We start from the raw sequence: 70965 nt of genomic DNA on the forward strand, positions 1-70965 counted from the left end.
GGGGAGATTCAGGTTGGATATTAGAAGAAACTTGTCAGAAGGAGTGGTGAAGCACTGGAACCCTGGAGGTGCTCAAGAACTCCGTGGATGTGGCACTGATGGACGTGGTTAAGGGGCATGGTGGAGATGGGCTGATGGTCGGACTAGATGATTTTAGTGTGCTTTTTGAACTTTAATGATATTGTGATTCTGTTTTACTCGAAACTGGCAATTTAATCAACAACTTGTACAAATGTACAATTTGTCCCAGCCCTCAGTCATTGTGCCTGCTCACTGAATGCTGGTTTACCCGAAATAGAGAACAGCATGTTATTTTATCTTTAAAGTGCTGTTTTAATAATTGCTTGTAAAATAAAGTGTACCTTTTCTTACAGAGATCTTGATGAATATTTATGTTAACTGCAGCATTCCTACATATTGGTAGAGTGGTAAGTTTGCTAGCAGAATAGTAGATCTTCTGGATATGTGTGGAAAGGGTCTATTTAAAAATTGTATTTGGTTTATTTGTTTAAGAGGTTGGAGATTAAACAGGAGCTTCTGTAAGAAAGGCTTTTAGAGAGTGGTTGATAAACCAGCTGGATTGACTTTTAAATAATTAATTTCATCTTTGCTTTGCATTTCTATTTTGCAAGCTTGGTATTTTCTGCTCTTGGTTGCTTGGAAACTACTGGAAAGCTCTGATTTTTCTTGACTTTTTTTTTTTTTAATTTCTCCAGGTGAATGCATGCTTTACACCCGATGGTACATTACTCTGATAATTCCTTTAAGTATTTGCAGAGCTTAGCAAGTGGCATTTCAGTATTTTATTTCCTCAATTCCAGTGAATGTTTTGCTTCTATGCAGGTAGCTCTTGATGTCAAAAGCTATGATAGTAATTAAAGATGTTCTTTGTATCCTGTGTTCAGCCAGTGGCTTTTCCTTGTTTGGTAGTTTGAAGTTTTTCAAAAAAAGAATCTTCAGGGAGCGTTTGCTGGCTGGACCTACAGAGGGTTATAAAAGAAATTTAGTTCCTAAGTGTAAGTACTTGTTGTGAAATGCAGCTTTGTTACTTTGTTATTAGCTCTAGTGTCTTCCCCTTCTAGTGTCCGTCCCTCCCCCACCCTTCAGTTAGTAACACTCAATTGCATTTCATCCATGTAGAAATGAACGTAACACAGACCTTTGTGTAATATCTGTGAAGATTATTGTAAAAAAAAAATGGGGAAAAAATATCCATAATGGCAATGGGGTGAAGATTCCAAGTGCAAGCTTGCAAGAAGATTCCCCATCCCATCTGGCCAATGTACGAAATAAGACCGTGGTTCAGTTTCAACTGGGCTGTTGTTTAGACTGTTGCTTTCCTTTGTTTTCATCTGAAAGCTGATGTAGTATGTGCAAAGAAAGAAATGAAAATTTGGCTTTTGTTCAAATACTTGCTTAGTGCATACAAAATCAAAATAGAACAGCGTAGTAAGCTAGGTAGGTAGCATAAAATACCTTACACAAATAATTGAAAACTAAACAAGAGGAGAATGGAATTACTTATTTCTGCTGATGAATAAGAAGTTATTTATGACTCTTCCTGGATAGGTTCTCTCCCACCCGTTGATGCTTCTGCAGACTGAACCGATCATTTCAGATAGATGCCATCAGGTGTACCATGATGCTTGCTTCTTTTAAGCTGCTCATCGATGTGTGCAGGATGTGTATGCTGAAAAATAGAACCATCTGTAATTAGAATCCAGATTGTGAAATGGGATTGCTTTATTTAATTCAGGGTTGTAATTGTGATTTAAATCGATAGAGGAAAGAAATTCTGATTTAATAGCTGTATTTAGTATTGTTTTGCTTTTTTTTTTTTAAGTTTATTCTCATTGATAATTGAGAGTTGCATTTACATTCAGCTTTTGGATTTTTGACAATTGCAAGTACTATAGACATGCTTTGGTGATATAATAGCTTGACATTCAAATTCTGAAGCTTTGCTGTCATGTTGGATAACAGTGAGTGGTAGTTATTGTTTTCTGAAATCTTAGTGTTCAGTGGTTCAAAGAGAATAAGATAGCTTTGTTAACTGTAGAAAAGAGTGTAGTGGTTGGATTTTACTAGTGGATAAAACATTTCTAAAGGATTACAGGAAAAAGAAGAAAAGAAAACAAAGACAACCCAGTAAGTTTAATAGCTGTCTACTTTGAGTATTCCATTCTTTTGCATTGGTTGGAAAAGGATAGTGGGTCTTTCTAGCCTTTTTATGCAGAGAATGAATGAACCACTTATTTAGCTGAGCTGAAGTAAGTGCTCTCTGAGCATCTGCAGATGTCGAAAGCTAGTTTATCACTGACCATATATTCTTGTTCCAGGCAGACAGCAAATCAGCTGCCGTTAGCGGTGAGTTTGTATTGGTCGAATGCATTAATTGAATAATTCTATTAGGCTTCAGGAAGTGCACAACTATTTTCCCACATAGAATCTTATTTCCATTTGAAGTGTTTTAATTTCAGTTTCATTTTTGGATTTGTTTTTGGTAATGTCAGAAGATTTGTTCCCAAGAAAACTGGTGTCAGATCACAATCACAGCTTGATACTGTGTCTTAACTTCTATTTTCTTGCTGCAGATTAAACATCGTATACTGAGATAACATGCATTCTACATATTAGAATTCACCATGACTTTCCTGCAGTAATATCAGAAGCTTTTATATTGTGGTTCCTTTACCTCAGAAGAAAAATGACCAACTTTTGTTATGCTGTCACTTGTTCTTTGTAGACTGAACACCAGGTTATTCCTTGGACTTAGTTCCAGCTTTCCATATAGTTCAGCTTCCAATGTGATATTCAAGTGCTGTGTTGCAGTGCTGGCCTCTTGGTCTCCTTGGAGGCGTAGCTCTGGTGAAAGAGTGCCAAGATATTCGGAGTTACTGTGTTGGCGTTTCAGTAGTATGCAATCTTTAACCTCTCAGTTGTGAAAAATAACAAGCAGGAATTAATGGCAGATGTTCTGCATTGCTTGGAATCAGTTCTCTGGTGTGACTGACGCTCTGTTCAAATGGGAATCTAATAAGCAGTTTTCAGTGCAAATGAGGCATACGTGTTAATTCTGTTGTTTCCCCTGGAGGTCGTGTTTCAATTCTCCTGACTCTTCAGTTTATTTCTCTGCCCTTTAATGTGGTGACTGATCCTCACAGAATGTGGGAGACTCAGGTGGATGGCTGTGTCCCTGTGGAATTAGTTTTAGCAGACTCACGTAGGTAGCGGCTTGACTCTTTTTCTGGAGAAGCATCTTAGGATCTTAAAGAGGAGGAGATGATGTGAGGAAATGGTTGTTCTTGATTCAGTACGGGGTAATGAACCTTCCTGGTGCAGCTGCATATGCTTTTTTTTTCCATTACACCTAGCAGAAGATTGAAGAAGAGGCAATTTTCCAGGCTTTCAGCTTCCCAAGGTCAGCCACATCACATTTGATGTGGAAATACACTTTTCACCAACCACCTTTTATGCTCCTTTCTCTGACAGGAATCCTCAATTAAGGTTGCTGGCTCCTGGGTGTTTGTGTTGGGTTTTCTTTTGGTTTGTTTCTTCCTGATGTTTTCCTAAGGCTATAGGTGTTCTCCACCTTCTCTCTTTTCCAGCTTGACAACGGGGAAGGAGGGAGAATGTCAGGAAAGAGATGAAAGCTATCAAAGTCTTAAGATAAAGTGAGACTTTGGTGTTCACAGACTTGTTTCTGCTGACCTATTGTGGAGGTGGCAGACTGCAGAGCGATGGGGATGAAATGTGTTTTGTCTTTTCCTGTTAAGGCTTCCCCTTCGGATGTGCAGAAAGTTTTCTCTGTAAAGAGTGTAGTTGCTGCAAGAGATGGCTTGTTGCACTAGCAGATACAGATGTAACAAACAGCTTTTGCTTTGAGAGCTGGAATAACAATTCTGCCCATAGAAGAGTGAGCCAGGGGCAGCTTCTCCTGGAGGAAACCAGACCAGTAGGACTTCTCTGTCTGCTTTGGAAGGTATAGCATAAGAAAAATTAATGTGGCTTTTTCTTGGTTTGGGTGGGATATTATACTTCTTTCTGTTAATAGGGTGTTAAAACTGTGTCCAATGGACAGCTTTAAAGAAGCTTCAGTGTATGTCTGTGACTGTTTGTAAGATCAAGAATAAGAAGAGGCCAACGGCACAATAAATATGTGTCAGTCTGGGATGCAATTTTCATAAAATCTAAAAATATTAGTTAATAAAAATTTCATGCTATAGGAATGATAATGCAAACTATTGGAATGTTTTTCTCTGCTAAACAGGCCTGTTTAGGTATTTTTTTGTCTTGTTGCCATAGTGTCTAAATAGTTCCCAGATATTTGAATGTAAAAGAGACCACCTTTTCCTTCCTCTCTAGCCTGCAAGAGAAACAACTTGATTAGTCTGCAGGGATACTTGGAGTGCAAGTTTGCCTGTATGCATGTTTTATTAGAGGAAATTAATTGGGGAAAGAAAGCATTGAAATTTTTCTTTCTTTTTTTAAGAGTGACTCCAGTATATTCAGTACTACCTAACCTTTTCCTGTAGATCTCCCTTTATTATGAAGAACTGCAGAAAGAACAAACTGAGGAGTTGCAGAAAGAATTTCAACCTTGGAATGCTTGGGAAGCACAAAAGTTTCTCCCAGTAAGAGTCTCAAATTCTGTCAGAAGAAGTCTGAAGAATGTCGTTCAGGATTTTAGTGGAGGGAGGAGAAGTACAGTTAAGAAGTGCAAGGTGATATCTGTTGCAAAGCTGTATTTTATAGCTAGTGGTTGTCTGTCTATGATGGAAGTCACAAAGCTTCCCTTCTCAGTGCTTAACCTAAGTGAGCATATTTGAGTGACTTTGCTTGAAGCAGCCAAAGTAAACTATTGAATCAAGTGGAGTAGTTGGGTTTGTAGCCGATGTGTAAGAATTCATGGTTTCAGAGTATTGCAGAACTAGAACAGACCTTTAGAGTATTTGAGCCATAATGTTAGAGCATTTGAATTCTTCTGTTAGCCCAAGGTTGAAGAATACCCGGTAAGAACATGATGTTTTTCTGTGTAATAGATATTCCATTAGGGGCAGGACTTAAGCTTGTTTCCAAGCAGAGTAAGTGTGTACATCCTATGGTATAGGATGAGGCAGAGCATCTTGGCTGAAGATGAAAGCAGGTTCTCTTCATAATGCTGCAAAAGCTCTCAAACAGCCACAGAGTAGCAGTGCTACATACTTAGGGGATGGATAGCTTTGACTGCAAAAGGAACAAGAAGGTACCTTCGATTAACTTTCTTGCTTGCATTGCCAGACTTACTTCACTCCAGCGTCATTCCAGGAGTCTTAATTGCATGCAGCTTTTTGGAAACAGTTATAGATGGGGGCTTAAATAGCAGGAGACTTGGATACTGTGGTGATGGGCGTGACATGCTCCCAACAGGAAACTGTGGACAAAATATAAACTGTTGATTGTTTTAACTGGTAGCTCGGATGTCCTCCTTTTTGTGTCAGTTTCCTCTGGCTTAGCCTTTGTTGCAGGTCTGACCGTTAACCGGTAGAAGCTATATTCCGCTGCTGTGCAAATTAATGACTAGTGAGTAATAAGAGATGGAGATTTATTTTCTTTTGTTTCAGAGCAAACCAGAATTTGCAGTGCTGCTTGTGTTTGCCTCAAAGAGACGAACCTGTTTGTAGCTGCACCTGTCCTTGTTGTTTAAAGGATTTTGTATTGCCCTTTGTTTTCTCTTATGTTTAATGAGAAAGACAACTCCTTTGGCATGCTTGATAACTGTCTTTTTTTTTCTAAAGGCTTTTACTAGATGAAAATATTTTCTCAATCTGTTATGTTTAGTCTAGTGGCTCTTAAATTTGCTGTGCCATACTTGCATAAGTTCTGTGTGTAAACAGCTTAGCTGTTGGTTTTGATTCCTGTGTCTTTCTTTCATCTGCTGAATGCTCCCCTCCTGAAGCCTGTAGTCAGGCTCTATTCTGATGGGTTTGCTGTCTGTGCTTCAAGATGTTAGCAAGCTACTATAAACATGCTGTAGGAGGGCTAATGTGGTAAGCCTTGCAGTTAGCACAGTGACTTTGGGTCAGATCTGCTTTGCAATTCCTTCTTACCTTTTTCCATGCTTGTTCTCACTCTCTTCTCTTTCCTTCCCACCCTCAAACCCAAGCCCACCCTGCCTGGAGTGCAGACAGTGAGGTCTGTGCATATGGGTGTGATTTACTATGCATAGAGCAGGAGCTCAAGAGGGGGCAGCCCTTCATTTTTGAAGGGAGAGACTAGGGCTGAGACAGAAAAGGCAAAGTGTGGTTCTTATTTCTGCTAATACGGTGGCCAGACTGGAATTATCACCCACAAATCCTTTTTATCCGTTCACCAGTCTTGTATATTGCTGAGTAAAATCATACACAGTTGAAACTGGTATTTTTCTATTGATAACACTTCAGGGTAAACTTGGACTTGAAATCGGCTATGTTTTTCTGCTGTGGTACCTCAAGAGCTGGTCAGATCTCACTTTCTGGCAGTGGAATCTGTGGTTACCTATAAATGGTACCAGGCAGGTGAGGTGGTGGAACTCGCAAAACAAAGTTGCTAATATTTACTATAGCATTTAATTAATGTTATTGAAGCAGCCCAGTAGATTTGTAAATGAGGCTGAAACAGCATGACTGATGCTTTGGCCTGCAGAACTGGAGGTGGAATACAGTGCATAATAAAAGAGTAATAATTTTCTAACTGTAGGTAAATAGTGATGTTTAGCTTCTATGCTCTACTAAGAATCTCACTTGCTGTGGTGGATTTCTCTTTTCAGAACATCAAGATGCAAAATGATTCTTACAGAAAATGAGACGGAAAATAGTGTATTTACAATGTTGAAGGGCTGAGAATACTACTTGTATTCTGCAGAAATCTGACTGCAAGGTGAATTTATTCTTTCATAGAAGACAGTGATTTAGAACACACTTTGCTACAGTTGTTTTGTGGTATGATATCTGTGTTTGGGCTTGTAGAACTAATATTTTTACTTTACAGTTAAGCAGAAAAATCACTTGCTTGAGCAGAACGAGAACAAAGACCTTTCTGCATTTAATGCTATACTGACCTGAACATCCTTATGGCCTAACAAATTACCTGTACTACACTTGAATAAAAACTTACAATTTTTCTACATCTGTAACAATTGCCACAGAATCTTTAATAGATCTGGAAAATTCTTTGGGAATGCAGATGATAAAAGGAGGGATCTAGATGGAAGTCTTGAATCTTTAGAATTGCTTGTTGCTCACCTTTGAGAAGTAAAGAACCGCTCATCTTTAGAGCGCCCGTTTTCTCATTCCTGCATTTCTGTGTCAGAGTGAGGGAGGTTATGTTTCTGCTGTGGAGCTCATAGCAGATACAGAAGACTATGAGAAACTTTGCTGCTGAGCAGTCTTTAGTAGAAAGTCATTCATGTATTGCTAAATAAAAAAAGTAGTTATTTTTTCAGACATGATCTTTTGCGTCTGTCTGTAAAGATGCAGTATATATGTAAGTTCTTTGTGATAGGTACTGTGAAGATGAGATGCAGAATAGAAATTACCTCATTTGAAAATAGGCCCACAGGCCACAGTCTGAAGGGGGTCGAGTTGTAAAGAGACTTCCCATTGTGTCTGACTTCTCAGCCAAACTTGTCACTGGTTGACAAAGCACCTCTTAGCTGTCTCGCAAAGTGGCTTCATGGTCCATGGTAATAGCTGTGGCAAATAATTGTTGCGTCCCTGCTATAAACCAGAGAACTTAAGGCAGTTATGTCTTACTGTATTCTTGATGTAGCATGCACCAGATGCAAGACTGAGACAAGCCTTAAACGTATGCAGAAGACTTCTAAAGAAATGATCAGTTGGGAAAACAAGAACAGGGAGAAGTTATTTGGCTTGTGTCATGCAGCAGCTCAGTGGTAGTCAGATACTGAGACAAAATCCAGTGCTGATTTGAAGAGCAGTTTGCAAGGTACTTATTAGAAACCCAAACCATCAGATATGTTAATGCATTTATACATTTTGCACTACTTCGTTTCTTGTGTAGATAGAAAGTAGCATTATTGTGATTGATTTTCACACCGGTCCTTACCCCACCACCATTAGTAGCTTTGAACTAATGGGACAGGATTTTTTTTTTTTTTTCAAAACTCCTAATCTCTTTCAGTTCTGTTGCTTTCAGAAGTTAATAGGAACACGTGAGGCCAGATTCAGAGTTACTTAGGCACTCAACTTGCATTAACTTCAGTTGATTCAGTGGTGGATTGTAGCTTGAAGGCCTTCTGAGCATTTGGTCTTGGTGTCCTGGTACTCGCTTGAAAAGGTGGAGAAAAATGGAAAAGTGACCTATAGTTTTGTGACCTATAGTTTCTCTGCATAAGGAATGGAAAGCTCTGTTGCTTAGCATGCATTCTGAAGTAGCAATGAATCTGAACGTTCAACATTTGAGCAAGCCAAAACATGTATTCAAGCTGTTTTTTGTGTGTTTGTGAAGTATATAGCACAAAAGGTACTGTGTGCTTGGGTGAGTGCTCAGAGTTGCATGGAAAGTAGAGGAGTGCTGAAGAGGCAGTATTAACATTTGGTTAAGCCTTTTAGACACCTTTCTGGATGTATAATCAATGAGTATTTATAATCAATGAATATTAAGACATTATAATTATGAAATAAAAGAGTTAGGCAAAGCAGATTATAATAACAAACAGAGAATAGATAGAAAGGTTACCCATATCCTGGGCTCACTTACCAAACTCCAGCAGAGTGGATCTCCAGAAGAGATCCTTCCCTGGTGGCAGTCAGCTCTTAAATGGGTCCAGGAGAGGTGGAGCCAGGCTCCACCCCTTCCGGCAGCACAGGAGAATTGCCTTCACCTGTGCTCCCGTGGCTGACTCACTGCTCGCCTCAGGTGATCAATCAGAGGTTCAGGCCATGACTCAGCAGTTCCTATACACTGGATTAACCTTCGAGTGTAGAGGACTGATGCTCCTTTTAGCTTGCCTGAATCAGCGTCTTGATGGTGAGATTGAAAAAGGATACGTAAGATAAGGTAACGGTACTTTTTGTAACTATTGTCTGTTCATGCAGGGATTGATGCTTTTCTCCCCAGTTGATATTAGTGTTGCTTTTATTAGGATGCTGCTGTTTGTACAATCTCCTCTGTGAAGAAAAGCTGAGATGCTGGCACTGAGTAATGTTGCTCAGTATCTGTAGCAAAGACACATCAGACCTATTGTAGCACTGAACTGTGTTTTACACTGCAGTGGCAAATCCATACATCTTGTTCTTTGTTTGAACTAGTGTGAGATCTCAAAGAAATGAATTGGAAACAATTACTCATTTGTTTACCATTGATATTTCTGAAAGAGAGTGGTTTCAGCAGTTTGTTTGACTTAGATGGTTTCACCGGGCAAAATGTATGAGAACATTCAGATCACTAAATAAAAGGCACCAGATATCCAGCCAGCTGTGCTGCATGTTTATGTAAGACGTACACAGATTGAGCCATCTTCATGCTCTGTAGCAGCTAAGATGATATCTTTGTTAACCCACTGTAGGAGTATTAGACAAGAATTAATGAGAAGGGAAAAGGAAACACTGAATGCAAAGTTGAAGTTGAGGGCAGAGGAACTAAAACTGATGAAGGCTGGTATAAGGGTTGGCATATTTTTTTCATTGATGCATTTGATAGCTAACAAAATAATTCCATAGGTGACTATATTTGTAATATTTTCCTCAGTTTATGCTTTGAAACGTATGGTCTGATCTACAGACCTTAAAATAGGAATGTAAAGTCCTGTTATAAAATTATTTTCATTTGATTATAAAAGTGATGCTCTTCCCACCAGTTGGTTACGTCGCAGCTGAACTGTGTTCATTTAGGTCTGTTAAGAAATTGATCAGAGTGCAGTGGTTTGGCTCCCTAGTGAAGGATACAATTATAATGATATTTAAAAAAAAAAAAGGAGAATGCAGTTCATTTTCTGCAGTGGGGAATATGGAATATACATCTGACTTAATTCATGTATGGATGCCACAGAACGTGTTTTGTCCTTCAAAAGTCCATCTGTGAGAGTAGGATCTCACGTTCAGCAGTGAGGTAGGTCTCTGTGAGAAAGGTGTGGGCATAGCTGTCTTGGCCTAACTAACACAGGAAAACTTCTGCTTTCAATTGAATTGATGAGTTGAATTTACATCTGTGGAATGGTGCAACCTGTTCCTTGTTAACTTACCTGCTATAAAAACCTAACCTGCTGCATGAGTGCATTTTTACCTTGCCTCACCTTTTCCTGTGATAACCGATCCAAACAAAAAGCCCTGACACATGGGAAACAAAACAAAACCCACAAACCTGAACCCTGTGCCTCAGTCTCCTAAGGTCTGGGCAAACAGAAGTTCAAACAGTTGTGTAAACCTTGGGTTGCCAAGTGCTTTCCTTTTTTGCTGCAACAGCTTTATGCAACTGACCTTTTTTTGAGCCTTCTCCTCCTCCCTCCCCCAGCCTCAGCAGTTTGTTATCCCTTGCCTTAGGCATATCCAAGAGCACTACTTTGTGTCCCCAGACTGCCCTGCTGTCTACTTTGCCTTTCACAGCTCCTAGCTTGCTTTCTTCCTTGCTCCTATTTTTTAAGTTTGAATTTGTAAGATTCTTTAAGAAGTACCATTAATGTACCCTTCTCTTTTCCCCACAATTTTTTTGTCTCATTTTGATTAAATATTTTATGTGCTATCAGCAACTGCACAATTAGGGCCTTCATCCAAGGATTTATTTATGAGCAATTGAACAGTGTCCGTTGATTCTCAGCATAGAAGGTGGGAGAACTGTTTTGCTGGTAAAGTGATGCTATTAACTCAGTTTATCTATAAAAATATTACTGTTGTAGAGAACTTTGGTTGTTAGATCTTTTGACATTTGAAATATAACAAGGAAGGCATTTAGCAAATGGTACCCATTTATATATTCAGAATGTCAAACACAGAAATTAATCATACAATATCTGATAACCAGTTTACATAATGCAGTATAACTGTATGAAACTCCTTTTCTCCGTTTGTTGGACTTCTACATTGATGGTATCTGTTTATATTTGTTGATTTTTCCATAAGCTTTTCAGGTAGACTTGGCCAGACTGAAGAATAGTTGTGGTGTGCTGCAGTATTATATTTTCAGGAGTAAAGTGACCTGGGGTAGTTGTTGCAACTAAGCAATTGTAGCTGCAGTTTTTGCAGATTTGTGTTGTATTTGCAGGGTGTGTTTGTTGCAGGACTGCATGTTTGAGTAGTTTAGAGGGCATTTGGAAGCTAAAAATGGTAGCATTTTGAAGTCCCAATTTCAAGTAGCTCTGCAGAGCAGGCATGGACCTCTTTTATGTTTCATTGTGGTTTCTGTTAATGTGAAGTTGCTTTTTGATGAGCTGGTTAGTAATTATGCAGCAGGTGAACTTTGGTAGTCAGATATAACAACACACATCTGAACATTTAAATGTGCTTAATTGATTGATTTTTTTTTAAAAAAAACTTCTTCTGTTAGATGACATTGTATTAACTTCTTATCTCTGGACTAATTGCACCTATGATTTTAGGCTATATGTTCAAAAAGCTGAAAGTCACTTGCCTGATAAAAAATGTGAGGTATATAGAATACTTGTGGTTAGATTAAAACAGCCTGAACCGTGAATGTTTAGTGATACATCGTGTTTGGGTATTTAGAGAAAATCACTCAAAATTCATTTAATCCTATTTGTAGGTAATAACTTTTGTCTAGAAAAAGCCTTCTGGGGTTTGGGTAAGCTAGGGAAGTGATTTAGTGTGATTAGTAAACGCATTGTCATGGGAGCCTAGCCTAGAATTCTGTATTTCAGACCAACAACAGACATCATTTTAGTATTAAACTACTGTGATTATAAGGAGTATTTCTGATGTCTCTGATAGTTGGTGTGGATGACTACAGCTCAGAGTCTGATGTGATTATTATACCTTCAGCCCTGGACTTTGTCTCACAAGATGAAATGTTGACGCCTTTGGGAAGACTGGACAAGTACGCTGCAAGTGAGAACATATTTAACAGGTATGCTTTTTTAATGTTCTGTCTGGCTAACAATATGCAAAACCATTCATCTCATTCAAATCTGATTGAAGCTAATTTGCACGAAATACAAATAATAACTATTTTTTAAAAACATACCTAAGAATTCTCCACTTTCCACTCTTCCTTTAGTTTACTGATGCTCCTTCTACTTAGAGCAAAATAATCTTGGTGACAAAAAATGTTTGCTATTTGCTCCTAATACTGTAGTTTTATTTTCCCCTTTTTATTTTGGTTATGCCATTAACCTAATACTTCACTTTAGCAGCACGGGTGTTGTAGAATATTTCACAAGCCTGCATACACAAACACTACCATGGGATCTAGAAGTTCAAAATCAACATTTACTAACATTTAATCATAGCTGAAGACTTAGAAGATCATGGAAATGTATACAATATACTAAGGTTGACATTTTCTGGTGTTTTATTTTAACAGAGTTTAGTTTGGACTCCAGGAACATCTTTATTAAAGCATGCTTACTTTTATGTTGAATTCTCTAATTTAGTAATGTATGGAACATAACTCTATGATCAGCCACCCTGTAGACTAACCTCTCTATTTTATTATTTGTGACCCCTGTTCTGTAAGGATTTAACCATGTTCTTAACTTCAGTCATGTGAAGTGTACTTAAAATTCCATACTCCATATGTAAACATACCCCAGTTTGGAATCTTGGTTTGTTTTCCTTCTGATTTAACTGAATTTAACAAATGTGTTCTGATTTCTCTTATAGCCTGCATAAATTTATATAAATTAGTTCTGAAAAGCCTGATTTTTAAAGTTTTCTGTTTTCTTGGAAATTGCAAGTTTGTTGTATTTTTCATTGTCAGGCACAAGGGATGTTTGTTTTTCCAGTTTCTTGGGGAGGAAAGGAAAAGGAGATAACCTTTTACACCTATAAATTAAATACCTGTAATAAAAGCCGGTAGGGTGGAGAACAAACTCAGAAACTAAAGTTATGTCTTCAATTTTAAACAAGAATAGGAGTCTTAATGCTATACTGGATGTGAGGCATGCATAAGCTTAAGCTTAAGACTTTAAAATCTTTTTGATGATATTGTCCAGCTCTGTGCATCCTCTGCTTGCTTAAGTTTTTCTGCAGGGGAAAATGGGTAGAATAAATAAATCTTTTCTTGTTTTTTGTTTTTTGCTGGTAAAAGCATGTTGGTTGATGCTTCATAAGGTCTAGGTGCTTTATGTGGTACAAGAAAATATAGAAAATTGCATGTTATAGTGATAAGACCGAGTAGCAGGTAAATGTGAATGATTACAGACAGTTTGTGATGATTTAGCATCAGTCTGAGAAAATATTGGAGACATTTTTGCTAGACAGAGGTGAAATGGAGTGCTTCATAGGCAAAAGATTGGCTTAAATGTAGCTTAATTTATGGCTCATTAAAATGGTATAATCACATCCAATTACCCAAGCGTAGGTTCAGATTTTGTTATACCATGATTGAGTTAATAAAACCATGTTTCTGTGACAAACTTCCATGTGTGTTCAAGCTTCAAGTTGTAGATGCCCAAGGTTAGTGATTGAGCATGGATAAATTTGGATAAGATTTTTTTTCTTCAATTAAACTGATGAATTCCCTTTTAGTGTTCTTAAAAAGGAAAAATAAGTTTGTCTGTGCCATTTTAAGTATTCTTTCTTTTTTCATTTGTTTTTATAGTCATTTTGTCTGATTAGTCATCTGCATATGTATCACATTTGCAGCGTATGATGCTACTGAATGAATAACTGAAATTGTTTTTGCTGATCACTGCAAAAGCCTCGTCTCCTTTGAGTCAGTTCTGAGCACTTGTGATTTCTTAGTTGGTGTCTGAGGGTCAGAGTGGTTGCTTTAAGATGGAAATTGGTCTGTTTGGATCCTAAGACGTATTAGTAGATAAAACCTAAATTTGCAAAGAGAAGTTGCCTCTTTATTTAAATAATGTGTAGCTTCTACAAGATGACCTGAAAAAAAGAGAGTAAGATGGGGAATTCTCTACCAGCTTTCTCAACAGTGGGAGTGGATGCTGTAATGATTTTTGGCATGTTGTGATCTACATCCCCACTGTTTATAAGGATTTTCCTATGTTTGTTGTCAATAACTTGTTTCTCAAGGAAGGCTCAGAACTGTGCCACAATCACCAGTAGATCTGTTTGAGTGGCAAGATGGTACCTGACCAGATCCTTTTTGTTTCATCAGCCTAGTCTTAATTTAAAGAATTACTGTTGCTCTTTCTCTTCAAACCAAAGCAGATTTTGGCAGCAGACTTTTATCAGTATTATCAGTCCTGGCTATTGGTATAGATACTGTTAAGTCATCTTCTTAGCTTGCTGCTTTCTGTTCTGAAGTACTTCTTTGTTTTTCCCTTAGAGAATATTACATAAGAAGTTGCAAAAGAGTTCTGTTGTGTGCTTGTACTGGGGTCCTAGCAGAGCCTATCTACTGGCTGGAATTTCAGCTGCAAGAAGGAACGAGGGAGCAGAAGAGCAGGATATATGATAGATTTCAATAAAAGATTATTTGCAGCACAGATAAAAACTAAATGGAAGCAAACTAAAATGGAAATTCTATTGGAACAGTACTGCTTGTGACAGAATGTGGAAGTCTGGAAATGCTCTGTCTCATCTCTGCAGACATCTGTGACACATCTAAATCCCAGAAGTGGTGATAGTGTCTTTAGGATGTTTCAGGATGCTTTTAGATTATCTAATATGGTCTGTAGAAGGCAGCCTTCTTGCTTTCTAGACTCCAGGTGGTAGAGAGATAGGCATCAGAAAGATTTTGTTTTTTTTGTATTGTATAAGGCAATTAATTATTTCAGTGTGATTATGTTGTTCCTGACTCCAACATCTGCGATGCCCATTTTGATTTTCTATTTTTGTGATTCTGCAAGAGATCTAGAAATTTTAGAATACATGCTCTGTTATGGAATGAGGCTTTTTCTGAGCTGAGGAGTCAATTTATTTCCAAGGAATTAAGCATAGTTGTTAAATGTTACAGATCAGTATCTCAAAGTCATGTTGCAAGCCTTTCCAATTCTCTTTTGAAGCGCCAACAACATAATTTCATCATGTATTTTAAAAATTACAATTGGCATGCAGGAGGTATCCCCACTGAGACAGGAAGCTGTTTTCATCTCTTGGTGCTGTTCTACATATCATAAGTCTTTGAAAGAGAGAGCCTTCCATAAGCTTAAGACAGATCTCCCTGGTAAACGTGGTCTGATAGTCATAAGACAAGGGGAGGTCGTTTCAAACTAAAAGAGGGGAGATTTAGCTTGGATGTTAGGCAGATGTTCTTTACTCAGAGAGTGGTGAGGCGCTGGCACAGCTGCCCAGAGAAGCTGTGGTGCCCCATCCCTGGAGGCACTCAAGGCCAGGTTGGATGGGGCCTGGGCAGCTGAGCTGCTGGGGGCAGCCCTGCCCATGGCAGAGGGTGGGGCGGGGTGGGCTTTAATGTCCCTTCTCATACAAGCTGTTCTATGATTCAATTACCTTGCCTTATTTAGATAGTCAAGAAGCTGATTCAGAACTTGGTTATCTACATCTGCCCTCTTTTTTTCTTACCCACTTCCTCTCTTCTCTTTGCAGCCTAGCCCAGTGTAAACTTTCTCTTTTCTGCTTTTTTTTGGTGAGTGCTAACAATAAGGAAATGCCAAACTGATGCTAAAGGTGTGCAGGTGAAATTGTAATGCCATTCATCTTGACAAGGTTGTTTCTCAAAGAGCTTGTCATTGTGGGATGCATTAGATTATTTCATCTAATTTCTGGCTGCTTCTTTCCTTGGTCTTCCTGGTCTTACCATGTGTCACAATAAAATTTAGTAAGAAAGAAACAAACCCCAAAACACAGAGTTGCAGATACATACATACCAAAGAAAAATTACTCAAGTTTAACTTAGCTTAGAAGTGTGCATTAAAATCCTATATACCTGGCAATCAAGCATCAGAGTTTTTTCAAAGCACTAAGAAAAGTCTTAATTAATTCGACAGTACTCCTGATATTTATAACAACAAATGTGCGTCTATCCTTGCTTTTTAAGAAAAGTACGAAGATGATGATTTTTAAATTAGGAGTTGATTCAGAATAGCTTTTGAGATTGCTTGGGGGAAGAGCACCAAGCTAAGTTATTACTACCGATACTCATGTATGTATGACAAGTCCTCAGATCTTGATTTAGGACTTGTCTGAAAATGGGCAAAGAGTTTATTTTTTAAGGGTATGCTTACTAGCTAAGTGCACCTATTATGGAGATGAACTCTTGTCATTTAAATTCTGTAGTAGAAATGTTTTGGAGGGCTAATAACTGTGGTTGATACACAGTAATTACACCTCTTACAACTCCCAGTATGGATTCCAAATAAGGTCAGTGTATGAAAGGGAATTGAATGAGGCGTGCAGAAGTATTTATAGCTACTCTTGGAATATATCATTGTATATTCCAATTATGTCCTTGTGCACAGTCTTGAAAAATCTGTGTCCTGCGCATGGATATAAAGGCAGAGTGTAATCTATCCCCATTTTCTTCTGCTAGTCACAGAGAAGTAGTGCCTACAAATACTCTAATTGCAAGTCCATCAACTTTTCAAGTGTTGTGAGGGCTCTTCCCACGTTGGTGATAAAAAAAAATCTTAAACAAATGAAGTTGAACTTTGCTGATTGTCTTCCACTTTTGCACATAAAGGCTAAAGCACTTGTACTTCGTGCCTTTGGTCTTTGCCCTTTTTTTGGCCAGTAACCTATTTAAAGAATAAATAGACACACTGCTGTCTAGGAGACAGTCATATGATGAAAAAATGTATGGTGAATAAAAAATTTTGAGAGTTTACCAATGTAGTGTTAATGATCTGAAGCTAAACTTGGCAGGACAGCTCGTAAGTCTCTGCACCTGGAGTAATCAGGTACTACAAGTGGAAAGATGCAATTCTATTAATTTTTGCAGTAAAGAAAATTTGGCTGGCACTGAGAACTTGAAAGGGTTCTTGGTGGACGTTGGTATCTTATTAGAGGTAATCACTGCCCAAACCCTAGCAGGAGAGAAATGGCACAAAATTATTATTGCTAGTCCTATAGGTCATGTCCTGATAACCAGGGATTTAACACGTAGTAACAGAATGCCATTGAGAACCCTTATGTTGTTGTACGTGCAGTCATTTGTGTCATATTTGAAGGAGTCTGATTCCCTGTTAGATTTCAGTCTATGGAGAGTTGTTATTATCTCTAGAGAAAAACTCTTCCTCCTTTCCTTGTCACAAAAGGTATCTCCTTGCCTTTGTTGAAGATGGAATGTGTTCCCTTGTTTTTTGCCTTTGCATCTGTATTTAGACCAGACTGGTTATCCTTCAGAGACATCTGTTCCAGTTTCACAAGTGCTCTCCTGCTACTCACCTGGCAGTTGCTGGGCAGGTACCACTAGACCTATGTTATGTTACTATGCATTGATAGTTCTTTGCAGTTGTCTGCTGTATGCTTTTTGTAGCTAGACTACCAGTGTTTGCACGAGGAGGAAATCGGACTGCTAGGGCACCAGGGACCCTTCCTTACTCTCTGCTCTCCAGCAAACAGAGCATGTTGAAGTGTTTGCAGGGCACCAGTCATTCCTCATTAGTTGCCAACATGCTGGCTCTTGGCCTGTGACAAATGTGAAGTAGGTTTAGCTCTATGTCCTGTAGTTTGTGCTTTGGAAGCACATGAATAATTTTGACAGATTGTCAGGGTAGTGGCAGAACTAAATCAAAACCTATGATATTTAAGGGGATGTGAGTGGATACCATCTTCCGGAACACTGGACAGATGGAGTTGAAGATTACCCTGTTATTATTGGCTGCCAACCAAATTGCATTTTGTAGAAGTGAGCCTAGCTTGCCCTTTTGCCTTTTGTCCTGATGCTTTTCTCCTGAATCTCCTAAAACCAAAAATGAATGCATTGATTCTTTTATGAACTCCAGTGAGACGTACCACCTGGATGCAGATGGGAGTTATCTTCTACCTTCAGTCCATGGAAAAAGTTGAATGTCATTTTGTGTGGGTTTAATAAGTAAGTCATATCTGTTTCAAGCTAGGATTTGTGTTTCCATCTCTTCTGAAAATTTGTGACTCTCACTTTACAGGGTGGCTACTTCTGCATAACCATCTATCCAACTCACAGGAGCTAGCGCTGGCTTATAGCCACCACAGTTCAGAATACTGCTAACAAAGCTCTATGAGGTGATGAGTCTTCACAGATCTCCCAGTATGCTAGGAACCGTTCTGTAGTTTCCAAGAGCCAGGTGTGATATAGCACTGTTTACTGTGGTTCATTACTTGCTGAAACTGTTTTTCTATTTCTGAGTCCTGTCCCTCCTTGCTGGGATAGGTAGAATATTCTCTAAGTGCAAATGCAAGTTAAAGATCCAGGGTCTGTTGTTGCACCAGATAGATTGGATGTTGTCTTAAATAGATTAAAAATATGCAAGAAAGCTGTATCTGGAATAGAGAAGGTGCTTTAGGTGATAAGAGCTTTATAGCTCTTCTGGATCACTAGGATAAAAGGATATTGACAATGTACTTGATTGGATTGTTGTTGCATCTGTATCAGTAGGCACAAAATTCCAACACATCGGATCACTTGTCATGTCTCTTGCTTTCTGAGATAACATTTAATTTGTGGGAGAGAGATGCATCCAGGCAGGCTGATGTATGAAATCTACTTCATATGTTCCTCTTCTCTTTTCAGAGCTGTCCAGCCCTTTAAAAGACCAAGTCAACTCTGCTTCTAGGTTAGTGTGTCACATAGTGTTTCCCTCTGTTAGGATTCTGATAGCTCAACTTCCAACTGAAAATCAAGATCTCTGTGTAGAGATGTGGCACTTCTACTGAGTTGAAAGTTGAAAAGAGTGAGGAAAAGGAAATTTCTTAAAAGAGTATTTTTGCAATTGGTTTTATTTTTTCTTTAGGGAATTTTGTTCATCTGCTGATAAAACAGTTTTAATTTAAAATAGTTTTGCGAGTGACCGATGTGAAGCATTTAAATTTGGGAAAACGTAAATGTTTACTTAACTTTAGGAATTCATGAATGCCTCCTGCTTTTCTTCGATTGCATAGAACTAAAAAGCTCTCAGGTTTTCCCCATACACTAGGAATGTAACCATCTCTGGCAACTGTTCACATTCACCATTTGTTGCGATCAAATCTATGCTTCTGCTCCTGTTCACAACACTCCTGTTTTTCAACAGTGCTTATATCTAGACTGTATCCTAATAGTGTTTCTGTTGGCCCATTCTGGAACTATTTGGCACTTGACCCTTGCTGCATTAGCATTTTAATAAACAGCTCGGGCAATACAAGAGCTAGCAGCATGTTGGACAGTGTTACCTGGCCCATTTCATTGTTGGAATAATCCTGCTAGCTCTCTGATGTTCAACCCACAGAGCCACACAGAGTGAAATCCAGCTAGAGATAGTCATACGCCATTGCAGGCTGTTGTTGAGAAAGAAGGTTACTTGCTGTGCTGTCAGCTGTACTGTTTAAAAACTCAGGGTTTAGGGCTCTCTAGGTAGCTGAAGGGTATGACTTCGTAACCTAGACTGCAACAGACCCCTACCAGAATGAACACTCAAATTTGGCTGCATCGCTTGGAAGATAACCCTTAGAAAAATTTCTTGTGAATTAGAAGTAACTGAAATGATGTTTCAGATTGGTTTTGTTTCCTTTGTGGACCTCTCTTAACGTCTATCCCAAGTGCACATGTCCCAGGCATTTGCTTCTGTTCTTTTTATCATCACAGAATATACCCACTACTCTATATTGAATCTGAATCAAGTTTACCCTTTAAAGGCCATCACTACTTTGAAAATCTTCAGCTTAAGTGTTCACAGTTTGTTTATGAAGATAAATTCATAATTGTGTTTAAAACTTCTAAGAATATCTATCTTTTTGTTTCGCTTTTTAAGAAACAAGTGAGGGAATTCAGAGGTGAGGATGGAAGGTTGTTGCTGACTTAAGATCTGGTTTGCTCGTTTGTCAGATTTTACCATTTTTTAAATTTGTGACTGGTTTCTTTTATCCTTGTAAGCTCTAGGGATGTATATATGTGTATATAAATGCTATGGTTGAAGTTAAAGATTTAAGATAAATCTTAAAGATTATGCTGAATATTGGAATAAAGAATTCCCAAAGCAGTGCTAACTGAATTTATTGAGTTGAAAGTAAATCTATGTGAAATTTTACTGTTTGGTTTAAGAAACCTGTATGATTTGGCTATGTTTCTGGATACAAATAATGCTATTTTTTAAAATCTTTCCTGTAAACTAGGCAAATGGTGGCACGAAGTTTACTGGACACTTTGAAGGAAGTCAGTGATGATGAGAGAGATTGTATTGCTGTGTTGGAGAGAATCAGCAGATTAGCTGATGATTCAGGTAGGTAGCATTAAATATGTTACTGGGTTAATGAAGAAATACCAGAATTGCTGAAGTTGGACCAATGTCTTCTCTATCTTCTTCAGTATTCAGACTAGGTTTCTGTAGAATGTAATAAAATGCTGTAAAGTTGCATTTGTCTGAATCATCCCCCCAGAGACAACTTTTTTCCTTGCTCTTCAACAGAATTGAACTTCTTCAATGTGTGGAACTACCACTTCCCATTGGTATATTTCAAAATAATTTGTAGTGTACTTTGGCTACTCAGCAAATCTACACGTTAATCTTAGATTTGTAGATAAAGATGAATTTATTTCTTTGAAAAGAATCTTGCAAAGCATCTGTGCAAAACTCCTATTAGTTCTGACAAAATTTGAATGCTGAAGTTATTCCCTTGCTTCCTTTTGAGGAATTAGTAGTGAAGACTCAAGAGAGGCAGCAGGAGCAGGAAGGTGATTGTTGCCCCCTGTACTCAGCTCTGGTGAGGCTATACCTTGAGTTCTGTGTTTGGTTTTGGGCCCCTCATTGCAAGAAAGACATTGAAGCCCTGGAGCATGTCCATAGAAAGACAAAGAAGATATGAAGGGTCTGGAGCACAAGTCTTAGACAGCAGCTGAGGGAACTGGGATTGATCAGTCAGGAGAAGAGGAGAGTCAGGGAAGACCTGATGGCTCTCTACAACTACCTGGTGAGGTGGGACTTGGCTTCTTCTCCCACATAACTAGCCATAGGAAGAGAAGGAATGGCCCCAAGTTGTGCCAGGGGAGGTTCAGGTTGGAGGACAGTAGGAAAAATTTCTTCTCTGGAAGAGTAGTGAGGCATTGGAAGAGGCTGCCCAAGGATGTGATAGAGTCAGTTCCTGGAAGTATTAAAGAAACATGTAGATGTTGTACTAAGGGACGTGGATTAGTGGGCAATTTTGTTGGTAGGTGGCCAGTTGGACTTTAGTGGATTCTGTGATTCTATGAATTGATAGACAAGATGTAGGTATAAATAATGAATACAAAGACTCTAGTTAGGGATGTGCTTTTGCTGATATGGTTGGTCTGGGTGTTTGAAAGACATTTGAAAGAAAGGAATAATGCTTTGAAGAGGGAAACTGAGGGGGAAAATGATGTGGACAGTGCTGCAACAAATGTACAGGTTGAAGATTCTCTAGGAAAAGTTAAAAGACTTGAATTTAACTTAACACAATGCTGATACAGTTCAAGAAAGAAAAAAGTTTTTTAACAGCAAAACATCAGAGAAGATCTGAAGTTTGTTCATTTATTGCTGCGTGAATGATATGGAGGGTTTAAAAAAAAAAAAAACACCTTGTATTAAATCTTGTATGAGGAGAAAATTTGTTTCTTCTGTTTAAGATCTGTTAGTTCTGCCTTCCAGAGCTGCAGAACATAGAGCTACCAAAAGGTTAAAAAAAAAAAAAAAAGTATCCTGTAAGATCCTACCTCCTTCTTCTAAAATGCACATTTTTGTTCTTGTGAGCTAATGTCCTTGTTCAGCCTTGTTACAGGAATGTAAGCATTACATAATCGTATTGAGTACTTCTCCAAGGATTCTTAAGGAGGAAAAATAAGTCACTGTTCATTTGGAATTAAATGCCTTCAATAATGAATAATGGCATGCAACTGTTTCTACAGCACTTCCCTAGCTAAGCTCTGTTTCTGAAATCCATATATATACAGTGCTTGTTTGTGTGGTGGTCCTAACAGCTCTGAGCACCAGGAACTTGCTGAAGTTTCATTTTGACTTTGGAAAATAGAACAGATCTGTGTAGGGGAAAATGACCTTGTGCAGTGGTTTTGTAGCTGTAGACTTTCCATTGGTGACCATCTAAGTGTGTCAAACTGAAGTTTGTATAGCTAGAGATGGAATGAAAGCCAAGAGCCAAGCTCAAATCAATTTGTTTCCTTTGACGGGGGTGGAGTACATTTTTAGTCAGGGTTAATATTTTCTCAGCATCTGTAAAAGCAGCATTTCAGGCTTTTCCTGCATTGTAGAGGTTCTTAGATCTGCAAAACTAGTAGCGCTGGATTCTGCAGCTGCTGCACAAATTAAATTTCTGCAGACTTAACTTCATGCTTCAAGCAGTTGCTGCATTGGACTCAGTCTGTTTCTGTAAGACAGGTAATTAGAATATCCTTATGTCTTAACCCATACCAAAATTAATTTAGGGAGCTCAGTCTGTTTTGTATTCTTACAAGACATGTTCTTCCACAATTATTTAAATGGTAGTGTAAATTTGTTTTGTTAAGGTTGCTGTGACTAGAATTGTTTTTCACTTTTCTTGTGTCTGATGCTTTTTTCAAATTTTTTTTCAACATGCACTGTAAAGTATAAAATAACTGAATTGTTTTCTAACTCTTTGGGGGGTGTTTTCTTGTTCGATCAAGTCCCAGAAAGTGAGACATTGGTTTTTTTTTTGTTTTTTTTTTGTTTTTAATTAATTAATTTATTTTTTTAAGGTAGTTGATATATTGAGGTTTGAATTGAGGAATGCAACTGGCATACACAGTATCTGTGTTGTCTTTGCACTGCTGGTGTTATCTAAAATAGAGGTACCCTGGTGAATTTGAAAAAGCAACCATCCTAAAGATGCCTATGCAGTCTTTTGCCCTGCTAATACTTAGTGTATATAATCGATGTAACTTATCATGGAATCATAGAATCATAGAATGGCCTGGGTTGAAAAGGACCACAGTGATCATCGAATTTCAACCCCCCTGCTATGTGCAGGGTCGCCAACCACCAGACCAGGCTGCCCAGAGCCACATCCAGCCTGGCCTTGAATGCCTCAGGGATGAGGCATCCACAACCTCCTTGGGCAACCTGTTCCAGTGTGTCACCACCCTCTCAGTGAAAAACTTCCTTCTAATATCTAACCTAAATCTCCTGTGTCTCAGTTTGAAACCAGTCTCCCATGTCCTATCACTATCCACCCATGTAAACAGCTGTTCCCCCTCCTGTTTATATACTCCCTTCAAGTACTGGAAGACCACAGCAAGGTCTCCCTGGAGACCTATGAAGTCCTGTAGCTGGAATGATGTTTTACAGACATGGTTTTTACTCAGTACGTTTTTGGTTTTTGTTTTTTTAAATGAGTTGGGACTACAGTGAGGCAGTCATTTTGTTTTGTGTTTGCGAGCAAGAGAATTTCAACACAATAATTGCTTTTATTCTGCACTGTGACAACACTCGAAGAATCTAAATGACATCTTTGTTGTGCTAAATGCTGCATTGATGTGAAATAAAAATTAATCTTCACTGGAAATAGAACAGGATCCAAATAAATGATTTCAGGAGGGAGGGCACAGAAAGAAACTGTATGCATTGATATAATTGACTTAGATCTTGTCACACCAGTTGGCTACAGCTCTTGACATACCAGTAGGCTAGCCATGACCCAAATCTTTGAGGTATTATAACGAGGGCAGAAATCAGCTCTACAACAACAAAAGTGTTACTTGGAGCCTAGAGCTGGTATGACACTTAGGTTGGAGCTTTTGATTTGTGTGTGATGGGAGTACATAATTCTCAAAGAGCTTTTGGTAAGAAATCACTTGGATCTTCAAATGGTCCTGCTTAGGAAAGTTTCTTTGCTTGTGCCAGCTTAAAAAAATTAAGTATTGCTTCTGGAATACTAAACAGTGTTTCAACATCTTTCTGTCAGCAATCAGTTTGTGGGTTGTGGCTGAACAATGAGTCTCATGAAATGTGGTTTGTGAAGAAGAGTTTGATAATTACATGTACAAATTGTACAACGTGGATCTCTTCCTGGCAGGGCATTTTGGATGCTTTCTAATGAAGTGGTTCTAGATTGTATTCAACTTTGCAGCTTTTAGATCGTTAATATATTTCTAGTGAAAAAACACTTAGTTCAGACGGTACTGAAAATGAGATGCTCTCAAAATAATGCTGCCAACTTTTGAGTGGGAGTTGGTGCACCCTACTGTAAATGGCATCAGAGAATAGCTGCTTCAGTGGTAGCTGTGGAACAGTACACCACCTCCAACCCATTTATTTGCCACACAAGCTTTTTCTTCAAATCTCAGTTGCTTGGAAGTCTTACTCACTTTGATTTTTGTCTCCATTGCTGTAGACAGGTATTCCTGCTCAACCTCTGATTTTTGCTGTATTTTTAATTTTAAATCCTTATTGAAAGGATTTAACTTTGGAATTCTCTGTAATCTTTCATAGTGAGGTCCCTAGGATAATTACTGCTGTGATAACAATTCCATACCTTGTATTGCTTTCAAATCTACTTTTTTACTGCTTTGCAATTTCTGTCATTCTTAAGTGACATACTTAGCATCCCTTAAATGTTTTTCTGGTGGCTTTGAACTCATACATATTTGTTGCATGACAAATATTTATTTATCACTCAGTAACCCTTGTTACTGTTAAAATGCTTGTGTCTATGTTAAAACAGTTAGATCTTCTTCATTCTCAAATATGGAGTGGTCACAGGCTTGCACGAGCTTGAACAAGGCCCTTATGTCTTTCTCTATCACTTGTATGAATTTGTATTCAAACTTTTCTTTCTTTTCACATGGAGTCAGTTGTGAATGCAGTTTGCAAAGCAAACTCATTTTTAGAAACAATTATTAGACTAATTGGTCATTAAGTTCCGAAGCTGTGTAGTCAGCCTCAGTGAGATGGCCTGGCAACCTTAATTACTTAATAGCATGTTTAACTTGTATTATAGCACCATTCCAATCAAATTGCAGTTATTAGACTGTGAGGTGCCAACAAGGCCTGTCCAACAGCATGTATTTCAGCTTTCCATTTAACAAAGTCTTCAAATTTAAGAGAGATTTCTGATAGGGCTAATATTTCCTTTTCCCAGCTGTCAGTAGCTCCAACTCTCTTCTCCTCCTTCCCCAATTTTCATTTCAGCAGTCTTTCATACCTTTTCCCCCACCTCCTCCTACACAATTTTTGTTTGTGCAATCCTCTTTTGTCTCTCTATGCTTCTATTAATTGCTAATGGTGACTTTCCCTTCTCTCATTAGTTGTTCTGTATTTCACTCCTGACTTGCCGATCAGTAACGTCTATTTCTGATTAATACAAAGAAAGAGCTTGGCTAGTGAAGCAACATGCGAATCAGACACGTCAGTCTTTCTGATGGATCCCTAAGCTAAAATGTTGGGTTCTGGCTACACAATATATTTTGACTTGTCTAGATTCTCTTTGACCTTCAAAAAAGGAGAGAATGTTGGAGGAACAGATGAAACAAGAATGAGAGTCATCAAAAGGGAAAAACTTAGTTAACATCAGAAAGAATAGAAAGTGGGAGGGAAAATCATATTTTGTAAGGAAGGGAATAAAGTTTGAATTGATAAACTGCAAACTTGAATTCAACTTTGACTATGTAGATGACTCAGTTTGAGAATAGACAAGTATGCAAATGCAGACCTATTGGCATTATGTTGACAGACTCATCTTCTGTATGCTGTGGACCTTACACTCAGGCTGAATAGGTAAGTGAGCATTTTCCAGGATAGGCAGGAAAGTGTTTTTCACATTGCTTGTTTCTGTGTAGTACACGCAAACCAGTATTTTCAGTTGTCTTTAATTGACTTTTTAAAAAAAAAAAAAAAAAGATTGAACATGTAAATGCAAAGCTGGACATTTTTGTGACTTCTTACTCACAACTCTCAATGAAAATAAATATCTATTTTGAGATATACTTAAAAAAAACTCAAGAAAATTTCCAGTCGAAGCAGCACTGACATCACTAGTAGTTGTTCCTCATGCACATTTTTTAACCACACAAAAACCTCACAGCCCCTCACAGATGTAGAGGAGATCGACTGCTGCTTGTATTTCAGAATGGTCAGTTTGGGATAATGAAAGTTTTGCAGAATTTCTTCCTAACACCATATGTGTTGCAGAATAAGCTGTTGTGAAATAAATCTTGCTGTGAGTTGATTCTGGAATAATGACTTCATTTACAAATAACTGTTCTGGAACAATTACCTGGTATTACACTATGAAGGTCTGCAGTAATCCTCCTTTAATTTCCAGTGTACAGATAACCTTGGTGCTTCGCTTCCTCATAGCTAAAGAATGTGGAGTGAACTGAAGCCTTGGTAGGAATTGAAGGAAATATTATACGTTTGTGTAGGAAAGGTGAGTGTATGTGCAGAAGTAGTTAGATTAATATGTTGACACTTTGCTACGTGAGAGATGGTGTGAAATTTCAGGGGAAACTGAAGCATCTTTTATGGGTGGGAAAGGAACAGTTAGGTACCTCTATGGTTCTGGAACACTGGTGAAATAACTAAAACTGAAGGTTAGTGGGTGCAGATTAAAATCTGCTCAAGTTCTTCAGATGTTGGGAGGAATATGTTGCTGATTTCATGTGTTCTGGAAATTGAAGGAGGTAAAACTGTCATTTTATTGTGGCAACTTTTTTTGAAATTATTTGACAGAAGAACTGTCATAAAATGACAGAAAAACTGTCATAAAATGCTAATGAGTAGAAAATCAACTACGAGTTTGCTTCTGAAATCCAATATTAATGTTTCTTTTCAAATTTTGTTTGTTTGTTTGTTTATTTGCAAGTTGCACCTTTTCTAGTAGCCTGCTTCTTCAAAACATAGACTTGTGCTTTCAGGAGGTAGTACTACTTTGCCAAGTAGAAAAAGTACTGTTTCAAACATGAAGTTTGACTTTCCAGAGTGCTAAAAATACAAACTTTTAATCTGGACATGAAGTGAAATTCTCCATCCAGATTTTGCTTGTATTTTTTGAATGTCCATGCTGTGCTGAGCTTATGCTTTAAGAAACTGCACTGTAATAATTTTAACTGATACTTACTTCCACAGTCCCTTTGCTGTGCTGATGATCAAGCCATAAATTTGCTTTTAAACTACAGAAGATTTAAGATGGCAGACACTGTTACATGTTGAATCCTGCTGCAATCTTAGTAGGAGCTGCCACTCATTCTTTATTGGAGCAAAAGATGAAGCTGAGAAATGAATTAAGGGAATGAGAAGTGCTGGATGTTTAGTGGGAGTCTTTGGCATTGCCTTATGTTTCCTAAAGACCAAACAACAAAAATTGCACTACTGTAACCCCATCAGACTGCAGGATTAGACTCTGATCAGTACAAATTGAAACATATGCTTCAACATTTGGAAGACTTAAGCTCTAAATTGGGAAGGCTAAAGATCAGATTTTGCACAGCAACACTAATTCCCTGGAACAGCACAAAAGGCTTTTTTGATAATAAATTGTGTGATGCATTACAGAGATGTACACAGTGCTGGTTTGTTTATTGATTTTAATTGAACTTATTCAGATTGTGGAGCCATGTGCATACAAGTTAGGAAATGTAAGAACTAAGGTGCCTCTATGATTCTAATTCATGAATTTTTCAACTCTTTAATTGCATTATCCCATCTGTCTGTTCCCCGCAAACCCAGAGCTTGCTTAGTAGCTCGGGAAGAAAAGGGCTCACTTGACGTGAGCTCTTCAGTATCATCACACAACATGGCCACTCTCTTAAGTGATGATTAATAGATGAATCCTGTTCTGAAGAGGAGAAAAAAAGAAGAAAAAAAAAAAAAAGGCACTATTGCTGTCTTACTGCTTCATAAAGAAATTTAAGGATTCATTTTCACAGAAAACCCAATCAATTTGGGAAGTGTTGCCATTGCTTTATCAGTGGTTGAGCAAACTATAAAGGTGTCAAGATAAATACAGTCTGCCCACTTTGAGTGCTTAGTGTCTAAAGCATTGTAAGCTTGATACGCTTAAAACAGAGCTCTTGGGTTTGATTACAGTGGTTTCTTCAGCTGTGAAGCCAGAATTAGGACTCCAATCAAATCAGTAGTGTAGAATTACTCAGTGAAGAGTTTGGCTTAAGCATTTCACACATCTTCACACAAGACAAATCAAGTTCCTCAGCAGTATTTTGCTTCTTTCACTCTGTTCTGTTAGTAGTATCACAGTAAGTAGTCCATGGACTCTCTTTGACTATTTGCTTGCTTCCATTATCAGAAAGTTCTGCTGTTCTACAGAAGTGTGTGATTGCAGAGGGAAACTAATCTAATTGCCAGTTCTTACTGTTTAATCAAGTTGCTGTGGTGGGGCAAGAGCTGTGTCAGCCAGATCTGTTTTTTGATAGGGCTTGTTGCCTCGCTGCAGGAGCAATTGCATTGGCATAATGGAAGGGCCAGCTGCAAGTTTTGGACTTGGGAGAGTGGGAACTGCCTCAAGCAAATTCAAATACAGCTCAGAAAGCACTCCTGCTAAACATGAAGCCTCAGCTGAATTTCTTTTCCTCTTTCCTACTACCCTCCACAATTTCCCCTGCTACCTCCCACATCTCCAACAAGTGTCATCTTCTCTTTGCTTCAGGGAATGAAGCTACCATGGTACCACTGCTACCATAAGCACTAAACCATATCTTGTAGCTCCTCATCCAGGTGCCTCTTGAACACTGCCAGGGACAGCGACTCCACCACCTCCCTGGGCAGCCATTCCAGTGCCTGACCACTCTCTGAGAGAAAAAGTTTTTCCTTATGTCTAACCTAAACCTTCTCCTCTGGTACAACTTGCTGCATTTCTTCAGGTCCTGTTTGTTGCCTGGAAGAAGCAGCCAAACCCCTCCTCATTATAGCCTCCCTTCAGGAAGTTGTGGAGTGCCGTGAGGTCTCCTGTGAGCCTCCTCTTCTCCAGACTAAACAATCCCAACTTCCTCAGCTACTCCTCTTAAGACTTGTGCTCCAGACCCCTCACCAGTTTTGTTGCTCTTCTCTGGACACGCTCCAGGGCCTCAATGTCTTTTTTGTAGTGAGGGGCCCAAAACTGAACACAGTACTCAAGGTACTCACCAGTGCTGAGTACAGGGAGATGATTACATTGGGCCCTGATTTTGGTTTCTTGTCCAGCAAGTTCCAGTTTCTCATCCCATTAGTTGCTAGCCTTATTTCATCATTATTCACCTCTCAGCTCTCCTTTCCCAGCCTGTTGGTTCTTCACCATGCTCTCTGTAGTTGTGCTTCAGTGCTTTTTCCAGCTTTTGTGCTGTCTGCCTCAGAATTGGAAGTTTTCTTCTGTTGCTTTGTTAAGGTGCTAGGCGGTGAGTTACAGAGCTTGCAAGACAGACTGGCTTCATCTGCAGACATCCACATCACTGATGTGGTTCATCAGCCGTTTCAGAAGAGCTCTCGGGCCAGGGGATTCATGCAGATATCTGCAGCAATGGTGGCTTTCTTGATCTCAAAATATGCTCAGTCAGGAAGGACTCTTCAGTTGGTAGCTCCTGTGCTCTCAGGTACTGCGAAGATGCATACGGAGAGCGTATAAAAGGCCCTAAGCTCGGCCACATTGGGCGGATTTCACAAATGGGCAAACACTTTCTGATGTAAAGGGACTCCCCTTCTTGCACAGTTATCTGTGACAGAAGTGAAGAGTCTAGGCTTTATCAGTTAAGAGGACCAGAATTCATCATAGGATGAAGTTGGATGATTTTGCTGACTTTAATACTGAAAACAGCTGTTTTACTTATCCTAACAAAGAATTGCAGCTTAAGAAATCTTGTGTTCTGTTGACTATTTTGGCAGATTTTTGTAAGTGAATGATGAGTTACTAGGATGCAAAGTGTTAGGCTACTTCAAAAGTAGGAGGTGCTGCAAGCTCTCAATAGAAAACTAGACTTAAAATAGAGAAAATAAATTGATGATGGTAACTTTTTATTCTCTAAGCTTTTTCAGAAGAAAAGTTGTTTCTAGCAAATCTAGTTTTTCCTTTCTTTGAATTAATATGATATATAGAATTTCTCTTTCAAAATTAATGATCTCCTTAAAAGTCTGTCCTATTTACAGGTGCTTATTTTGTCCAACTGTAGGATTGAATGTTTATCAAACTAAAATTTCATTGTCACTGATTGAAGTTTACTAAAACTTGCATGTATTTGAGTAGTCTTCTTCAAAATCTGACTTCTTCAGTACAAACTTACATATATATATATGTAGACATATTGCTTAAGGAGTTCAACCTGCCCATATTTCAGAATATCCAAGGTTTAGATGACTTTTATTGTGTATGCTCTTCTTACCGCTTTAGAAAGAGAAGCAAAGCAAACTAGGAGATGTGGTACTTGCTCTGTTTTGTTTTATTCAATCTGAAGTTGTCACTTCTAACTAGTGTTCAAGAAAGCTAAGGGCTGCATGCATTATCCATGTTAAATACAAAGCTAATGCTCCTATTTGGCAAAAGGTTATAGTTCTGACATTTTGTGATCATTCCAAATATCTTAAGGAAGATGGTTCTGCCGTGCCTAAATAAAGCTTAGGAAGGCACATGTATCCTGTGTACAGTGTACATTTTATTATTTAAAATGCTATAAATCTAACCACTGTCTCTTGAGAGTAGCTGCTGGGTTTTTGTAGATCATCCGTTCTCTGATAGCAACTACAGTTTAAGAAATCCTGAAAGGTGAGAAATAGTTAGTACTTAGGTCTGAAATTAATTGTTTTTTTTTTTTCCTGTGGATAAGTGAGCTATTTGGCATGTGATTAGGATTCATTCAAGCAGTGTACTGCTTTCTTAATTGAAAAACTGAATTACACATTTTTGAAAGTCACCAACTTCAGTGAAAAATGTATCTAATAAATTTAACTAGCAACTTGGAGAACGTAGAGCTACTTCTATCTGACAAAACTTATCGTTAGCCTTAAAAAGCAAAGAATGAAAAAGTGTCTGTGGTTGTGGCTGTGGTGAAATCTCTTCTGTGTGAAAAACTGCAGCCAGGAGCTACCCTCAGTTTGTTTCTTCTCACTGCAGTTGGGTTAACTTTCTGCATAGCAGTTTTCTTGGAAGCAGGTTATGCTTGTAGGGAATTTGGGTGGATCCTGATACTCGTGTTTGATGACTTGCTCTCTTACAGTTTTCGTGGGTCTTCTTGTTCTATCTTTTTAATAATAGAGAATGTGGGCCAAGTCTTTTGTAATAGTTTATTAGTATAGAGTGTACTTGCACCTGGCTTTGCACAGAGGTAGTGCTTATCAGATTGACGCTCGCTGTAGACATACTGACTTGACCACTAGATCACACAGATTGTAAGTACAAGAGGGTAAAAAAGCTTATTTTGGTAGTTCTGACAGTGTGTTTGCTAACATTAATAGTGCCTTTTTTGTTTTGTTTTATTTTGACTCTGACAGAGCCTACAGTGCGGGCAGAACTGATGGAACAGGTACCTCATATTGCCATGTTTTGTCAAGAAAACAGACCTTCCATCCCATATGCCTTTTCCAAATACTTACTACCTATTGTGGTGCGGTACCTTGCAGACCAGAATAACCAGGTAAGTGTCTTACAGAAACAGTTTATTAACTAGTTGAATATTTCCACTGTGTGAGACTTTTCAACTTAAATAATCTAGGCTGAATTAAAAATGTAAAATTTTAGAGTGAAAAATATTTAAAATGACTTGCAATACATGGCATTCTGAATTTACTAAAGAAAATTTTGATTGTTTTTTTCACCTTAAATATTCTGTTCTGATTTTGGAGCTTTTACCTCGTGTTGTGTTCTTGTAGACAAAATCAATCATTTTTCTAGGTTTTCTAGTTCAAATTCTGGCAAAAAAAGGATAATAGACAATAAAAACATCTCCTTGCTATAATTCAGTTCTTTAAACTGTTACATACCATCATATCTGGTTGTTTACATATAAATCCAATAACTCCTGTCTTGGAACCTGAGTTGGCACTGAGCATTTTGCATGTCTGCATCTATACATCATCTTGCCTTTCGTTTTCTGTAGGATTCTCTACCATTTCAGAGTAAGTCCTAGGTGATGTTAGTTTAAATATTTAAGAGGTCTGAATTTTTGTGACTTTTAATTTATTTTTTATTTTTTAAACCTTTCCAGATCCTCCATAGTTAAGAACAGGTACCAAAACCAGGCATATTTTTCTTTGTAATGGTTTTACTAATATCTGCTTGATATTAGCAAATAAATTATCAAGCAGATAAAGCCAATATCTGCTTGATATTCTCTCGTTCACAGATTCCATGACTGTTCATCTTCCTAACCTCTGTTGATAACTGCACAGCTCATTTGGCTGATTTGCTCTGAAACAAAGACCTCAAAAGGTCTTGTAATTGCTGCATTGCAGTAGATAATCTGTCACTTCATGTAATGTTTTCTCTTCTGACATACATGACCTTGCATTTGCAAGTGTTATGTTCATGTAAGATAAATAAGCCCATGTTTTCAATTTATCTAGATCATTCCAGTTGACTCCAGTGATTTCTGAATCATTTGCAAGCTTTTATCAGTAACTTTGGGCTTTTTTTTCCAGATGCTAGCAAATGTATATGGTGTTACATTTGTCAGTGCTAGATACACAGCTACTGAAGAGCACTGAGAACTAATTCCCCTAGAAATAATTCCATTTGGTGATTATTACCTCCATGAAATTTATTTTTGAGTGCCAATTAAATAAGTATTAAGTTAGTTTTAAAAGGTTATCATATTTTTATGTAGTCTTTTGCTAGATGGAACTAAGCAAAATTGTCTCGTTCAGAATAAATGCAGTTATCCAATGTCAGACAAACTTGGTAAAAAGAGGATTTGTTTAACAAAACTCATAGGCCATAGAACTTTGTTATTCCCAGTTAGCTGTGCTGCTTCTCTTCCGTGACATTTTTGTTCTGTTTCCTTTTGGCATACTAGTCTTGACTTGGGAAATACGTAGGTGGATACTTAACTATAATAGCATTCATTAGTTTACAATAAGCAGATTTCTAGGATCTGATGTTGTGTTTAAATCATGAAGTATTTGCAGAGTGCTTTTGGAGACCTTGTCCTCTCTCCAAGCACCTTGAACATAGGTGTGTAGCGGTATGTAGCTATAGCTCCCAAAATACTTGGACCTACTTCAAGAAAGAACCACCCTAGCTCCTTATACTCCTTGATTTGATTTTTGTCTCCTTACATTAGGTAAGAAAAACAAGCCAGGCAGCATTGTTAGTTCTGCTGGAACAAGAACTCATAGAGAGATACGACGTGGAGACCAAAGTATGCCCTGTTCTGATAGATCTGACGGCACCAGACAGCAATGATGATGTGAAGACAGAAGCCGTGGCTGTAAGTAACAGCAGTATCAAACTAGAGGATATAATGGTCTCTTGAATTGTTGGTGTTACTGTGATGCTACTGTGTTTCCAAGATGTGCATCAATATGGTATTAGAGAGAAAAATTTATACTGCTATCCATGACTACTCCATAACTTCTTGTGTGCCGTCTTATACTCAAGTCAAGGTTAGATTTAAATTCAATATGTTATATAGGCTATGAAGAAAAACCCATTTGGACAAACCAGCACAGGAGATTAATTTTCATTGGCTTACAAAGCATCTACTTCTTGTTTTTTGCAGGCGTTTTATGAGGGGTTTAAATTGCACACGTGAAAAATTTCTATCTGTGGCAAATCTATAATCCTTGAATGCTCTTTGTCATTACTTTCCGTTCTGTTCTCTTCACTGATTTTTTTGTTGTGTTTTTTTTTTTTAATAAAATAATAAGCATATTTGATAATTAAAACTTTTGTGTCCAAATGGTCAGCAAATTAATATTTTAAAGGAAAAATGGCAGAAGCTGTATGTTCTTTCCCTTTTAAAATTTAGAATTTTATGTAAGAAGTCAGAGCTGCCACTTTCTTTGGTATAATGCACATGCACAGTATTTTTATATTAGGGAATTGCAGATGGACAGTGCTCTCAGACATATGGTATGATTTTTTTCAGTGTCCCTGTATGGAGCTGGTAGTTGGACTTGATGATCCTTATGGGCCCCTTCCAACTCAGGATATTCTGTTTTTCTGTGATCAATATCAACTATTTTAAATTATTTTTATCTAATCATAGAGAAAATAATAGAAGACACTTAACCATATTAATAAGCAATAATTTTCTGTTAAAAAAATTCCTCAAGTACTGGAACAGTCAGATCTTTTCAGTTCAAGAACTGATTCTTTTTTTCAGTGGTTCTTCATGATTTCAGTTTTCTATATCAGAAAATTAAGTGTAAAAAAGCTCTGCGTAACTGACATGAAATTGTGTATTGTGCAAGCATTCCTAACTAGTGTCTGTCTGTCTTGCCATTAGATAATGTGCAAAATGGCCTCCATGGTGGGAAAGGACATCACGGAAAGACTTGTTCTTCCTAGGTTTTGTGAGATGTGCTGTGACTGCAGAATGTTTCATGTTCGTAAGGTACGTATTATCAGCACCTCATCTGGATTATCTGTGAATGGAGTGTCATCAGTTTGGAACTCGCCTTTGTCTAAATGACAGCTTCCTGCTCGATTGCATCTGTCACATACTTAAATGAAAGCTATGGGGTTTCTTTGTAGTTTGTATTTCCACCGATTTTTATATTTGATACTGACTTTTTTTTCCCTGAGTACTTACCTTTATTATTTGAAACAAAGAAAGAGCTGTCCTTACGATTGTGCAGGTAGGCATGAAAATGTGAACCAGCTGGAACTGATAAAGCATCAGCTACCTGAGCTCATACCTCTGTGTGTAGACATAAAGATGCTCATTAAGATGAGGCAGACGAGTATGCCATCGTGAAACTTAGGTGTTGAGGCTGCGTTTTGGTTTCACCTTGCTATTGGATAGCTTCTTCTCCTTTGTAATTGCTTGTATTATTTCATTTGACAGCTTTGAATGTATTTTATTCTTCCTTTTTGCTTCACTTTTGGGGTGGTTCTTTTGGGATTAAATAATTAATCAAGTTTAAAAAGAGAAAGTTAAACAAAAGCTAAAGAAGAACTTAAAAAGAAAAATATATTTTAATTTTCTTTTTTTTTAACACCGCAGAAATAGATAGAATGGAGAAATGGCAGATTTTGAATTAGTGTCAAAAATTGTTCCCTTAGTTTTAGAAGCTGTTTAGTTATTTCTTTTGACTTTTTATGCTGTATTAAAGAATTGTCATAGTGATTATTTCTTGCATTTCATTTGCAAGGTATGTGCAGCCAACTTCGGAGATATCTGCAGTGTGGTTGGGCAGCAGGCCACTGAAGAAATGCTGGTAAGCTACCTATTAAAGGATTTTTCTTTTTAGTACAAGTCAGTAGTGGAGTTAGATGTGGGACAGCGAAGGACAGATAAAACAATTAGGCAACGACTACTATGTTCTGTTAGTAAGAAGAGTCTGTAACAGCTGTGACTTTTCAGTTTGGCTGGTACAAGGTTTTGTTTGAGATTTATAAAATTTTGAAGACTGTTAATTCAGACTTCTTAGAATCATAGAACCCTTAGAGTTGGAAAGGACCTTTAAAAGTCATCTAGTCCAACTCCCTTGCAATGAGCAGGGACACCACAGCTAGGTCAGATTGCACAGGGCCTGATACAGTCTCACCTTGAAAGTCTTCAGGGATGGGGCATCAAGCACATCACTAGGCAACCTGTTCCAGTACCTAACCGCCTTCCCTGTAAAAGATTTTTTCCTTGTATCTAACCTAAATCTACTCTCTTTGATCTTGAAGCTGTTTCCCTTTGTTCTATCACAACAGACCCTACTAAGGAGTCTGTCCCCTTCTTTCCTCTAGCTCCCCTTTAGATGCTGAGATGCCTCTATCAGATCACTCAGAGCCTTCTCTTATACAAGACACAATCTGGAGCTAAGAGAGGGTTTAAAGCAGCCTAAAGAAAATACTTCAGGTTGTGAAGGGAGAGAATATCAGTAAATTTTAAGATATTAGGCAAGAAATAGACAGGATTGTATCTTCTGATGTCTGTAATGCGATGAGAAATTACAGATACAGGTGAGTAAGAGGAGAGTAGGCTGCTAGGAGGGGCAAGTCTGATACAATCTTTTGATGTTATTCTTCAGATATGTGAATATTCCTTGTCTGTATCTGCAGGTAACATGAGTGCCAGTGATTAGAAGGGTGGTGCTACTGAATGTGTGTTTTGTCTTGTGAACGTTAAACTGAGGTATCTGTTGAGTGTGAGGGCAGAGAATTTGATGGGAGGAAATGAGCATGGAAAAGAACTCACTTTGAAACAAGTACTGCCTGTTAAGACTTGCAACTTGCTGTGTTCTGAACAGTTGCCGAGGTTTTTCCAGCTCTGCTCTGATAATGTGTGGGGAGTTCGGAAAGCCTGTGCTGAGTGCTTCATGGCAGTTTCTTGTGCAACATCACAAGAAGTCCGGCGGACAAAATTGTCAACGCTTTTTATTAATTTGATTAGTGATCCTTCACGATGGGTAAGAAATGCTTCTTATTTCTTGAATAACTGTTCAATACAGTTTAGTGATTTGACTGTGATATTCTACATAGAACTCATAGCTATGGATAACTTAAATTGTTTCACGCATCTTGAGGAAGATTCTTGTTGGAATGCTTGGTTTTCCAGTGGGCATAAAAATTTCTTTCTACTTCCACCAAAACATGTAATAAAAACTGTGCCACCAGGATCTCTTTTCTTAGCTACAGAAGTATCTATGACTGAACAATGCTAAAGATCGTCATCAGATCTAAAAAATTAGTTGGAATTTATTTATGTTTCTCAGATCCCTACCTGCTTCCTTTTTTGTCTCCAAGGTCTATGCTTTAAAGATTAAGTTTGTTATTGAGCAGGCTACTTCCAAGAGCCAGAAGTAGATCTTTTGCACAGGGGCATGAGCTCTTGGATCCTTGGAAGTCATGCAAGTTGTAGTCCAGCAGATTTAATCAAATAAAAGAAATGAAGGGTAGATATGATGATTGGTGAGACAGGAAGATTAAATAGTAGGAGAAAGGAGGAACATATTAAAGTATAAAGAATGAGGAAGGGGACAAGAAAATACAAAGTGTGTTATCATTCAAATTAAAAATAGTGAAGTCTGTTCACTACAGCAAAGTTTTTTTCCTTCCAAGTCATTATCTCAGCTGAACTTTCAAATTCACCAATTCACCCACTTCTGCTATTTAAAACATGTGATTTCTTTGGCTGTGGGGAGTGGGCCCATAAACACAGTTACCTGTGGTTTAACTTTTTTTTCCTAACATTTTTCACTTAGCACTCTAGGTATACAACTGGTTTAATCTTCTAAGAAACTCTGTTGTTACTTTTCTATGTAGACTTACGATCATTCCTGTTCCTAACAATAGACTTTTATGTTTCATAAGAATGTAATATTTATATAATTTATTTTTCCTTGGACCTTTTCCATTAGGTCCGACAAGCTGCTTTTCAGTCTTTGGGGCCTTTCATATCAACTTTTGCTAATCCATCCAGTAGTGGTCAGTATTTTAAAGAAGAAGATGATAAAAACTCAGAGGACCATGCTTCTACACAGGAAAACAGGTAAAGAATTTCCTCCTTGGTTTTCTCCTATGTGAGCTACAAGTTAAAAAAAAAGATAGCTTTCCTGTATAAACTGAGTGTTTATCTTGGAAAAATCTGTAACTTCCTGTCTTAATCCACTACCAGAATTTTCAGTTATTTATTAAAAACACTGAACTATTCAATAGTTTAAAATATCTTCAGGTACCTTAGCATATACCTTCTGTGACAAAGTAGCTTGGTAGATGAGGATACTGTTTATCATAGAATCATATCATAGAATGGCTTGGGTTGGAAGGGACTTTTAAGATCATCTATTTCCAACCTCCCTGCTATAGGCAGGGACCCTCCCTCTAGACCAGGTTGCTCAAAGCCCCATCTAGCTTGGCCTTGAATGCTTCCAGGGAGGGGGCATCTACAGTCCTGCTGGGCATTCTCGTAGATTCTCGTAGAGAAGCTGTTGTTGATCATAGAATCATAGAATTGCTCAGGTTGGAAAAGACCTTAAAGATCATTGAGTCCAACTACGACCTAACCATACTACCCTGACTCTAACAACCCAACTTGATATATGAGGCTGCACGAGCAAGTGGTGAGGTGGATTGAAAACTGTCTGAACAGTTAGCCCAGGGGGTGGTGATCACTGATAGAAAGTCTTCGCTGGTGGTGAGTAACTTGTGTACCACAGGGATCAGTACTGGGACCAGTTCTACGAAACACCTTCATTAATGATCTGGATGAGGGGCAGAGTGCAAGTTTGCAAATGACACAGATCTGATAGGAGTGACATGAGGGAGCTGTGCTGCCACATCCAGAGGGACCTTGAAAGGCTTTGGAGAAATAGTCTCCCAGGAGCCTCACGAAGCTCAGCAAGGGGAAATGCAAAGTCCTGCAGCTGCAGGGGGAAGAAGCCGAGGCACCAGTGTGCGCTGAAAGCTGATGGGCTGGAAAGCAGCTTTGCAGAAAGGACCCTGGGATTCAACTTGGTGTCCACCAGGACCACTTGTAGCAAAGGTTAATGCCTGGGCTGCATTAGGAGTATTGCCAGCAGATCAGGGAAGGGTCACCATGCACTGTTGAGGCCATACCCAGAGAACTATGTTCAGTTCAGGGCAAACCAATGTAAGAGAGAGATTGAGCAATGAGAGAAAGTACAGAAGAGGGACAAGGGGTAATAGACTGTAATGTCTTTCCTGTAAGAAAAGGCTGAGAGCTGAAACTGTTTAGCCTAGAGATGAGAAGGCTCAGGAGGGTATGTTATTAATGTGGATATATAGCTGAAGGGAAGCTATAAAAATGCTGAAACCAGACCTGGTGCCTAGCACCAAGACACTAAGCAGTGGGCACAAGCTGGAGTGTAGGAGGCTTCCTTTGAACATTAAGAAGCTCTGGGCACAAGGCCCTGGGTGGCCATGCTTAAGGAGGGCTTTGAACCATGTGACCTCCAAGAGTCCCTTCTCTTTTCAACCAATCTTTGATTCTGTGATTTATTTTGCTTTGTTGTAAGTAAGTCTACTTTGACAAATAGTATTTGTATGTATTTTCAAAAGCATATGTTTGTGACAAGTTTATTTTGTTTTTTAAATGGTTCATTTGCTTTGTCGCTCAACAGTGAACAAATCAGAACTACAGAAGACATCACAACAGAGGATGAGCACAACAGATCAGAAGACCTGTCTTCACATGTCGACAATGACAGTTTTGCAGCAAAACTTGAAAATGCCACGGGAGATCAAAATGCAGTGTCAAATAACTCCCAGAGGGAAAGTGAATTCCAGACTGAGTCATCCTTTCATTGCACTTTGTCTTCAGATTCTTGTGGGGGAATGGCTGATGAGAACGAGCGAAGTTCTCATTGCTGTACAGCAGGACTACGGGTGACTGGGCACAGTTCACAGGAAACCTCTCTTTCAGAGCAGGAATTGTACAACTCTTTCCATTTCTGGAGGACTCCACTTCCTGAAATAGATATTGATTTGGAGCTTCAGCAGACTTCTGAGATAATCCTCAATAGAGAAATTCAGGAACTCACAATGCCGGTATCTCCAAACATTCCTATGGCAACAAGGAAAGAGTTGGAGGAAATGATAGAAAATTTGGAACCCCATATAGATGATCCAGATGTTAAAGGTATGGTAAAAGTACTGAAGCATTTTTAGTGTCTGGAGATGTGCTAATGTTGCTTTAGCAGTTTGGGCTTTAACCTTATCTTTAGAAGTCAGAGGTACTACTTTCCCCTCATCTTCAAATAAATTGCATCTACTAGGATTTAATTGGGAAAAGTGATGATATAAACTAAAAGGGAACTTGCATGTGTGTAAAGATGTTTAAAGGCAGTATGATTCCTTCCACAAACTGAATTCACATAGCAGTATAAAATTCTGACTGCTCAGCTTGACGTTGTAATCAAATAGACAGATCCACAGTATAAGCTATCAATCAGGATATTAATTTTTAATTAGCAGAAATGTGAAAGAAAACAGATAAAATATTTTTTTTAATTACCAATAAAATGATAAATGTGGTTTTCATTTTGTGAGCTATCCAATCTACTTTTAAATAGTTAATCTTATTGATTTTCCTATGAAATCTTGATTGCAGCAGTCTCACATTGTTTACTTAAATTTGCAAAGCTTTAGTGTCAAGCTGAGAACTAACCTGAAGTGAATTGTTGAAATGAGCATGTGTTTTCTGATTTAAAAAAAAAACTCTTGAAGGTTGGAAAAGGGTTTCACAAGTATAGCCATCTGGGTGAACAGCACTTCAGAGACACCTCGTCAGCTGAAACTGTTTGACTGTTTCACACATACGTACCAGAGATGGGTTTCCTTGGTACATATATGCTGAATAAATCCTAAGGCACATCAGTCTTGAGGGTTACAGCCAGAAAATCTTGAGCTACCACTATGAAAGAACCATGTTCCTCTGAAGTTGAAGCATCCCTAGATGAAAGTATGCGTCTATACAAAAAAGAAAAAGTAGGAAGGAAAAAAGTGGTAGTTAAGAAACATATCTTAGACAGTTTGCATGAAGATTTATGTAACCTATCTGCTTGCACATCTAGGATTACCTTGTTACAAGTTCGTTTATTTCATGTGTGTTCATGTTTTGTCCCAGAGTGGTTTCTTGTAGCTCTTTTGACTAGATGTCGAGAGGTTTTCTGTGCAGATGTAGACTAAGAACTTGGGCATTTCAGAAGAAAACTCTTACTAAATTGTCAACACCATGAGCTGCCAGTGTGTGCAAGTTTGGAAAAGTTTGAACTGGGGTTACAGTATGTTTCTGACTAGTTGTTTTTGTTGTTGTCAGTGGCTTTTTATTGTAACTTGTTTGTTTGTTTTTGATCTTAGTTCATAGAAGCATAGAACTGTTTGAGTTGGAAGGGATCTTTAAAAGTCATCTAGTCCAACTCCCCTGCAATGAGCAGGGACACGTACAGCTAGGTCACAGCCTCTCCAGCCTGACATTGAGAGTCTCCAGGGATGGGGCATCCACCACCTCTCTGGGCAACCTGTTCCAGTGTCTCACCACCACTGTAAAAAAAAAAAAAAAACAAAAAACAAACCAAAACAAAAACTTCTTCCTTATAGCCAGTCTAAATGTCCCCTCTTTTAGTTTGAAATCGTTTCTCCTTGTCCTATCACAGCAGACCCTTCTAAAGAGCCTGTCCCACTATCGGGTCTGTCTGGAGCATTCTCCAGGCTGAACAGCCCCAGCTCTCTCAGCCTGTCCTCATAGGAGGGGTCCTGGCCTCATTTTTCTGGCCCTCCTCTGGATGCACTCTAACAGGTCCGTGTATCTCCTGTACTGAGGACACCATATCTGGATGCAATACTCCAGGTGAGGCCTCGCTTTTTTTCTTTCATTCCCCAGCTTGTGCTGTGGTTGCAATGACCCAGTTACAAGATTTTGCAATTGGAATAACTCAGTGACTTAATCAGGTCTGTGTACTGAAGCTCCATTGAACACAACTTTATATACTCAATGTAGACTACTTATTTCACTTCTTTCTGTTTCGTGTTCTCTCACAGTTCGAACTAAACACTTCAAAATCCAAAACCTTACAGCACACCTGTTTTGATTTGGTGGTATTGTTATTTTCTTTTTACACTAGGTGCATTGAGATGTAAAGAAATTGAGACCAAAACTGATAGAATGAATTCTGAAACATTATAGTATACATGGAAGTGGAAGAGGAAGTTTTTCATTGAGAGGGTGGCGACACACTGGAACAGGTTGCCCAAGGAGGCTGTGGATGCCCCATCCCTGGAGGCATTCAAGGCCAGGCTGGATGTGGCTCTGGGCAGCCTGGTCTGGTGGTTGGCGACCCTGCACACAGCAGGGGGGTTGAAACCAGATGGTCATTGTGGTCCTTTTCAAGCCAGGCCATTCTGTGATTCTATGAAGTGATGGGTACCCAGACTTACTCTGTTAGTAGCTGAGTTTATTCTTGTCTTTTTAAATCTCTCTTTCCTTTCTTGTACTTAGTTTTCTTATTTTGTTGTCACTCAAGTCCACCAAATTCCTGCCACTCAGGAATCCAAAGGGATTCTTGCTTCTGTGCAGCTTTCCTGCCTTTATTGCTGCATTTTCCACCAAGGGCAGAAGGTGCAGTGTTCCCTTCAGTGTGTGAATGGAGACTGCCTCACTGCAGAGTTCCCCTTCATACATATCTGATTTTTGTAGCAAATTGGGCAAATGCCAGAGAGTTCATATAAAGAAATGAGGATGAGTTAACAAAAGTGTGGTGTAGGAATAAGACTGTAGTATATGATGCTGTGTGTGTGTCAGTAACGTTAAATATCCAGACAACCTTAATTCTGTCTCTTCGTTGCTTGTCAGTGCTTGACTGAAACTTCAGCATCCTTCTTTTAATGTGTCGGGTTTGGGAGAGTACTTTATAAATATAAAGAATTTCTGTTGAGGGGAACCATATTGACCTGCCTCATTGTCAGGGTTTTTGAAAGTTTTTAAAAATCCCATTGATGTTTTTATTTCTAGAGTAACTAGTGATGCTAATAAGGGGGTGTCCGTTACGGAACAGCCAGCAGAGGTCAGTGATTCCTGTTTGCTGGTTGGTGTCAGCACCAGCCCCTGACAGCTGAACAGGTGTGGAAGTTTGGTCTGAAGTTGCACCTCTCTGTCATCAGAGCAGACTCCATTTCAGATTTCAAATCCTTGCTCAGAGCCCTGGAAACTGATGAGGCCTCTAGCAAACACAATTTTTAACAGTGGCCGACAGCCACCACTGACCATATATATATATATATATATTTTTTTTTAATTATATATATATATTTTTTCCCATAACCTCATGGTGAACTGCTTTAACTGAATCTCACTCCCCCAAATCCTTACCTGAGGCTTTCTTTCCAGAACTAATTGTTGCCAGAGTATTACATCTGAGCAATAGGTAGTTGAACAGTCAGTAATTGAGATAAGACAGCCTGTTTTCTCGCAGACAAACTCCGGCTTGGATAGTTCTGCTATCTGATACGCAGTGCAAGGCAATGGTATGTAATTCCTGTTAATGTGACCTCTCCAGTCTGCTGGCCAGACATCCTGAGGTCTCACAGGCTGGGAGATGGAAACCTGCACGTTCCTCTAGAGCATGGCAGCTCTTTTTTTAAAATCATTGTGAGGTCTTTATTTGGGTCACTTTTTTTCTAGTTCTTTGAGTCTGCTGTCTTCAGTGACTTCAGAAGCTGCTTTTCTTTCCCCGTGTACTTTATATCTTTCTTTCTTTTTCTAGGGACATTATGTTGAGCTCTACTAATCCCCTTGTGCTCTGCACAGGGAGTGTTCAATTGTGTAATATCAGGTTTTCTAATTGTTATTTGTGGGTGATGGAGAGCTTGACTTGCACGTTACTGGGGCTAGCTGTGGTTTATGCCAGCTACAGTGTGCTTTTCCAAATGGAGACCTAATATGGAAAGAACAGCCCATATGTGTTACATCAGTAGACTTCACTCCGATACAAAAAAACCTATGCTTATAGGTTAGGCTACCAGCTATGCTGACAGTTAAGTACATTGTTGATGGAACAGAAGGTAAGGAGAAGAGAAGAAATTCCTCTTTGTTTTAATGTTTCATTTACTATAGCAGTCTTCAACTCTCAGTCCCTGTTGCTGGGATGTTACAGGCTATGTTTCCTTAGTTACTTGTATTGTTGTATCTGCTAGAGCAGCCTGTAACTTTTGCTTGCCAGCAAGAAATGAATGTGAGGAAAACAGATCCTTTAGAAAAAAGAAGGGAGTGTGCCACTGAGAAATATCCAGGCCTTTTAGCAAAACATCAGGAGAAACAGAAAACAGCAATACAGCATGTAGGAGGGGGTGGAAAGTTCTGAGAAATTAATAAGGCCAGGTAAAAAGTGGTTTTGAATGTAAGAGTTGTGCTAATTATTTTAGGGTGTGGGTACGGTACGCAAGATTAAACAGTTCCCTTCTGAAAAATACTTCCTGCTTGAAGCAAAAGTCAGAGGAAGAAAGAGTTGATTGGTGGGTGGTTTAAGATCCTGTAAGCACTGACTTTGTCTGAACAGTGCTGTATGTGGGCCTGTGTTTTGCAGAAAGCTGGTCTTTGAACTCAAATTTTTCCTGAAGGTAGTTGTGAAAGTCGGTTAGCCAGCACATTCCCCTCCACTCTCCCCTCTACGGCCTTACTTCCCATGAGCTCTGAAGCCTTACTGAGTGGTGGGTGATGGCATCATTAGAGAACACGCCCCAGCAGTGAAAGCCACTCCTCAGGACACAATTTGTGTTTCAGGATCTTCAAGCAGCCACCTAGAGCTGTGCATATGTGCAGACATACACATGCACTCTTTCTCTTCCTGCTGTACTGAGCACTCCACCCTTCTCCAGTCCTCCATAGTGGCTGGATTTAGTTTTTCTTCTTAGCTAAGACCTTAAGATGTTTATTGTATTTAGATAATTCACCTTCCAATGAAAAAGGACATCTACAGCAGATCAGGTTGCCCAGAGGCCCATCCAGCCTGTCCCTGTGCCTCTCCAGGGATGAGGTATCCACCGCCTCTCTGGGCAACCTGTTCTGGTGCTTCATTAACCTTGTTGCAAAAACCTCATTCCTTCTATCCGATCTAAACCTCACAACCTCCCTTGTTTCAGTTTGAAACCGTTTCCTCTTGTCCTGTCACAACAGACAAGATAAGGCCCTTGGCAACAGGAGCCATGGAGAAGCACTTGGAGAAACAGGAAGGCACTTGGTGATCAGTGAAGTCTGTGGGAGTTTGGCATTTGAAGTGATCTTTGAAATGATCACCCATTTTGCATATTTTTAATGAGTGGGTTGGTTTGTTTGTTTTATTTTGGAGAAATTTACCAACCTCCTTGATCTTGTTAATCTTCAGGGGCTCTGAAGTGCTGAGATTTATCGTCATTGAAATGACATTGAACAGTAAAGTCATAGCAAGCTTTTGTTAATCTTAGGAATTGTACTGTCAAATTCCTAACACTGTACTGTAATCATGGATGTAAAATGCTATGTTAGAAAATAGTTTTGTTCTTTTGGTGGCATTATTAGTGGTTTTGTTTTTAAGTTTCTGTTGTATGATGGGTTTTTCCTGTTGAGGTGAATTTGAGTAGTTTTTACAGTAAGAAAATCTTGCAGTTATCATAAAATTTTACACAGGTACAGAGTATATTGAAAAGAATTGCCTTCTACTTATCAGACCTCATTCACAAACCAGGGAATGTCTGTGGGTTTTACAGTTTTTTGCTAGCTCAGATTGCATTGAGTTACAATTTTGTTTCTTGTAATGGATATACAGCATAGAAGAGATAAGTCCTGTCTATACCAACGAGTCCAGTTTTCTTTGTCTAATTCTTGTTTGTAGCTATCCAACATTCAGATTCTGTAACTTGGTAGGTCAAACTGAGATTGAATACAAATGTATGGTTTGTTGTTTGATTTCAAAATGGCCATAGTGTTTAAATAACCTTGGAAAAACCATTTCTCTATGAGAAGCACGGCTTCTGGATAGCTGGGTACATTTAATGGGCCAGGAGGTGGAGGAGAGAAGGCAGGCTACATTGGTCAGCACTGAATGCTGGGCTGCTTTCAGGTAATCATGATACCAGTCTGCTTAGATCAAGCTGCACCCAGCCAACATTGCTCAACAAGAGGGTTGAGTTTTTTTAACTGGCAGATTCCCTTCCACTCTTCCCTCTTAGACCGTATTTCCCATGAACTCTGAGCATTACTGTGTGGTTCTTCAGCTGTTCAATTAAACCAACATCTGACAGTTAACTGTGGCCATGCTAGGTTTATTGCAGATCAGTCTCTCATCCCTTTCTCTTTCATATGCTGCAGCACAAGTGGAGGTGTTATCTGCTGCACTCAGAGCATCCAGTTTGAATCCTCGGGAAGAGACAGTGGCCAGCATTGGCAAGGGAACAGACTCTCAGACTGAACTAACCAGCAGTGACCAACAAAATTTTAAGCCTATACTGAGTGATATTGTGCCTTTAATTGGTGACACTGTTGAGGTAAGAAGTTTTGTGTTTTTTTTTTTCTTCCTGATACTGATTTCCATGACTCTAGTAATAGAGCTGTATTTTGGTTTTGTGCAGTAATTGCAGTTAAATGCTTCCTACTTTGGCTAGGATGATGCTTGGTTTTGTTGGCTGGTATTGAAATCCAAGCTACTAAAATAAAATGAGTTTGTTGGGATATTTTTAGTTTTGCTGGTTGTTTTATTTAAGCTGTTGGACTGTGAAGCCCAAAAGCATTCAGGGAGTGGAGGAATGTGGCATTTATTTGGATATTGCTGCTTGTACTTATACACAATCATAATGGAACATTACAAGTGTGTTTTGGTTTCTTAGAAGAACAAAAATCAACTTGCCACCAACTCCTGATGTTGTGCTTTATTTGTAGCATCTGTTGTAGTCACTTTTTTTGGTGCTAACTTATAAAATGATAGAGCAAATGAATCTTCTGTCCTTCTAATTTTGGGGGATAATGAGAGTTGTGTTACCTGGGGGTAAGTTTTATTTCTTTATGAAATATGGTGCTGACAGAAAGCTCATTGCATTTTTTATACACGTTGTTTATATGTGTTTCAATTTTACTCTCTAAAAGGATGCTCTTAATCTGTCAGTTCCTTGTTTGTTACTGGCACCAAATCAAGGACCAGTGCAAGGATATCAAAGAGATGACCTAGAATTTGGGAATCAAGCTGTGATGTGTTAAGCAAGGGGTCTGTTGCTTCTAGCAGCGAAGAGAGCTCTGATTTTTTTGCAGGTAGTTGGTTTTTATTATTTTGATTTTTGTAGCTAAAAGTCAATATGGGAATAGAAGCTTTAGAAAAGCTACTGTAATGTGCATTTGAAAGCAGCTGTCACAGTTTTTCACACAAAGCAAAATCAAAGTTTGCTTATCCTTCTGCAGCTGGGTGGGTTTCTGAAGGGGTTAATGCTATGTGTTAAAGGGTGTTGGTTTTTTTTTTATTTAAAAATAGGCAAAAAGACGTGATAAGGGAGAACAGATGAGTCTTTGGTACATAGGTACAGCCTGTTTGTTGAGTGTGAGATGCCTGTTCTGTTTTTCCTCAGGAATGACCATTCTGCTTTCCTTTAGGTTGTATACCCTCTATAAGGCTCAATAAACAAATGTAAGCTTCAAGAAATCCTTCATCTCATTTTCACAGTGGGAATTCCCTCTTTTTGGTTGGAGGGAGGAGGAGGAAAAGAAACAGAAAGGAAATTGAAATAAAATTTGTCCATCTTCGCCTGGCACAACAGAGAAGTGGGGGTGGTGCCAGGAGGAGATGGGACTCAAATCTGACCACCTAGGCTGGTCCCTGCTCTGTTAGATGGCACCAGCAGTGCTCATCCCAGTGCCGTGGACTTTGTGTGCAACCCATTGTACAGGACAGGGCTCTTGGAGCACAACCACAGAGCTCTTGTTGCTCTGTAGGGAAAGTAGATCTCATGTAAGAGGCTTTTGTGGAGAAATTTACGGTTCTTTGCTTGAAAATTTTCATTGTCCAACTGATCTGAAGAGTTCACAAAGTAGGATGCTCTTGGAGCTTATGTTGACCCCGAGAGCTCACCCTGCAGTGTTTGCACATAGATACTTTGGAACATATCTGGCAAAAAGATTGGATCTCCTTTCCAATTATTCATTACGTGCTTCTTGATATTCACATGCTGACGATGCAAAGTCTGTTGTATTTGGAGAACTCCAGTGGTGTGACCCACATGTTACTTACATTTTCCGTAATGCGGTCTCAAAAGTATTCCGCTCCTGTGATTTTCATTCCATAAGAACCAAAATGGAGCAAACTAAGAGAAGCTTTTGTTTAAAATTTAAAGCAGAAATGTTCATCTAATACGCCTTTTGATTTCAGGCCGTAGCAAAATTGTATTTGATATTAAGACGTGTATTCCTTTAATCTCAGAAAAAGGCCCGGAGGTGAGGGCAGCACTTCCTGGTGTCGATGTTTTTGTTCAATCCGTGCATGTGTTTTGTGCAACTTCTTTCTTTTTCTGTTTTTATTTTTAAATAGAATATGGATTCCACGCTTCACTATATTCATAACGATTCAGATTTGAGCACCAATAGTAGTTTCAGTCCCGAAGAAGAAAGAAAATCCAAAGTACAGGTAAACGAGAGTTACTTCTGCTCTTCTTACCTATGTCAGAAAGACAGGGAGCTGTTGGAGAGGGTCCAGAGGAGAGCCACAAAGATGATCAGGGGACTGGAGCACCTCCCCTACGAAGACAGCTCTGAGGGAGCTGGGCTTGTTCAGCCTGGAGAAAAGAGGCTGTGGGGTGACCTCACTGCAGCCTTACAGTGCCTAAAGGGAGCCTACAAACAGGAAGGGAGTCAACTCTTTGAAAGGGTTGATAACAGCAGAACAAGGGGAAATGGTTTTAAGTTGAGGGAGGGGAGATTTAGGTTGGATGTCAGGGGGAAGTTCTTTACAGAGAGAGTGGTGAGGTGCTGGAACAGGCTGCCCAGAGAGGCTGTGGATGCCCCGTCCCTGGAGGTGTTCAAGGCCAGGTTGGATGGGGCCCTGGGCAGCCTGGTCTAGTATTAAATGGGGAGGTTGGTGGCCCTGCATGTGGCAGGGGGTTGGAGATTCATGATCCTTGAGGTCCCTTCCAACCCTGGGCATTCTGTGATTCAGTCAGATAAATGGCAATTTTGTCTAAATATAGAGTTCTCTTTCATGCTGTCAGTTTCATGCACACTGTTTCATTCACCATTTATGATGTAAAAAAATTTCTTTGAAATATGACAAGCCTCTAAAACAACTAATTTTAAAATATTCAGTGTTTCCAGAGATAATGGCTTAACTTGGCATTTGCTTCTATTTTAATTACGTATAAGAGATGGCAGTGATGTGAGAACAACTTTCATAGATTTTCAGGTTCAAGTTGAATTTTCTATGGAAATTAGTCTGTAATGGAAGTAAGGTTATTGAGGAAACAGGATTTTTTAAACGTTTTGAGTGGAACCACCCTCACCCCATGACAGCTTTTAAAAGAAAAAGTGTAAAAGCGTTTCATTAAATTCGAGCTGTTTCTGTCATTTCTTTCCTAAAGAAGAAGAATTTGTATTGTTTCTTAGTTCAGTATAATGCGTGCATCCCTGCAGAACCACGATCGTTTGAGTGGAACCCTTTTATGGCTTCTTTGAGCTGAGCTGTTCAACAGCTGTTGATATGCTAGGGAGATATTCTGGTACGCCCCATTGGGCAAAATGGGTGCCTGAGATGAAGTGGTAACAGCTGCAGCAAAGTGTTGAAGTCAGCACAAAGAGGTGTTTGCAAAAGTTTAATTTCTCAATGGGAGGAGAAAAATTGGTCTTCACCAGAGATCTTTTGGTCTCTGGAAAAGCCTTCTCCTTTGTGATGACTACTTAGGGAGGCAATACTGAGTCTACGCTCTGCCTCCACTTCTCTCCAACCACAGCATGTTAGCTTGGCTCTCTGCTCTCCCTTCCCCAGAAGACAAGATGTTGAGAGGAACAGGAAAACAATTTTTGAAGCAAGTCTTGTAATTTGCTCCTTTGCTCATTTTATGGATGAGTTGAGTTAAAACAAGCAATTTGCCCAGCCTGTGAGGCTGAATGTTTGTGAGAAAGGTAGTCTGTTCAATCTCCTGCTTTGCTTAAGTAGACAGTGATCCACCTGCTGCTCGTCTGCTGTAGCGGTCGGTGTTTTCTGATGGCCCCCACACGTGTTGTCATTTCTTTGGAACTTTTTGGTGAAACTGTATGAAATATAAAACTTTTGCATCCTTATTGCAAGATTTCATTAAATAATTATCTATAGGCATGGAAAAGATGATGTTCTCACAGTGTTCCTTGGAATTTTTATAAACTTTACGAAGACCTATTGAAAATAAATACCCTTTTCTTGCTGTAGGACGTTGTACCTCAAGCCTTGCTAGATCAGTATTTATCAATGACTGATCCATCTCGCGCACAAACTGTTGATACTGAGATTGCCAAACACTGTGCCTACAGCCTACCAGGTGTGGCACTTACACTAGGCAGACAGAACTGGCACTGCTTGAAGGATACCTATGAGACATTGGCATCTGACATGCAGGTAAGCTCCGAATAAAGAATAACGTGAATAAGGATCGTTTCTCTTGTTTACTGGTTGTTGGGTTGCTCTGCTCTTTAAGTGGAGCTCTCTGTTACTGATGGTAGCTATTCAAGTAACGAGTTAAAGTATAACTGTTGTGTCAGGTGAAGCCGGGAGTGTGTGGTTCTCAAGCAGTAAGAAAATGGGGCTGTTGGACACAGTGTATTTGTGGAGATGGATCTTCAGTAGGAATGTGAGGAAAGGTCTCTGATCTCTGAGATCTCGTGGCAATACTTGGAATTCTCATCGGTCAGAGAATTTGGGTTGTGCTGCTGTGTGCAAGCAGCCTCACGTCCCTGCAGGCATGTCTGGAGCTCAGTGAGTCAGCCTCACACCGTGATCTGGAGGCCTTTTGGTGCTGCACTCAGTCTTAAGGGGATAACATCGCTATCGCAGTGCAGCATTGCTGTTTTAAAAACAAACCCTGGAAATAGCAGCGTTTTCCTTGTTGCTAGGTGGTGGGGAGGTGGTTCTGTGCATTTTACTGTTGGTTTGCAGTTGTTTCCCAGTCCTTCCTTTCTTCCTTTTTTGGAGATGCTTGCTTTTTTTGAGCATTCTCAGACTACTTCACCTCTCTTGAACTTGCTGCTTGCTATGTCAGCACTGCAGTTTTTAGTGATAAATAGTGAGTAATTTTATACACGGCCATTGCTCATATTTTCCAAATGGTTGTGTAGCCTTTAAAAACAAGTGGCTAATAAATTTAGAACGTGCATAAAAATACATTACCCTGTCTTCAACACTGTTCAGAGTTTCATTGCCATTCTAATCCAAATTAAGACTGTATCACCAAAGTAGGGTGAAAAAAACCCAGTACCTATACTTACTGGAAGATGCTGAAGAAGAGATGCTATTTAGCTTTTAAAAGCACGTGGTGTGAATAGTTACTCAATTTAGGTTAAGTAAAAGCTCCACTGATTCTTGGACTTCTAGGTGCTCTCTGTGGGTGAATCTTTACTTATTAGGAAGCTATAAGGGGTTGAAACTTTATGATCCTTGGGGGTCCCTTCCAATCCAAGCCACTCCGTGGTTTTGAAAGATCCCAGCTGAAGTATTGTGGGATGTCTTTCATGTTCTGTTTCATAAGTTCTGAGTGAAGGAACAGTTGTATGGGACTGATTTAAGCAAAAGGATTTGCAACTGAGCTCCTGAATATTCAGGTGGAAGAAATGACACCTCATCATTTGTCTGGGATTTTTAAGTGTTGTAGTTCTCTGGAGAGCCAGCCAACATATTGACCACCAGATTAAAATAGAGCACTTCATCTGATCCATCAATAAGATTTATTCTTTTGTTTATCAACTTATTTCAGTGGAAAGTTCGGCGGACGCTAGCATTTTCTATACATGAACTCGCTGTAATCCTTGGAGACCAACTTACAGCTGGGGATTTAGTTCCTGTCTTCAATGGCTTCTTAAAAGACCTGGATGAAGTCAGGATAGGTGTGCTTAAACACTTGCATGACTTTCTAAAGGTATGTCTGTGTTCATTTTTGGCCCAGTGAGATCACACATTTTTGCTTTATTTCTTTGTGTGCACTTACTTAACATAGCAGCAGTATAATTCTTTATGGGGGTATGGAAAGAATATTGCATTTCATCATGCCCCCTGGGACTTTATTGACGTAAGCATAATAGAGTTTAACCCAACAAAGCATCGTTATTGCTAAAGATGAATTTTAAAAAATCAAAATAAGTGTTTAATCAATTGTACTTCAAAGCTCTTGTTCCGTCTCTGGATGTTTGTAACTTATATTTCTTCATATAAATTTGTATGTATTTTTACAGCTGCTTCATCTGGACAAAAGAAGAGAATATCTTTATCAGCTCCAGGAATTCTTAGTGACTGATAACAGCAGGAACTGGCGTTTCCGTGCAGAGCTGGCTGAGTATGTGGTTTTCTGGGTGTTTGTTGAGGGCATCTAAAAATGTCAAAATCATAAAAGCCAATGTCTTAAAGTGTTATTCTTCATCTAATTACAAATAATGGATTGTCTTTATCTTCTTCGACTTGTCTCCCTTGCATAAAAATTCCCTGTAGTTGTATATCACTTACAGTAGTTTGAAGCTGAATGTCTTCTCATCACTGTGTTTAAAACACTGGTGTTTTGTTTTTTAAAAAAAGGGCCAGATTTGGTCATAGGAGAGTTCTGGTAATTCATGTTGCTGAGTCTGAGTAGGCAGAGCTCATGACCGTGAAACCAAGATGTAGAACAAGCAAGCAAGCAGCGGAGTACTAGACCATGTAAGATGACTTTGGCTTCTTCATGGAATTGGTAGCTGGGTTCCTTTGGGAGGCAGCTCCAAAAGGCCAAGTTGCTCAGGAAAGTAGGTATTTTTAAGAACAGCATCCTCCAAATGAAGGGAAGGTCTGTCTCGGTGCTCAGAAGAATAAGATTTACTGAGAGCTCTGCTTGGCTAAGAAGGAAACTCAGGACTGAGCTTGAACGCAGAATGATTATAGAAGAGGTGAAGACAGAGTGTCAAGGACACGGTGCACAGAAGGTGTTTGGAAACATTGCTCAGGCATGCAGGATTGTATTAGGAAAGCCAGAACTGAACTGGAGCTGAAATTTGTGTGCTGTCAAGGGCAACAAGAGTTTCTACTGCTACATGAGCAGTGAAAGAATAAACAAGGAAAATACAGAGCTGTTGCTGAAGAGGGCGGATGATTTTGTGACGAAAGCAGTCGGAGTATTGAGGGGACAGATTAACCTCTTACGGTCAGCACTCACTAGATCTCATCTGAAGTAATGTACATTTTTAGGGGGCTGCTAGTACAGGAAAGATGTTGATAAACTGGAACAAGTTTGACAGAGAAGACCTCAGGATGATTAGGGCTGCAGCACTTGCCATGTGAGAAGAGACTGTGGGACTGTGGCTTGTTCAGCCTGGATCTAATTTGAATTTGGGGACACTAAGAATAGTCTCAAACCCTAGGGGGAGATTATAGAGTAGACAAAGCTGGACTCTGCACAGTGGTACGTGATGGGAGGGTAAGAAACAGTAGATTTAAAGTGAAATGAGAGATTCAGACTGGAATTAAGGGAAAAAATTTCACTCCAAGGACGGTCAGGTAGGGGCACAGGCATCCAGAGAGGCTGTGCTGGCTCCATTCCTGGTGGTTCTCAAGATTTGAGCACACAGATCTATGTCACAGCTGACCCTGCTTGAGCAGGCATCTGGGCTAAAGTCCTCCTGAGGTTTTCTACGGATCAGTTATGTGTTGCTGCTGGTATGGCAGCATTCAGTTGGCTGCTTGTAGCATGATGTGACACCTCTTTTGGCTTTTTACCATTCATACTGGGATCTGCACCTGCTCAAGTCTTTATCAACTTGATGCACATTGGAGAAAACGGACAAGTTCTCTGTCTGCCCAGCATGCTTTGAAGCAGAGTTTGATTAAGAAGTCTACTTATTTTGATAGGTATCCTCAATCACTGAAGTCACTGGAGTTCCTCTGTAGCTCTGCAGGTTGTCTGTGCAGGGTGCTAGAATGCCTGTGCACACTGTGCTGTCATCCACAGTGATGCTGCGTGTATGTTGTGGCCGCTGTTTGGATCCCTGTCTTGGAAATGCAACTTCAGATCCCTTGCCTCTCCCTAGTCTTCCATTTGTTGAGCTCATTCAGCATTTTACTATTATGGTGAACAAATGACAATTTAAAATTTGCAAGTGACCCCTGGTGAAGCTGACTGCATTGAAGAATAGAAGGTTTTACTTTTGAGTAACTTTATTATGGCTATATTGTATTATGTGGCATAGAATGGCTTGGCTTGAAAAAGGACCACAATGATCATCTAATTTCAATCCCCCTGCTTTGTGCAGGGTCACCAACCACCAGAACAGGCTGCCCAGAGCCACATCCAGCCTGGCCTTGAATGCCTCTAGGGATGGGGCATCCACAACCTCCTTGGGAACCTCATCCATTGCGTCACCACTCTAGCAAGTGTAATCAGTGTAAGCAATCAATGCCTTTCTTACTATTCTAATACCCTTTTTCGTTTTTCTTCCATCTTGTAGGCAGCTGATCTTACTTCTAGATCTGTACAGTGCCAGAGACATCTATGACTACTTGCGACCTATTGCTTTCAGCCTCTGTGCAGACAAAGTGTCTTCTGTCCGCTGGATTTCTTACAAGCTGGTAAAGCAATCTAAGTCAATTCAGGTTATCAGACTCCTCAGAGTTGGTCAGAAATAATTTTTATATTTTTTTATCTCTGTATTCTTCTAGGTTAGTGAAATGGTAAAAAAGCTGTACATGGCCTCAACGTCAACGTTTGTGGTAGACCTCATGAATGAACTTGTTGAAAAGTTCTGTAGATGCCGCAAATGGTCTGGCCGGCAAACTTTTGTCTTTATCTGCCAGGTGAAACTTCTTTGTTCTTGTTTGTATTGTTTGTTTAAAGTTATCATTATTACTACTATTATTTTGGTAGGTAGAATTAAGGGGGAACAAGCAGCTGGAAATATTTAAGTATCTATTAGTGTTGGTTGTTTGAGATCCTGTTGCCAAGGGAATAGTTTTTATGGCTGCATCCTTCACTGCTGCTTCATGCAGGAGCTTGCATGTATCTTCAGCTTAGCTTAGGTGAGTTTGAATGTCAAACGAACACTGAATAAAAGAGTCCCTGAATTGGGACTCTTCCTTGCTTGGCACAAATTGGGATTTTTTTAATATGATGCAGCAGCCTGGCACTTTGGGATAATCATTGAGAAATGAAGTTCTTGGAGTTGCCTGTACTTCCTTAGCCAGCTAATGCAAGTTGGTTGAGAACAATGTATTCTCAGCAAAATATGCAGAAGGAAATCATAGAGTGGCCTGGGTTGAAAAGGACCACCATGATCATCGAGTTTCAACCCCCCTGCTATGTGCAGGGTTGCCAACCACCAGACCAGGCTGCCCAGAGCCACATCCAGCCTGGCCTTGAATGGACCAGGGATGGGGCATCCACAACCGCCTTGGGCAACTTGTTCCGGTCCATCACCACCCTCTGAGTGAAAAACTTCCTCCTAATATCTAAACCTCCCCTGTCTCATTTTAAAACCAATCCCCCATGTCCTATCACTATCCACCCATGTAAACAGTTGTTGTTCCCCTTCCTGTTTATACTCTCCCTTCAAATATTGGAAGGAAATGGTCAAATCTGGGGCTGTAGCAGAGCTACTGACTTCGAGTCAGTGTGACTGTTACTTAACAGGACAGTTCTTTGAAGCATTTGGAGGAATGTGAGATTCGAGCTTATTTAGAGACGTGTTGGGATAAGTGGATGTTAATTGTGATGAACCATTCTCACCTTAATATGGTACCTAGTTCCAACAAAGACATCATTCTTAAAAAATAAAGGGGAAAGTCTTTTGCTTTTTTCCCCCGATTTCAAATATTAGTGTTTAAAAATAAGAAATAAAAAAAAATTGAGACTTCATACAAAATAAAAGGGGCTTCCAGCTAAGCCTGAGTTTTCTCAGCCCTAGATTAGTTCATTGTGTGTGGCTTTGTGCTAGAAAATATTGTATCATATTATAAAACATAGTGACTACTGCACACTGTATTCATGCTAGGAAGGTTATAAGATCTGTCAGCTCTGATTATGTGTTGGGATTTGGTCTTCACTGTGCTGAAATCTAATGAAATTGCATCTGTCTTCTTGCCAGACTATCAGTGAAGATGACTGCCTACCCATGGACCAGTTTGCTGTGCATCTGTTGCCACACTTACTACACTTGGCATCTGACAGGGTTCCAAACGTTCGAGTCCTGCTTGCAAAAACGTTAAAGCAAACACTCTTAGAGAAAGGTTAGTGGTCAGAAATAGTTGCAGTGGGCTGACTGCATGTCTTTTTGTCCCTCCACTTTCCTATATCCAGGTGGGAAAGATGAAACAGCATGAGATGTGGGTCACAGTTGCCTTTCCAGTCTCCTTGGGGTGGGGTGTTGCCTTAATTGAGATAAACCTTAAACCTCGTTGTGTCATCAGAGCCACAGTTCTGTAATGCTGGAAAGTATGAAATCATGCTCGTGGTTTTTCCTGCCCCATTTTTTTCTGAATGAGTTAGGTTATAGGGGTAATCGGTACAGAAAGTATGCATGAACAACGTGCAAGTGTGATTGAAGGAAAAAATCCTTCAACACAAATCTAGCATCTGTTCTCTCACTGGGGTGGAAGAGATGGCTGCTATTTGTTTTTATGGTAGCAGTGAGAAGGAAGTTTCTCTGGTGTCTGTTCAGGGGAAGTAGGACATGCTGTGTTCAAATTGCAGACTGTGCTTAGGAAAGGATCCCCAGTGCATAGCATGTGCCAGAAGAGGCAGCAGTGCTCACATTCCTAAGTACTGTAGTGAAAAATAGCATTAGGGATTTTGTAAAACAGTAGAGTCTGCACTTGAACTACTTCATTTCTGGTCACTTTCTTCCTCCAAATACATACACTGGCTTGAGGACTGCCATTCTATCATAGAAGACTTTTGGGAAGATGGAAGTGGTGTGACTGAAATGCAAAATGTTTAAAACAGCACAAAAGATGCCCACTCAGTGAGAAGTAGGCTATCACTAGCTGTCGTGTGTGCTGGAGGCTCTGAGTAAACGTATGCAGTTTCTGTGGATCAGCTGATGTGCAGTGATTTGTTATCCTCTGCTAACTGTGCCAAGGCTGCCGTTCCTCTTGCTGTTACACTATTCTGTTGAGACTTTTCTTCTCAATATTTCTGTGTTCCCCTCCTGGATTGTACAACTCCATTCTGTATTGCCACTGTCCACAAGCCCGTTGTGCAGGCAGTCCGTTCCTCAAAGACGTGTGTGATAGGGGTGGGGGAGAAATTATGAAAGGTAGATATAAAAAAGTAAATTCAGAAGTTCTTTGCATCTCAGATCTAAATTGCCCTTCCTACAAGCAATCTATAATTATGTGGATTTGTGTAGTTTGTGAAAACTGTCAAATACTGGGGCTTCTTCCACTCATTAAATATTATCTTTATTCTGTTTGATAACTATTTGGCAAGTCTACCAGTGAGATGGAATGGCATGACTGTGGGTTTGTAATACCTTCCTTATGTCACAAATACAAGCATGCTCCTTCTAAGTCCAGTGTGTGTGCTGTCTGCCCCTTGTTGGCCATGGAATCTGTTCTTCTTTTATTGATGGGCCACAGAAATCTTGTACTTTTACCAGCGCTGTTAAGGAAACTCTGATTTGAAATACAAATGATATTTGTTTTGTAAATGATTGTATAGATCTGTTCTGAGCGGAGTTGCAGGCCTGCTCAGATCCTGCAGTTTGACCATATGTGTGCGCTGTTTGTCTCCTGGATTTTGAGCCCTGTGGACTGCATGTTGAGGCTTGCCTTGAGGTGTCTGCTGCCTTTCTCTCCTCTAAGACTTCTGCATTTTCTCTTACAGAGTATTTTCTAAATTCTGCCAACTCTCACCAAGAAGCTGTGGAGCAGACAATCATGGCGCTTCAAATGGACGATGACAGCGATGTCAAGTACTTTGCAAGCATACACCCTGCCAGTACCAAAATAGCGGATGATGCCATGAGCACTGCTTCATCAACGTATTAAAAATCTCCTGAATGTTGCTATAATTTAAAAAATTGAGAACAAAATATCCTCGTGCTTCTAAAATGGTTGATAGAGGACAACCTCTTTGGAAGGAGACATTTCTTGCCAGAACGAACAGGTGGATGTTATCTAAACCTGATGCCAGGGATTTTAAGTCAAGGAAATGTAAACCTACTTATGTCAGCTTGACTTGAGAAAAAACACTGCTCAGAGGATTATTTTTGCCACCGAAGCCTTAAATCTTCTGTCTTCCTGAACAAATAAAACTTGAATTGGCAGATCATTTTCATTGTAGAAAGGATGTGATTTCCAGAGACCTGCGTTGTTTCTCCTGAGGAGTTAACTTAGCAAGTATTTTCTGTAGCAACTGATAGGTGAAATGGCTGGAAAGGCAAATTTGTACCGGGACGTAAGACCTCCAGTATTAGTGCCCAGAGATTGTATCGTTCAAGGACTCGATCTGTGTGCAGCTGGGCACACCCTTAAGTGGGAATAGCTTTCATGTGTGTCAATGGGGAAGGTAAAAATTTGGATTTCTCTTAAGGGCTCAGTGCTAACACTAAACTAGAATTTGATTTTAATCCTTAAATGCAGCATATTGCTGTGCCCATTAGCAGAAAACTTTGCTGAGTACCTGTGTCCTAATTATTTTCATGCTGGTCATGACCTAAAGGAAATTTATTAGCACATATACTTTAAGTCAGGTATTTTTAACTTGATCGTGATCAGCTCTGAGGTGCAACGTTTTTCTTCATTTACTGTACATATCTGTGAGCCTCCTTGGAGCGCTGCAGTCTTTAATCATGTTGTTTAAAGCTGTTGTGATACAAGTTGTTCTTTACTTGTCCAAATAAAATTTAATAATAAGATTGAAAGCAATCTTGTGACCTTTTTAAGACATTAAAAGAGTAAGTTTAAAATTTGTGTCTATTTTTTCCCCGCTTTCCTTACACTGACGACTGCATGGGGAAAGGGGATTTTTTTTAACGATGGGGAAGGATTTTGTACTTTGAGATGATGTGTGCAGCAGTGTGGATGCACTTTGGTCATGCAGGTGAGGTTTTGCTAGGTTCTTTCAAGAAGCCCAGGTTTGCTTGGGGAGCCCACTGCTCTGGTGTGAAACCACGTCTTTGCCGAGGTGAGTCTGAACAGCCTCCTCCGTTCAGGCTTAAAGCTGTAAGCCCACACTGCTCTTAAAGTGCATGCTGTCCTTCGGCTGCTTTTATTTCCTCTCCTGTAAGATGACAGCTACAGTGTCTACTTCTTTGTCTTCCAGGGGGCAACCTGCTTATGGCACCTTTTCCTCCAGCCTGCTCAACCTCAGATGTGAGAAGCGTACTTTCCTAAGGAGGTGGAGGTGGCTGTGGCAGCTTGTCCTTGATGTATTTTGGCAGAACATTTTCATTTATCAATTGGGTGCCTGATCCCCTGACAGGTTAAGCTCAAGGAGGTGTCTCCCTGTTTCCCCCTTGTTTTCTTGGGAAAACAAAATTCTTTGGCACTTTCCTCTGCAGTAAATAGGAAGTTGCTATTTATTCCCCACCAGCCCACTGTTTTACTCCCGCGTGCCACCATGGAGTTGGTTAAGAGTCACTTCTGTCAGCTTTGAAGCTTGGTTTTGTTGTGATAGCAGTGGTGTGGTTTGGTTATGTTAGACTTTTCCTGTACTTCTGGTGTGCGGTTGTTCTGCTGCCATTCTAATGTGGTATTGCCCTAACCCAGTACAGCCAAGCATCACCTCTGCTGCCTTCAGGTATTCTCCAGCTCTTAGAGGTAAGATACGCTTAAGTAAGTTGGAAAAAGTGATATTGGTCTTCAGATGCTGTTTCTCTTTGCTTTGTATTTCTTCAGTACCGGTGGAAGTCCATGCTTCTCCCTCAATAAAGAGTCAGGCTGCATATCTCCTTTTGTTTTTTGTTAGTCACTACTGAACAGAAAGAGGTAGCTCCTAAACTGCCATCTATTAGCCTATCTTTCCCAAAAGGAGGATCATAGTTCTGCCACTGCCTTCAGCAGCCAAATACCAAATTAGTGTTTGCTGTTTTGAACAGTAAGGGGCTGTTGTACAAATTCCTGGTCTTGTGGGTAAGATCCTGTTCTCGTGAGGGCTGCAGAGTAGCGGGCAACTTTCAGCCTGACCAAAAGAGGTGTTTGCATGAGTCTGGCAGCCCTCCTGTCTGCGTGTAGATCTGGCTGTCACGTCAGCTCCTCCCATCAGTGCTTTCAGACTCTGAAACTTTCAGTTCTACTAAACAGAATTTGGATCAGAAGAAATGAGAGCTTGAAGCGATGGAAATGCTGTAGGTTTTGACTGTAGGACCACTTCCAGCTGACTGAACTGCATTGTGAAGGTAAGTAAACAGGTTTTTAACCATCTCATCACAGCTCTCCAGTCATAAATAGTTTGCTTTAAATGCTGTCACCTATTTGTGCTGAAGGGCAGTGATATTTCCGTATGCCGGCTATTTCTAAAGGAGTAGCTGCAGGTGGTTGCAAATCCTAACTGTGATAAAGCAGAGGCTGCCAAGAGCAGGAGAGCTGCACTGTTTGACTGTCAAGAGAAACTGGAGTTAGTTTTAATCATTTGAGGTTTTCCTATAACAATGAACCCAGCAGACTTGGTTTGAATCAAATGGCAACAAAGGCTTAAAGGAGAGTTGGGCTATTTCTGTCTTACTGCTATTTTGCTGTGCCTTTGTTGAGAGAGACCACTTCAAGTAAGTGAGCTTGGCAACATCTCACAGTGCTTCTGCCTCCAGCTGCTGGAGGCTGTTGTGAACGACACCACTGAGTGCTTTTGCTGCTGGTGGTGAATTGTGCTCACTCCAGATGACATCTTCCCCTCTGTGGGTGAGTCTGAATTGCATGCTGAAAAATGACAACCTTGTCAAATCTTTCTGACAGATTCAGATTGGTGGGTTTTTTTCTTTTGATATTCTTGGCTGCAAAACACCGCCATCCTGTGCACCTGTCTGGGCAGTAACAGGTCCTGGTGCTACGTGGGGAGCATAAGTACTGGCTGCATTAGAAAAAGACATTGTACATTATGAAGCAGATAATCTCCAAACTCCTTTCAAATGGCTGTTGAATTTATTTGCTTGATAAATACAATCCTAACAAAATAAAAGTTAACCAGATTAAGAGATTTTTCTGAAGAACATTAGAAAAATCCGTGACAATTCAATAGGAATTAGTGTGAAAGAAACAACAAAAAAAAAGTTTAAATATTGCCAGCATATATAAAATGTATGTAACGAAGGCAAGGGAGAATGCTCTATTTAACATCTGTCATCTGACCGCTTTTTGTGTTTATAAACTTCTTTCCAAATTTTAAAAAAATACTATGCAGTTTTCTATAACATATCAAAGCATTATTTGTACAAAATCAAATCATGGCCAATGCTTCACAACAGTGCAATAGATACAGAATTATAACCATGTCCAACAGGTGCTGAAAATAAATACCCCGATTAAGAAATAAGAGCAGCTCTCTGCGCCTGCCCTGGGGGGGGCTGATGGAGCGGTCGCATGTGAAACAGGAATGGCCCTCAGCTGCCCGCAGGGCCAAAGGTTTCAGAGGGGTGGAGGCAGGAAATAAAGCAGCCACCAAGCTGACTTACAACGCCAACCCAAGGCTGTTGCTGGGCCCGGTGCCTCCAGCTGGTGCCGCTCCTTCAGGGAGGAACACAGCACTGCTTGGCTGTAGGGCAGCAGCGCAGACCTGTCTCACAGTGGGCGTGATGATGGTTTGCAAGAGAGCAGATGCATCAGCTGCACTGCTACACATGAACAGCTCTTGATGAATGCTTCCATCATACAGAGACATAAATAACATCTGTCAAGTTTTACATTTATTCAGTACACCTTAAAACAAAAAAAGAAGTTTAAGGGCATGTCAGGTAAACATGATACCCCACAGTCTCCCACCTTTTCAGCCAACCAAGGATAAATTTAAAGCTCCCATGTATATAATCTGCATCAGAAAGGTATCAAAGGCACAAGCAAGAAGTGACGAGGTTAATAAGCAGAAATAATGGTGAATGAGTAGAATTGCAGGGCAAATAATTAGTACGTGTCGGTGTGTTTGCGTTCATTTGCTGAAAATGAGACCTTCGGTTCTGCACTGATGAATGTAAATAATGGGTTTGGTTTAAAATAAAACTGTTACTGAATTATTGTAAATCACCTGAAGGAAACCAGTCTTGAAATAATCTGATAGAAGCTGGAGAACTCTTCTGGCCTCTCTGCACTCACCTGAGTCTGATGAGCAGAAGCCACAAAGAGCAGAGACAACAGTCTCCAGGCTTAGCAGACAAAGTTCTTTACAGGATGCACACAGCCAGCAACCAGTTGTGCAGTTTGACCCAAATGTCAGTTATTTGCACACTGTGATCGATGTTACCTTATAAATACCCAAGGAGCCTGATCAAATAGGAGTTTCTTTCCTGTCTTTGCTTGGAGATGGCTTCACTTGCTGCTCCTTGCTTGCTTTTGGCTGCTCTTTGGCTGCTTTTGTCTCCAGGACCCCGTCCCTTTGCTGCTGAGAAGCAGCCCCACGCTTTTCCGCTTCCTCCTCCTCCTGTGCCTGCTGCTCTGACTTGGCTCGCTGCAACAGCCGGAGTTGCACACGCAGCTCAATGATGGCCTCTCGCTCTTCATGAATTGCTTGGTTCAGATGATTGTTCTTTATCTTTTAGGTAAGGAAAACACACATCAGTGCTCCTCAGCCAGGCATGTACCTCGCACACAGCACCGCTTTGCTGCTAATACAGCAACATGGGCTTGCATGCAACAGCAATTGAAAAATGGAGCCCAAGTTTCATGCCTGGGCAAAACCAACACAAAATGATCTGTCCCCAGTGGGGGAGAGTGCCCATAAATCCTAAGGTTCAAGTTGTCTTACCTCCAGCTCCTCATTCTGCCTCTGCAAATCCTCCAGGATGACCTGCAGCTCCTCCTCATCCTCGCTCTCACTTTCACTCTCTGAAGAATATTCCTCTGTTTCACTCCGGCCATGTTGCTGGCGACTGGAAGAGCAACGACAAGCTGAGATCACAACACTTGCTCAAGTTTGTCAGGACTGGAGAACATAAAGTTTGCTCACGTTCACTGAATAATCTAAAGTGGCTTTGAAAACAAAATTAGGGTTGGTTTAATTTAACAAATCCATGATTTCCTATGGGGATGTTTTTTTATGGTGCAAAGGTCTATCTCCCATTAGATCATAACTTCATTGCTGTACTAACAGAAAATAACCCAAAAGATAAAAAGATGCAGAAATTTCAATAAAAAGAATCATCTTGCAAACGTGCTGATGTGCACAGAGTGATCTTCTAAGGGTTGTTTAGTTTTGCTACTTTTCCCCAGAGCGCATGCCTGGCTGGGGAGCGGAGGCAAGCAGTCTCCCTTTACCTTTGTATTTCAGCTATTTCTGCACGAAGGCGATCAATTTCTTCCTTCTCTGAGGCTATCTGTCTCCGCAGAAACTGCTCCATGGCCAGCAGTTCTTCTTGCTCTGTTAAAATCTCATTCTCCTGCAACAAGCAATTAGTTCACTTACAGCCTTGGCTTTATGTTCTGTGGGAACATGCACTGAGGATTACTCTAATGCTGTGCCCTGGGACGCGGCGATGCTGTTCCCTGAACTGCTTTCAGAAGTACTTAGCATGCCTGCATGGCACTGAGTCAGCAAAGACTTCAGCCCAACTCTAAGTTCCAACCCAACAATGTCTGCTCTGAATCCTCAAGGTGATGGCTGTGCTGAACAGCTGTGGGGATGACACACCGAGTTCTGGACGTGCAGCTGCCTGCTGTCTTAATCACAGGGGAAAGCTCTGGGATAACCCACAAACGCTAAATTCTAAAACTAGGTCTTTGAAGATTTACAGTGAGAGAAAAGTGCAGCAGAGGGAAGATCAAAGCTATTGAGGCAAGCCAAGGCAGGCACGAATGCCAAAAGAGCTGCCTTATTTCCTTTGATCAGCAGGAAAAGAGTTAACAGTCCTAACTGTGGTCAGTGCTTTATAAGCACGTGGACAACAAAGTCTACTTGTTGTTGCTGCACACCATCTCCTCCCTGCCTGAACAGCAGCCTGCTCAGCTTCAGGCACACTCCTGCAGTCTGCGTGCTTTCCCTGCTTTAGTTAGTGCTCAAACAAAGCCTCAGATTTTAACAGAGAGAGTGAGAGGCCCATTTAAGCCCCTTATGTTTTATGTTTATATTAGAAGGAATAAGTACACGCTTAGTAACTCTGACTAAATGATGCAGAACAGGAAAATACAGCATACAAACTGCTTTCCATTTACCTGAGCAAGTAGAATATTTATAACTTCCTCGTTCTCATTCATTTCTTCTTTGGAGACATCCTCCTTGGAAAGGCTGGCAATTTCTTGTGCAATCTTTGTTTCACACTCCTGCCAGAGAAAGAGGACAGTTCTGAAAAGGCCACCTGCCCCACTCACTAGTCACTGTTATGAAGAGGTTTTTTTTTCAACATATTATTTTTCAAATTTAGAACCATAACTCTTGTTATGAAAAATTTTCAGGAAGATGCTTTTAATTTCAGCATTTGCAAAACAAAATGGCTGCATTCACTGCTTACCCAGTGCTCTGGGACACAGCACAGTTTAAAAAATGGAAGTTCATTCACTTGAGCCTTCAGTCATCCTTTTTGTTGGGCCAGAACACACAGTGTTAAGCATGGAGTGGATATGAGCTCTGTCAAACGTTGTTGTAGTCATGCACTGTTAAAACACTTAAAAACAGCTGGAGGGTGAAGATGCCACTCCTCAGCCATTTAGGAATTAAGATGGAAAAAAAAAACTGCACTGAAAAGATTGAAAGGGGGAGCTGATCTAATTCCCCTGCATTCTCATCGTTTGTGAGAATGCTCAGATGTTTTGTTTTGAGTCATATGAAAAGTAAGAATTGGGATATCTGCTTCACCTACAGCATAGCAGCCTGGATACAAGTGTAAGAGACTAAACTTATGCTCCACCAAGGGCCCAAATGATTCTTTTTCCACTGAGCCTTTGATTGAGGCATTGTTAAGCCATGCTACACCCACACCCCCCCAGTGCCTGGTTTATCTGTGTCTCTCTGTGTACCTTGGGGAATGCTTTCACAGTTGTCACAGCTCTATCAACTCATTAATGGCCCACTTTTCCCTAAAAATGTAGTTGTAGTTTTACACTTTCACAACTCAAGAGTACTGTAAGTAATATACCAGAAATCTGCAAATTTAATTCTAGAATGTAACTTTATGTTTCTCTTTAGAATTTGCATGCTAAAACTCACAGAGCAGAGCAGGAAAGCATAATGAAAAGCTTCGGTGACAACCACGCTTTCTAAATCCAACTTATAACCCCCAGAGTGCCAAAATTCCATACCTGTCACAATCTGTGAGCATTAGAAGCCCCCAGTCAATGGTTATAGAACCATCTCACAGTCATGGCACTTTCAACTACTGGGCCAGGCAGTAAGGCTGAATGATGCACCCCAAGAAATGGGGATGAGCAGCGAATAACCGACAGTCATGAGACTTGGGGAAGAATCGCTGCAGTTAGAAATACTCCAATGTCATTTTCATCTATGATCTTCCTTTGGGCAATAAATAGCAAGCTACTCACTTGTCTCTTGGCTTCTCTTAGCTTCCTCTTAAGAGCTGTTAAAATTCTTTGCACCTCCCAGAGTCTCTCTTCTTTGGATAAGTCTTTTATCCCTGCCTGCAAGTCTCGGTGTAAACAGTTCAGTAGGAACTCCTAGAAATATAACCAAGGCAATTAGTTCGTTAGTACATCAGAGCAGGGGAAAAAATACAGCACTGGCTTCATGACAAAAGGCGTGGAGTTCTGCTTTTCAAAGCACGTGGCATCCCACAACAGGACAACTGTGATACAATTACACTCTTATGAAAGTTTACTGCTGAATTTATCAAATCCAGGACAAAACCAAACCAAACAACTGAAGTATTCACCAACCTGTCGTCTGATTTCTTCTTTGATGCTTTCCTGTGTCTCTGGTAGTGCTGGCATGGTCGCCATGTTTGACCAACGAAGAGGTTTTGTTACCTGTTTTAGGGTCACATTCCCAAAGAACTCTTGAACATGCGTAAAAAATACATACAGGACACGGTTGCTGATCTGAAAGGAAGGGCATGGAAGATGAGAACACTGGCTAGGTTGATTTCTTCACATAATCTGCACCTGTGAAGCACAGTATCTTTCTCCAGAAATGCAAGGGCTTTCCATCACTTGCAAATACATAGAATGGTTTGGATTGGAAAGGACCTTTATGATCATCTATTTCCAAACTTCTTGCTATAGGCAGGGACACCTCCCTCTAGACCTCCCCATCCAGCCTGGCCTTGAATGCTTCCAGGGAGGGGGCATTCACAGCCTCACTGGGCAACCTGTTGCAATGTCTCACCACCCTCACAGTAAAGAATTTCTTCCTAGTACCTAATCTAAATCTACCCTCTGCCAGTTTAAAGCCATTTCCCCTTGTCCTGTCGCTACCTGTCCTTATAAAAAGTCCCTCCCCAGCTTTCCTGCAGGCTCCTTCAGGTACTGGAAGGCTTCTATAAGATCCCCCTGGAGCCTTCTCCAGGCTGAAGAGCCCTAACTCTCTCAGCCTGTCCTCACAGGGGAGATGCTCCAGCTCTATGACCATCTCTTTCTTTTTGCTCACGCAAAGGTGGAATTGATAGCAAATAGGTAAGCAGGAACACCAAACATACTGTGCTATGGATGGCTGCCTCCTCTCTCCTCCCAAAACTTCAGTATTTTCACCAACTTCTCTCTCAGATTTAAAACAGTTAAAAAAATTGTTTGAAAGGAGCTGCTACCATATTCCTTGCTTTAAAATGAGATAGAAGCAAATATTTATTCTGATGCTGTACCTTCCATTAAAATTTAAAAACGCAGCCTGAAAGAAGGATTAGAATTCTGTCTCTGCCTGTATTTTACTTGCTAAAATCTACTCAACAATGAAGCACGATTGGGCCTGCATCATTTTACATTAATAGTTGCTTTTGTTTCATAGAAAACAACTGGCACAGCAAAACAGCAGAGAAGAACAGCCCTTGTCCCACTAGGCCTCCTCCCGGACTCTTAATAAAGCAGTGCTTTTCTGACAGATGAACTTTCTTCTAGAAAGCCCACACCCACTGCCATGTTTCCAGCGGCATGGATAGGACTGATTCTGAGCTGCATTTAATACAAAGTTGTTCATCAAGGAATTAACCAGTCTAGAAACCACCAAAATCTTCCTAGAAAACTAGTCAGCAATCTGACTGCAGACACCACAGCCATTATACCCAAATCATCACAAGATCTGTTTGCAGCACAGGGCTCCGTGCCTTGATAGCAAAATTAAGCAACAAAATACTCTTCACTAAGTCATCACTGTGTCAGAAACCCAGAAACTCTTCATTTGCTTGAATTATAAGATTAATTCAATGTTGAATTACTTGTGCTCACAGAGTAAAAAAACAGTCTTTGCAGTGTTTTCATAATAGCTGATACCAGGCCCATGCTATGCAAACTCACCTTCAGAAAGCCTTCCCTCCCCTACTTTCTTGCATTTTATGTTCCCAAAGTATAAAGAAGAGCTTTAATTCAGCTTAACTGAACCAGACAGTGCCTGACACACACCTGCAAGAGAACTCCTATAAAGAAGCCTTTCTTGTGCTGACGCTCTGCTCTAGCACTTGTGTGGGGCACGTACCTGGACAGTAGGGCTGAGCACTATAGAAATATTCTGGATGTTCATTTTTGTTTCCAGTTCCTTTGCGATAACGTGGTCCATGTGCACAATGAGCCAAGAAATGAGGAGATGGTTACACTCGGGCAGCTCTTTCAGCAGCCTCTGGCACTCCTGGACTTTCTCAGCTTCTGTGCTCTTTCCACAAGCATCTTCAAAGCGGGGCATTAGCTCTTTGGTAAGCAAGTTTTCAGGCAGTTCTCGTAGGTACTGTTTCAGCAAGCTGGCTACTGTGTTGGGCTCATATTCTTCCAGGTTGGGAGATTCTTCTCGGTCATAGGCTGCTTTGAGCTCATCAACTTTTGACTTTATTCCTGAAAATATTTAAATAAAGAACACAATTCTTCAACTCTATGTGCATAACAGTTATAAGTCTTTTGTTTGTTTGTTTTTGTTTTTGAGAAGCACTTATTCCTCTTCTCCTTGCAAATTAAACTAATTGAAAATACCTTTTAAAGATTATTCACATGTGACAACGTTAAAATTGCAATTCAGGATTAACTTGATCACTGTATCTAAAAGCACTGACCACAGCTATGAGGCCCAAACCCAGCACTGCTGACATTCCAAATCAGCTGGGCCCAGCAGTTCCTTTACATCGAAGAACATGAAATAGGTGAGGAATGAGAGAATAATGTAATGTATGTTTCAGGGAATCATAGAATGGCTTGGGTTAGAAGAGACCCCAAGGATCATCAAATTCCAACCCCCCTGCCACAGGCAGGGCCACCAACCTCCAGATCTGGTACTAGACCAAAAGCACCACAAGTGCTGGTACACTGCTAGGCCATTGTCTTTCAGAGCTCTCAATTTAAGTGCTCTCGCGCACACCAGAGGGTGCTATTGCACTGGAGAACACCTGGACAGTACAAACATCAAGAGCACCTTACGGAAAACAAACCTTCCGTGAACATTCCCAACGCAGCATGCCCTGAAAAAAATGTACTGCCAGAATGAGCCCACAGAGGAAACTAAGAAACTGCTGAGCATCCCTACCAAATACCATGCAGACCATCAGGTAAAGACAGCTTAATGAAGCCTTTAGCAATTGTCTGATTACTGCTTTGCAGCGCTGACAGTAACTTGTCCCAGGTGCTTTCCCCCAGGTTCCTTTTCTCACTTGTTTTTGCTCCCTTAAATGTGCACGCTGAAATACTTGCTTGGGTTTCACTGCACAGAGCTCACAAAGGGATTGTTTTGTTTAACACGACTACAGACCACGCTGCTTTATGTAAGCAGGTGTTACACAACTACTGTGGTTAATTACCCTGCTGTGGCTAAGCTTAAATGTGAAACTTGCATTTTCTGCTTATTAGTGACTTTGCCCAAACAAAAGAAGCTATTAAGAAGAAAAAAATACACAGAAAAAAGCAACAGTGGGAAGCTTAAGTTGTAAAATGGTTATTTTTCATCTTTGCTTTTGCCATCAACAAGCACAGCATTTCTCATGCACAAGTAATAAAAATTAAAAAAAAAAAATACAAGCTTGCCAATGCAGCGCATTTAATTCATACTTACCATCATCCTATCACAACAGGTCAATTTAAATATATTTTTACTGCCTTTAAGCAATACCATGACATGAGCAACTTTTCTGGTATTTTAGGGTTTGCTTAGCTTTAGCCACCTGATAATCTTTTCAATAATTAAAATCAAGGCAGCTTTAAATAGCATCTCTAGGTGTTTAAAGTGGTAAAACAAGAAGACAAATGCAAACTAAAGAACGTGTACATCAGAACACTCAGAATACCTGAAACTCTGTAGATGCCTTCACACTTCATGCCATACTTCTCGACGTAATCTATACATTCACGGAAAACTGCAGGCAGGCGGATGCCATCATACATCATGGTCCTGTCTACTGCGTCAGACAACGGAATGCCAAACACAGGTCTGTGACTTGGAACATCCACTTGAGGTATCTCTGGCTCCTGAATTGGCTTTTTCTTTTTCTTCTTCTCTTTCCACTGTTTTACAACATCTGCCGCAGTTAAGTCTTTTGACTTCTTCTCTTTGTGTTTGTCTTCCTTATGCTTGTCTTCCTTGTGTTTTTCATCTTTGGGTTTCTCTTTTATTTTAAAATCCTTTTCCTTTTTTTTGGAAAAGCTGGGTTTCTTGAAGACATGTATTCCCTTGGACCGCTTCAACTTGGAAGGACTTTCAGCTTCATCGCCAGAACTGTCCTCTTGGAAGGCAGCATAACCTTCCGCTAGGAGGCAAAGGAGGGAAAGGCAAGAGGACAACCGTAAGTCGGTTTGCTTTGCTGATATTCAGCTAGGAGAGAAAAAGTAGTATCTAAGGAGGAGAGAGAAGTTACATGGGGAAAAACATAGTGTCTGCCTCACTCTTCCGAAGGCTTTTCGTAGTTGTTACACAATGAAGTGGACAAAGACTAAATCGAGATTGCAAGTCACATCAAAGATAAGCCACACTCCTCCTGCATGATCTAAACAATTCATACTTTACATACTTACTCATAATTGCAATGTCCATCTTATGTGCTAGTTTCCCATTTAATAGTCAAGGAAATGCAAAAGAAAAAGAACCGTCTCGCAACTTCTCTATGTTCCTGCAATCAACAGTATAAGAGTCGGTAAGGATCATCTGCTACATACATATAGGCCTAAAAAGCCTTCTAATGAAGAACAAACAAAACTTCAGGCACTGAACTCTCCAACCCCATTCCAAAACGTTATGAATTTTAAGATGAGTATGAAATTAATAAAGTTACAGTCACAAACAAAATAGTCAAAAAAAAAAAAAAAAAAAAATAGCCAAGCAAACTTACTTTTCCATTGGAAGAATAAAACAACTCCAGTAGCACTACCACTATACCTGTCAGTGAAATTGTATTTTTGTCTTAAAAACTGTACGTGAGATCTCCAAACGAGTCCGTGGCACAGCACGCCGTTTCAGCACCAAAACACCAAGTGTCCTTTAAAGCATCTGCACCAGCATTTTCATTAACTACGCCTCCGCAGCTGGCCCTGCCTATCCTTCAGGCAACAACAACAGGGAGGATTACAAAAGAACAGCCAAACAACAAAAAACTCCATTAACTAAACAAAAAACCCACAACCAAAACCAACAACATAGAAACCAATGCAACTTCCATGTCAATTCATTGTGATTTTACACGCACCGTGCCCCAAAGAAAGCAAGCCAGAAACTTGTTCAACAAAGAAGGCATTTCACCTGCATGTCATCTGCACCGCCTACGTCCCCCAATGCAGTGGAAAAGAAGCTC

The 70965-nt window shown here is 39.9% G+C and overlaps 2 protein-coding genes and 1 long non-coding RNA gene across 7 annotated transcripts; 1 reads left to right on the forward strand and 2 right to left on the reverse strand.

Moving 5' to 3' along the window:
- Nucleotides 1-692: 692 nt before the first annotated feature.
- On the reverse strand, nucleotides 693-7636 carry LOC116216462. 2 transcript variants are annotated; one of them, XR_004159230.1, is made up of 3 exons: nucleotides 7556-7636; nucleotides 1522-1690; nucleotides 693-980 (listed from the first exon to the last, which is right to left on the reverse strand). It is a non-coding gene; the product is annotated as an uncharacterized LOC116216462 (long non-coding RNA). The 2 variants fall into 2 exon arrangements; XR_004159229.1 differs by lacking the exon at nucleotides 7556-7636 and having other exon boundaries at nucleotides 1522-2071.
- A 1384-nt stretch (nucleotides 7637-9020) lies between these two features.
- PPP4R1 (protein phosphatase 4 regulatory subunit 1) lies at nucleotides 9021-57987 on the forward strand. Of its 4 annotated transcripts, none has more exons than XM_019613944.2 (19): nucleotides 9021-9039; nucleotides 11922-12057; nucleotides 20364-20470; nucleotides 31646-31788; nucleotides 33433-33579; nucleotides 34600-34707; nucleotides 35468-35533; nucleotides 36557-36715; nucleotides 37667-37797; nucleotides 39389-39906; nucleotides 46108-46283; nucleotides 48308-48403; nucleotides 50174-50359; nucleotides 51711-51872; nucleotides 52186-52286; nucleotides 54421-54541; nucleotides 54632-54766; nucleotides 56053-56194; nucleotides 57792-57987. In XM_019613944.2, the coding sequence occupies exons 2-19, from the start codon at nucleotides 11999-12001 to the stop codon at nucleotides 57953-57955; spliced, it is 2721 nt and encodes a 906-aa protein (XP_019469489.1). In that variant the 5' UTR covers nucleotides 9021-9039; nucleotides 11922-11998; the 3' UTR covers nucleotides 57956-57987. The 4 variants fall into 4 exon arrangements, with proteins under 4 accessions (XP_019469489.1, XP_010707053.1, XP_019469490.1 ...); XM_019613945.2 differs by lacking the exon at nucleotides 9021-9039 and adding an exon at nucleotides 18787-18829 and having other exon boundaries at nucleotides 11971-12057; XM_010708751.2 differs by lacking the exons at nucleotides 9021-9039; nucleotides 20364-20470 and having other exon boundaries at nucleotides 11964-12057.
- A 3036-nt stretch (nucleotides 57988-61023) lies between these two features.
- RALBP1 (ralA binding protein 1) lies at nucleotides 61024-70226 on the reverse strand. The gene is made up of 9 exons (XM_031552824.1): nucleotides 70193-70226; nucleotides 69469-69927; nucleotides 67683-68032; nucleotides 65936-66097; nucleotides 65585-65716; nucleotides 64262-64369; nucleotides 63368-63489; nucleotides 62859-62982; nucleotides 61024-62645 (listed from the first exon to the last, which is right to left on the reverse strand). The coding sequence occupies exons 1-9, from the start codon at nucleotides 70209-70211 to the stop codon at nucleotides 62382-62384; spliced, it is 1740 nt and encodes a 579-aa protein (XP_031408684.1). The 5' UTR covers nucleotides 70212-70226; the 3' UTR covers nucleotides 61024-62381.
- Nucleotides 70227-70965: the final 739 nt, after the last annotated feature.

This window comes from Meleagris gallopavo, chromosome 3, assembly GCF_000146605.3.
Source record: "Meleagris gallopavo isolate NT-WF06-2002-E0010 breed Aviagen turkey brand Nicholas breeding stock chromosome 3, Turkey_5.1, whole genome shotgun sequence".
Taxonomy (NCBI): domain Eukaryota; kingdom Metazoa; phylum Chordata; class Aves; order Galliformes; family Phasianidae; genus Meleagris; species Meleagris gallopavo.

Bases quoted from the DNA above. Each gene is read 5' to 3' on its own strand.
- PPP4R1 (XM_019613944.2), top strand. From the start codon at position 11,999: ATGTTGACGCCTTTGGGAAGACTGGACAAGTACGCTGCAAGTGAGAAC. The intron at 35,534-36,556 runs GTAAGCTACCTA...TGTTCTGAACAG, and splicing joins AGGCCACTGAAGAAATGCTG to TTGCCGAGGTTTTTCCAGCT. The intron at 50,360-51,710 runs GTAAGCTCCGAA...AACTTATTTCAG, and splicing joins CATTGGCATCTGACATGCAG to TGGAAAGTTCGGCGGACGCT.
- RALBP1 (XM_031552824.1), bottom strand. The intron at 66,098-67,682 runs GTACGTGCCCCA...CCTTCCTTTCAG, and splicing joins TGCTCAGCCCTACTGTCCAG to ATCAGCAACCGTGTCCTGTA. The intron at 62,983-63,367 runs GTAAAGGGAGAC...TTGCTCTTCCAG, and splicing joins GAAATAGCTGAAATACAAAG to TCGCCAGCAACATGGCCGGA.